Source organism: Culex quinquefasciatus, chromosome 3 (assembly GCF_015732765.1).
Source record: "Culex quinquefasciatus strain JHB chromosome 3, VPISU_Cqui_1.0_pri_paternal, whole genome shotgun sequence".
Classification (NCBI taxonomy): domain Eukaryota; kingdom Metazoa; phylum Arthropoda; class Insecta; order Diptera; family Culicidae; genus Culex; species Culex quinquefasciatus.
Window position 1 is genome coordinate 83,450,416 of NC_051863.1, and position 72,089 is coordinate 83,522,504.

Sequence of the window (72,089 nt, forward strand, 5' to 3'; positions counted from 1 at the left end):
TGTAACAATAATTTTAAAATAACTTTTTCATTTGGGTCGTAGATGGTGTCATTCATTTTTGGATGAATGACTGTTAATGATGGTTCTAGATACTGAGCCCAAAAAATAGTAAATTCTATTGAAAAATTAATCATGATATGTAAAATGCTTTTACAAACAACATGTAGAAAATCATTTTCTAATTGATGCATTCTGAATTAAGATTTTAATGATTTTTAAAAACCAACATGGCCGACCGGGAATGATACCTTTCAGAGCCTAAAAATGTTGAAAGTTTGTCTTGCAATTTCAATTCCTTAACCTGAAACGTTTCTTTTTTTTCCCCTATAATTGGCACCTATACTTAATTTCGCCAAAATATTTCAACAAAGTAGTGTCATCATTGTTTTTATTAAATTTCACAATTCCCTTGTCACCCTAAGACATCAACGATTAGGGATGACTGACCCTCATTCGATAAGATATCGTTTCATCGATCGCCGTGCTGGATTTTTCCCAAAACCGTTTCCCCAGTGAGGCGGAAAAGTTTAGGGGTTTTGAATTTTTGATAACACATTTGTATGCATCCGAGCTGGTGACACGCGTTCTTTGTGAGGGCGGTGGATAAAAAGCGGGAAAGGGGAAAAGAAACAAAATTCCTAAAAACTTTCCACCAAAAGATTGCGTAAGTGTTGGAAACAAATAAGCACCGCAGGCACGTTCCAGCAGTAATTTTCTTCATATACCGGAAATCGCTATCCAATTTGTTCGATAACGCTCTGGCTCCGGTGGTTATGAACTTGAATTGAACTGTAGTTTTGGGATGAGTGGAAAATTGTTGCATGTAGCAGAGATTAATTTATTTAAAACAAGACAAACAAGGGCCAGGAAACCAAGCAAATTTAGCTGAAACTGATTAAAAATCCTTGCCTTTTTCCTATACATTGAGGGACAAACAAACTCATCCGCCATGGAACAAAATTTCCAAAGCATACTGAACCCTCTACTGCCCAAATTTTTTTTTCGAAAATATTTATTTTTCCCGTGTTCAAAAGGTCATTTTGAGCAACTTTTGTTCTACGAAAAACATTACTTCTCTTGTTTTATGTTTTTTCTTGTTTTATTTTTAGTATTTTAATTTGCATCTATCTTGTTTAGTTTATGTTTGTTTTTGGTAGTATTTGGCCTATTCTATCACCTAATATAATTACATTTTGCCTATCTATTTTTTTCACGTTTTTACAGTCACTTTTTCGATTTTTTGTTTGTTTTTCACATTTTCTGCTATAGAATGGCACCATCATCATTTAAATTGCAAAACAATGCGTAGAGGCCTAGTCTGGGACACTACAAAAATTACTGCATACTTCTGTTTACTGAAAATATAGAAAATGTTAGTAAAAAACTCAGCCAAAGTTCACCCCTAAAAAAATGACATTTTTAAAAACATTGGCAAAGTCACATAAAACAAGATAAACTTCCAACCCATAAATTTTCTAAAATTTTAAGAGTTCTTTTTTCCAATGCTTTTAATAGATCAAAAATCGGTTCGAAAATTGATTTTTGGCGATTTTTTTATATCGAAGCCCGTCTAAAGGCGGGGTTAGGTTGTAGAGGGTTAATTTATCGAGTATACTAAACATTTCAGTGTAGATTTTTTGTTTGATTATGTATTCCTGAAATTTGCCTCACAATGAAATTATAATTTGCTCAAAGTTTATCGATACGCAAACTGTGTGTTTAAAAAATACTCACTTGATTCATGATAACTGGGTGGGTGGAAATAATAACAATTCAGCGATTTTTTTTATCTTGTTCAAAGTACACTCGAAGCTTTTACACAATCGCTATTTTTCGCTTGTTGCATTCTACGTGAAGGAGTTCGCAAACAACCTGATTTTTTCGAGTACTTTTACCGCTAGAGGACAGATTGTCGTTCTAACACAAAAGAGTAAGGAAAAAAAAGTTTTTCTCACACCGTGTCTTATCATTGCAAGCGAAGAAAAATCAGGGTTGTTAATCATTGCCAAAGAAAATGAAAAATATGCTTTTCGAGTGTGCCAAAAGTAGTGAATGTTTCGTTTCTGGACCGATTACCGAGTCTGGGAACCTTGTCGGATGTGGGCACCTCTTAACCATGAACGGCTCTGTGGTTCATACTTCATGCAAATTAAACACTTATGTTGTTGTTATCGCTCAGTGTACATAGAAGCGAATATGCTGAATGTTGAACGTTGAAAGCCACTGCAGCTGGGAGGACAGACATGTGACTGTGGTTGCGGGACAGGATCATTCCGGTCGGTTCCTATGTGACAAGACCTTGGGGCGCTCACCCACTCGAATAATATATGATATTGTCGGCTGGCGAGCATATACAGACGTGTCAGCTTATTCTTGCATTAGAACGCTGGAAATGAGTTGTGACCGCGCTCGTGGGGCATTGGTTGCGAGCAGTACACAGGCTGCAGCACATGTGGTGCGAAACTTGTGGCTTTGAGCCACAACTCCTATGACGACTATTGTGTATAGTTCGGGAAGTTCAGTGCTAGAAGGTTGGTTCTTCCACTGCAATGGTCTTCTGACAAGTGCCACTTGATGCAAGTGCACTTCTCGGAGTCTGTTTGAAACATCAGACGGTAATTCGATATAATGAGGACCTCACAGTGGCCACCAGCAATGAAATGATTATTGCGGAAGCCGAGTATGTCACACTTTAAGTGTGGGTGGAATCAAAGCTGCTTAAGTTGCCTGTTTACGGGAAAATTGGGACCATGCGTGAGATGATGACAAGATGATTGAGGACATTGTAACACAATTACTTCACACCGGTGACATTGATCCTTGACGGTTTGTCGTCATGCTCTCAAACTGCAACAATATATTACCAGCACATACAACTGTAGCGTCTTTGTCTTACAAAATAATGTAAACATTATAAATATATTGACCGGGCTATAATAAAAGACTGTTCCTTATTGAAGCGTGTACTTGGTTTTGACAGCGAATTTAAAGAGGCGCGTGTTTATGTTACGAGGGCCTCGTGGCGCGGTTGTTAGCGGCTTCGGCTGCCGATCCCTAAGTTGCTATGGGGCGCGGGTTCGATTCCCGCCTTATCTTCCTGGCCTTCTATCGGATGGGGAAGTAAAACGTCGGTCCACTTGCGTTAAAGAGATTTTGGGTGACTCACCACACATAACCTTTGGACGCCTAGAAATGAGCAGATCCTTGCAGCTGAGACCACAAAAGACCCAGGGGGTCGTTAAAGTGGACTGCTTTGCTTTGTGTTTATGTTTACGCTGTGGACAGTTGAAAGTGAACGTTCGGCGCGGAAGTATGAGTGTGATTGAATTGTGCTGGAATCGGTTGGCGGAATCTGGAATGAACAGGTATATGGTGCTGCGTCCGGAACATCGTGTCTCAAGGAGTCCCGGTTGCGACTTTACAACAACGTACATCGCAAAGGAACATCATCGTGATTGCACTATTTTGCCGCTCGCCCAAATAAATTTGTTCAGACTGCAAATTTGCATGAAGATAGCACAACCACGACGATTTTTTCTGTTCTGCTCTCTCAAAAAACTGTAACATATAAATAGTCTGTTGTGTGTAATCTTGTGACAACGACCATTTAGTACTATTCGAGAAAATCGATTTTTAAAGTTTGATGATAAATATTTTCAAAACTATGAATGATAGAGCCACACTTTTTGAAGCAATCGGTTCGTATACTATCGCTAAACAAACGCTCCAAGTTTCAACTAATTTGGTTACAACAGTTAAAGGATACAGTAAATTATTTAAACAAAAATCTGAAAAGTGTGTTTCGAAAGTAAAATTGTACTACGTGTCACAAGTGTGCACAGAACTCCCATACAAACTAAAATATGGTTAAATCAATAGTTTAACCGACTTAATCAGTATATTTTCAAAACCAAAAGATTATGTATCAACATCAATTTGTGGAAAACAAAAAAAAAAACACATTTTTCAACAACATGTATGCCGTGTCACAAGTGTGCACGATCATTTTGATGATAAAAAAGTCATAAGTGTGTATTGAGATATCCGGGAAACGGAAGTGAGCTCCCAAAAGTGGGTTAAAGCATCTTGTAGTGTTTGTTAAGTATAGCAAAACGTCATCATTAACTCATTTTCAACCAAAATGGTCTATGTCACAAGATAGCACACAGCAGACGATATATTTGTTATCTATACTTAAAAACACAAATAACATTTGTTTACTCTAGTAAACTGGATTCTGCTGGCTTAACACAGAGTGTTTTTTTTAATAATATAATCTTCTGGCATGATTCTCCTTTAAAAGGACATAAATAATGCTTATTACGGATTATGTTTATTTTTAAATTTTCGGTAGAGACTCCATTTTTCGTATCTAGAGGGTGGGCTTAAAACATTTTCCCGTTTGTTTGTTTGCACGAAGCAGTGGCTGGGTGCTGATACCCGAGGCAGGTGATTAAATTGTCAGCAAAAGAGCAAAAATTTCGAGCAAAACAATGCAATCTAATTAGTTTCGTTGCCTGGTTTTCTTTCTATACCAACCTACGTTGGCTCAGTGTTTGTCAGCAGAGACGGCTGCAACGGCTGCCACCGTATTCATTCTTCCCAGAAACGGCCTCTGGCGCAGAATTCATTTAATGCAGTTGCTGGATGCTGAAGGTGAGTGTTCTGATGAAAGGATCAAGGCAAACGGTTTTCCCGTGTATGAAAACACGTATTTTGCTAATGGGACACGTTCTGAGCGCAGCAAATGCAAAACAATTCTTCTCCTCCAGCGATAAAGATGATGATGTGATTTTGGAGCAACAGCAGCAGAATTTGTAAAGACGAGTCCGGGCAATATCCTCACGGTTGTGTTGTTTTCACGGAAATGCTTTGTTTTATTCGAAATTGAGTGACGGATTAAATCTGAGTCCGCAGGCTTGCTTTCGCATGCTAAAATTCACAAAAAAATCAAGTGAATTAAAATATTATGCAAAAAAACAGAAAATCACTCATAAAATAAGTAGATTTACCCTAGACACAGTAAACGAGTTAACAAAGGCGGCTTTAAAAAATGACTAAAAAGACTTTCGAATCATCCGATACCTTGGTTGAGTCCCAGATGGACGCAGAACGTTTGAATTTATTTGAGGCTTTTGGTGGGATTTTTTTTTGTACTTTGCATTCAGACATATTTATGATTATTAAAATTGAGAAATTAACACAAGAATATAACATAAAATCTCTAAAACTTCCTCGATGAAAGGTGGGTGCTAACTTTCTCCTGACAAAATAAACAATTCTATAAGTTTATACATGTAGCAACTCTATTTGAAAAGATCCTCAAGCCGAAAGAAGTTCTCCGAATTAGATCCGTTTTTGACAAAGAACTTTGTCCTAAGGGCTCTATTCTGGTGAGGTGTCAATCCAGAAAAACGAAAAATGTCGCGCGTTACGAAAATGTTGCATGCTTGGTACTGCGGAAGGGGTCTGCAACGAATGAAATGTGGTAACAATGGTGCAGCATTCTCGCGTGACAGTTCCAAGAAAGCAGGAGACGAGGCAAAATTTGCACCATGTTGCCACATTTCATGCTAACTATATAAGCTAACAGATAGCCTCTGAACAATTTTAGTTTTATTCGAAAATCCGTCAGAGACGGATCGACGGTGGTAATTTTATTGCTCACACACACATGCACACATTGAAAGACACAGGTTGTGCACCAACTTGGGAGGAATTCTGTTCTAACGAAGATTGTTAGATCGGTCACTCGAAAACCAGAATGATTTAAGGCAATGGGGTTGGGACCAAACTGGTAGGATATTGGCCACACCCGGAGTGGCCATGGCCCTGAGGGAAGGTTCTACCGGTGGGACATTTATCGAACCATTCGACTTGGGGCAATATGGGTATCAAAATTCATGGTTTTTGATACTGGTAGTGAAAATGGCCATTTTGACAGGATTGGCCACACTTGGAGTGGCCATGGCCTTGCGGGAAGGTTCTACCGGGGGGACATTTATCGAACCATTCGACTTGGGGCAATATGGGTATCAAAATTCATGATTTTTGATACTGGTAGTAAAAATGGCCATTTTGACAGGATTGGCCACACCCGGAGTGGCCATGGCCCTGAGGGAAGGTTCTACCGGGGGTACATTTATCGAACCATACGACTTGGGGCAATATGGATATCAAAATTCATGGTTTTTGATACTGAACCCAGAACTGGACATCGGCATTCGAGAGTATAAAGAGCACGATTCGGTAGTAAAATGTTACTGTGTGCGGACTGAGAGGATAAATCCCGAAATTACCAAGAGTACTTTACTCATGGGTTCATCTTCAAAAAAAGTTCATCCATAAAAAAACGAACCGGTACCGAGGCTCGAACCCAAGACCTTCGGCATATTGATCCGTGCCTTTGCCGTATGGGCCACCATGGTTCGGTGACTGAATGGTGGTCATTTGTCCATATAAGCCATTCAGTAGGATGAACTATTCCAATGAGCGAATGAACACGCGAGAGGACTATACTCTCGCAAAATAGCACTTTCCTCACGCTTCTTTTCGTTAGGACTATCCCCTCGTTCTTTAACTTTGGGTGTGGTAGTGAAAATTGCCATTTTGACAGGATTGGCCACACCCGGAGTGGCCAGTGCCTTGGAGAAGGTTCTATCGGGGGGACATTTATCGAACCATACGACTTGGGGCAATATGGGTATCAAAATTCATGGTTTTTGATACTGGTAACGAAAATGGCCATTTTGACAGGATTGGCCACACCCGGAGTAGCCATGGCCCTGAGGGAAGGTTCTACCGGGGGGACGTTTATCGAGCCATTCGACTTGGGGCAATATGGGCAATTTATATCCACAGAGGTGCCATTGAATGCAAATATTTAATCAGAATTAATTACTCAGGATTAAATAAATTGGCTAAGAATTAAAAAATATAAAAAAAATAGCATGATTTTTTGAGTTTTGTACAAAGTTCTTTGTCATATTGGTCATGTAGAACATAACCACCTGCACCTTTTTTTTGTTTGGCCATTAGAGTGACCTACACCGTGTTAGGATGGTCTCAAAAATGGCAAATTTCGTTGATTTTCGCAAAAAAACACATTTTTCAAAAAATCACAACTCCGTGCCATTTCAACCGATTTTAGTTGTCTGATTGTTGATTATTTGGCCTTTCAATGAAAAATAGTTTGAAGACCGAAAAGATCCAGCCTAACATTTGAAAAGGTCGAATAAAACTTTAAAATGCCGTTTTGACGGTGTCTGGACAAAAGAGCTTAAGTCTGAAAATATTTTTATCAGATTCCTTGGACAATTATACACCGAAAATTTAGTGAAAGTTTCTCATATTACTACAAGATACATTTGGGCAAAACTGTATAAATCATCACTAAAAATAACATTAAATGATCTTCACCTCCATCTTGCCTGAAAATCATATGGGAAGTGCATAAAAAAGTTAATTGATAAAAACTAGTTTTTTTTTGCAAATAACTCAAACTGTTTCGTCTTCCTCACCTCACTGAAGAATTAAATTAAATCACTCGAAACATAAACTTTTTTATTAGACCTTCTAGACCCACTTTCACGTATACATCATGTCTACTGAGCAAATAACTGCGAGTGTAGTGATATTGATCAATAAGTTGTCACTCGATTATTTTAACACTTGTAAAACTGATTTAGTCCGTTTTGGTCTCATTTGACCAGAAAATTGTTAAGTTTGGTTAAGTACACTCATCCCTCATATTCGGAACAGTTTACAGATCGGCCAATGTTCAACAAATCATAGCAAATCGATAATTGAACATAATGATTACCTTCATTTGAAAGCTATCCTTGCGATCTTTCGAAAGCTGTATCGAACAACTGCAAATTTTAACTTTTCTATCAAGTTTTTGAAGAAAAACATTGACCCATGAAAACCACAAATTCGGAACACTTTTTTCTTACGGATGTAAACAAACTTTGATTCTGTCTTGGAGTACATATTTTTTACAAAATATGAAGTTTTACAACAGTGAAGTTATCACTGAAATCAATCAAACTCAAGCTTAGTGATGTTTTATGAATGGTCTGATAACTTTTTTGTGAAAATATAAGTTTAATCCAGGTGTTCCACAATTGTGGGAGGCACAATAACATCCCGCAATTATGGAACGGGCAATTTGGAGGCAGTGTTTTGCTGCTCTGAATAAAATAGTCACGAAATGCAGTTTTTTGTCCAAAATGAACTACTTTTACTGGTGAAATAGCAAAAAAAATGTCCAAATAAAGGTCCTAAAAATAGCAGGGGCAACAGAAAAAATGCATTTGGCATGTTATTGACAAATTATTACAAAAGTGTTCCGAATTTGTGGGTGTTCCGAATATGTGGGATGACTGTACTTCAAGAGTCATGCTAAAAAACTCTATTAAAAGTTAGGAGCTCTTATGAGATTTTCATACCATTTGCTGTGGCCGGATCTCATATATTTTCATTAAAATAAATAATGTCCGGATCAATTATGTGATTTTTTTTTTTGCTATTTTGCAAGCTGAGAAAAATGCATTTGAAGTTTGTCCCATACGTGTTAAGTTTTCGCAAAAAACTGGATTTCCTCCTGATTTCTAGAACAAAGTATTGGATGTTATAGGCTCTGTGAAAGAGCACACAATTTTGAACAAAACTGCATCAATAACTCAAAATCGATGGAAATCCTTATGGCACACTTATGCGATCAGGGGTAGTAAAGTGCTTTCGTAAAATATGTTGAGGCTCAGGTATTTCGACGAAAAAGATGTAATTTGTAAATGATTACTGTGTAGAACGCATAATTAGTGGTCTGTGTGATAATGGCATGGGAAGAACTGGCCTGAAGATACCAAGACTGTTTTCCTTTTGGAATGTTGTCCTATAGCTCTACGGCCACATTTTCCGCGAAATATTTAGATTGTCACGTGCATTATCAAGATCTGGAACACGACTTCCCGCCAACCAGCCAGCCAGCAGCTGACTGCTTCAGACAAAGTTAATTCATCCAGTTGGGATGCTTCTCACGTGTTTTTTTTTCCTATCGCTTCCTTTGAAATTCCTGCGCTCAGCTTTCAATTGTACGAATTGGATTTTTCTTACTGGGCTGAAAGCATCTGCTTTGTGCGGATGTTTTGAGTTGATGTTGCTGATTACAGAATCACAATCTAATTACGTCCGAGTCGTGCTTTGTTGGTGGAAAGAATAACTCACCACGTGAATGAAAGAAGAAAAAAAAACGTTTTCCGGAGTTTTCTTCCCTATACACTGTGTCAGTGAGGTCACGAACATGATAGATTCACCGTGAATGATTTCCTTTTTCTCGTTCACCGAAATCCTATCGCTCGGTAGACTGGCCATTGTCGTTGATTGATGGCTGTTTGATTTGATTTTCGTTTCGGTGATTGTTTTTGAAGTCGTTTTTTGCGCCCTCTGGCGTGGGCTGAAGTTGTAATCGCGTGTCTTTTTTCTCGGAAGAGGATATTTATTTAGTATAATAATACATTCCGTATCCCCCATGCTGGATTGGATGAAAAGACGGATTAAGCCGGAACGTCGAGCATGAAACGAAACATTTTTCTGTTTGTTTAGCCAAACATTGGCGTTCTTCCAAATGGTTATGCAGCGTTTAGTATGTTTTTCGTTACAAAAAGTGTAAGTTTTATCGCTGTGATGAATGCCATTTCCGGAAAATCCATTAGGCAAAAGAAGAAATAAAAAAATGACAAGTGCAATGGGATTTGTTGGTTTGCTACAGCACCAACTACAAATGTCCGATTCGTTGGCCATCAGGGACATGCACAGGACTATTATTCATCATAAATATTTAATGGCTCTTTGATACAATAATGACCGGTTTATGGCCATCTTCTCGTGGAGAGCACGAAGCAGAAGAAGCGCCACGGTCGGTAGCGGTCGCGCCTTATCATGGTCATAATGTTGATAAATACTCTCCCTTTCTCCCTCTATCTCTCCAAGTCCGGCCTCAAGGAAGAAGGGGGTGGCGATATCTATCGTGTATCCCTCCATTTATTGGAAATGCGACATAAATGATGTTTGCAGATAGCGCTGATAATAATGATTTAGCTTTATTGGCAAAGCGATGAGTGGGCCTCGCCGCCGCGTGCGGAAGGGAACGTATTGGACCGGATCAGCTCAGGCTCCACAATAAGTTCCTATTTATATTGTCATCGTTGTTGCCTCACCCATCAGCGCGGGTGTTCTGCTGCGCTGGCTGGTGTCAATCTGGTGTTTTGTTGACAAATGATATTGCTCTGATCCGCCTACTTGCCGCTGCAAACGCGGAGTTGTTTTATTTATGATCTCGTTATTCAATCATTGCATTACCGATTGTTTGCTGTATTCTGTGTCATTAAATGAAGGTCATGTTTGTTTTTCTCTAATCATTAGTGTGGTTCAAAAAAGACCAATTTGTTTCATGGTTTGAAATTGATGTTCAAAACATTTTTCAAAATTTCTGTGCAGGCTCAACTCGAGGGGCAGCATGCAGTTTGGGGTCCTCAGAAACACATGCATTTTGAATTTTTCAAAAATATTTAAACAGGGCCGAATGGTTTTCCTCCAGAGTTTGTATGGAGAATTAGTGAGGTTTGCTACTCCCAAATATTGAATGTATTTTTGCTTGTAACAGCGACGAACCACCCTAATTCTCCATACAAACTTTGGAGAAAAACCATTCGGCCCTGTTTAAATATTTTTGAAAAATTCAAAATGCACGTGTATCTGTCCCCAAACTGCCATGTATAATAAATATTTATATGAATAAATACTTATTCATTTTTAGATATATCGAAAAAGGAGCTCAGATTCGTAATCAGGGACAATAATTACCCTTAGTACAGCTGCGAAATAAAATTGAAAACCGAATGGTTTATGTATTTGATTGTATTTAGTTCGATTTTGAAAACCTCCTGCCAAGGTATCCAACTACACTGCGGCTTCCACTCTACCGAATTGCTACCGGGATGGTTTGAACGGAATCAAGTGTATCAACTCCCATCGAAACCAACCCAATAATAATGCTAAAATTTTACTAACCTCAAACCAATGCTTCTCAAGGATGCATACACCCAATTCATAATGAAGCTCTTAATTGTAATGCTCAATTTAATTTTATTGAGGGTTTGAAGACCACTAAACGCGATTCACATTAACCTTATGTCTCAAAGCATCACTTAAGCGCATCGACTTTGAACAACAGGGCAACAGCCAATACTGGATCGGTATCAATGTATTCCAAAATGGGTCTTGAAGAGCTTTGAAACTGAAAAAGCCCCAATTAAAGAAATAAGAAATATGCACAATAGGAAACTCTACCCTCAGTTATAGAAAATGATTACAAACGGCAACAATGAGCTGTCTTGTTCGGTAGTTAACTTATATTGACACAGCTCAACAGTTGATACCTCTGCTCTGCTCCGAAGCCAAAACGTCTTTCGCGCCATCCAACCCAGGCCGGTCTGCCAGTCACTTCACGAGCAATCAATGTCTTTTCCCGATAATGGTTTTAGTGGTGGCTGGTGGACATCCGGACCAACGACAGAGGCGCTTCTAATCAGTGGCATTGTCTCCGGCTGTTAATTTACTCGGCTCGACACTGACGTGTCCTAGTGGAGGCAACACCACATTTGTGCTGATTGTGCCCAATGACGTTGACGGCGTCCTAATTGGAACGCATCGAAACAACCGACCAATTATCCGATCAATCAACGAATAAGCGCTTATCGAAGCAAATAACTTTTGTGGCAAACTAGGCAGTGCAGATAAACATAACTAAAATTGTTTCGCGTAAACAAGAGGTAGGTTCAACCATCCAGATTTACGTTGCCGGAAAACTGCATGGATGTCGTTCATTTTCCTAGACTAAGGATCCATAAAATGAATGAGCCACCATGCGGCTCCATTGAATATTTTTAAGTAGTGAAATGGTTCGATCGAGGCGCATGGTTGTAAACTTTTGAAAACAAATTCTAAATCATTCAAAATAGTATTAACAGCAAAACTCGTATCTGTTACTATTACCGATTTTCAGGATGAATGAGAAAACTGCATAAAAAAACCTTCTCGGTACAATGAAATTTGAGTGGCTTGTTTACACTAAACAGTTTGAGTCAAAATGTTGTTTGTTGTTGTACACCTTCCCACTCTTATTGTGTGGCAAACATGTAAAAAGAAACTTATATTGAACGAAGAAACAGAGGGATATGCTCTAAAAATTAGGGAAATAATGAAGATTTAAAGGAAATGTATATTTTTTAAAAGAAGCGAATATTTTCAAAGAAATTTTCAAGCATTTTAAACATATTTTTTATAAAAAATGCTGTAAATTTAGTTATTTTGAGCAACTCGTTAAAAACACGGCGTGTTTTCTAGAACAAACTTTTCAGGAAAAAAAAGTCATCGCTATTTTAAAATGTGTCTTATAGTAAATTTCTTGGCTTTCCAATGCTTCAAAAAGCGAAAATTTTCGTCGAGAAATTTCTGAGATATCTAACTTTTATGTTTTTTGTTTCAAACTCTTACATCACTTATTGGAAACTTTTAAATAACAGTTTAGGAAACTTGGCAAATGATGTGATTTATGTGTCATTAACTCATCAAAATGTAAAAATTAAAACAAGATTATTACAGATGGGTACTTGAACACAACAATTATGTAATAATCTATTTGTTCTTGTAAAAAATTGTGATGTTATTTCAGAATAAATCCCACATATTCAAAAACTCGGTTGAAACCTAATTTTTAACATGTTAGCGATTTGTTATTTTCTACAAAGTTGTTTCTTGTTTTATTTTGCACATTTTGATGAACATAACATGAACATAAAACACATCAAATAGATTTGTCAGAAATTTCTCGATGGAACATTTCGCTTTTTGAAGCATTGAAAGCCAAGACAATTTCTTATAAGGCACATTTGAAAGCAGCGATGACTATTTTTTCTTCTTAAGATTTCCCAGAAAACACGCCGTGAAAACATTATAATCTGAATTTGACTCAAGATTTGAGAAGTTAATGTGTTGAAATCTAACTCCGTAATGTTTTGAAATTAGTTATTTATTATTTCATGGAAAGTTTAAATCTATAGTTTCAACACTTTAAACATAAAGAATTTCGTAGACAGTAGGAAATTTTCAAATAAAACTCTACAAGTCTACAAATAGTCTATAGTACTCGTTCTTAATGTAAACGTCCACTGACGTATGCAGGACAGTATGTGTGATTACCTTCCTTTAGACATTGATTTGCTTGTTTTTGAGTTTAAGTCCAATTTTTTTTTTCGTCTTGTAAATTTTATTAAAAAACTAAAATAAACCTAATCTATTTGACATTTTGTGTGTTAACATTGATTTTGACTTGCTTCGACAAGTGTGAAAGGAGAGATTATTGTGCCAAGAAAGCATGTACGCACCGTGCAGACCAAACCGTAAGAAACTTGGGTTTTCCACAGATTTCTTCGATTTTTTCCATACAAATTTCACCTCCGAGTATCAATGGGTAAATGATGACCGATTTTGCTCATATTTAACCCAAAGTCGTAAAATAGGTCAAGAACAATATTTAGCTTGTGGAGCGAGATTTTGAAAAAAGCCTTATATTCTGGGCACCCTAAATGTACGTACATCACATAGTGCATTATTCGAGCGCTTCAATAGGGCCGGGTCCGGTGGTGTAAGTGCTAGCGTGGTAGTCTCTCACCCCAGTAAGGCCTGGGTTCAATCCCAGACGGTGGCATTTTTCGAGACGAGATTTGCCTGACCACGCCTTCTATCGGATGAGGGAGTAAAACGTCGGTCCATTTGGAGGTTCTGGGTTACTCACCACACATAACCTTCGGACGCCTATTAATGAGCAGAAACTTGCAACAGAGACCACAAAATACCCGGAGATGGATAAAGTGGATTATTTTTCTTTTTTCAATAGTATTCGCAACTATCAAAATCAACAACAACATTCAAACAACTGAGTTCAAACACACTGTTCAAATTCAAATTTGGACTAAATCGAATCTAAAAAGAAACAGAAACACTGTAATTTAGCATAATTAATTTGAGGTTTATTCAGTCAAAGATATAATTATCGGGAATGTCTAAAAGACATGTAATTCAATAAGGGCCACGTGGAGTGCTGGATTGCCGGCAATATTTTTTTTAACAAAAAAAAGCAACAAAATTATGGCAAAGTCTCGTAGCATTTTATACTCTAGACTTTGCAACAAGACAATTTCCTCAGCAATTTCTCCAGGCGCGATCTTTCGAGCATGCTTGAAAACTTGATTTAATTATGAGTTAAAATTTGTTCCACCCGCCGTAGAAACTCCGCTGATGAACGATTATGTAATTATTTTGTCCGCGTTGAATTAATCCTATCAGCTTGCACTAGGGCGGGGTCGGTACTAAAACAACCACTCCACCAACACTGTAACTCATTCAAAAGTACAACTTTTTGTGACGGATTGTAACTTTTATGTACATTGTAATCCTACACTTTTTGTCCAAAGACCCAAGACACCTAGAACGACAATATCGTGTACTTTCCATGTTTTGTCGCGGCTTGTTTTCTCCTTCCTTTTTCTCCCTCCCTTCTTCAAGCTTTCCACATTGCCCACGAAGCAGCCTCCGGAACCAGTGAGGTGGAATAAATGCTAACGTAGTCTGATTTTCCTTACCTGGTATTTTTCGCTTTTTTTTTCTTTCTCATTCCCCATCGTCGCGCTCTTTCTCTTCTCGCTGCTGACTGGTGCCCGGCAGCTGTTTTTTGGTTGGGTGCCACTCAAGTGTATTTGTGCTTATCCACCTTCCACCCACGATTCATACCCCCACTCTTAGGGTGATACTTACCCTCCTCATCCATAGTCCAAGTCGGTCGCGAAATGCTTTCTGCTCCAAACCCCCCGACATGTTTAGGGTAACATCCCCGCGGGCCCAACAATATGGTTCGCAGTCGAAGTTCGTCTAATTCAGTGGTTCCCACTTGCGCTCTGTATTCGTTCCAATCATCACTATTTAAATATTTATCTTGTTGAATTAATCATAACGGGATTATGAAATAATCAAAATTGCCAATTAAACCTTTCACCAAGGAAATGTGAGATGTGGTGAATTAACATGGAAAATATACATGAACTTGTACTAAACCCAAAGTTTAAATCCATGCAGAAAGTACTTTCGAAAAGAAACGAGAGGAAAGAACGATTTGGCGAGAGTAAAGACCTCTCGCGCTACAACAACAACAAATTATGTTCATTCGTTCGGTGGCGATTGTCCACGGTTGTTTGTATGAAAATTGTCCACGATGGGTGGTCACGTGGTTTACGAATGGTCCCGTGTAGGATGTAACAAAATGGGTCGAATTTGTGGATATTTCAAGGTATGATCCCCTAAATGTGCTGCCAGAAGAGCTTGAAGAAAAAGCTGATCTTTTCGCACTCCTCAGCAAAGTTGTTTCCTAAAACACGGACTATGAGCTCATGAGGTTTTCCCATTGAAACTTTTAAGTCAAAGCGCTAGGTCCTGTCGCAACCAATCAAGCTCAACTTTGGGTTTCGGGCTCAGTGCATCTAGGGGATCATACCTTGAGAGGCTCGGAAAATTGACCCATTTTCTTACATCGAATAGTACATATTAGATTGAAATGTCATAGAGCCATACCATTTTCACTTTCTATTCACTTAACTTAGGCGTCATCCATAAAGTATGTCACGCAAAAATCGGCAAAAATTAACCCCCCTCCCCCCTAGTCACACTTTGTCACGCATGGTTGAACCCCCTTCAATAAGTACGTCACATTTTGCCAGCCCCCTTCTTTGTTTTCGATGGGATTTTTAATAGTTTTTATTTCTTTAAATTCTCATAATTTTGGTAGTTTTGTCAATTTTAATATGAAAAAAATAATAAGTTGTCTTATTATTCATTTTTTAGAATAAACATTGCGATATAAAAAACAATTTTGTATCTTTTAAAAATTAGAAGACCTGGTTAACATTCAAGTATTAAATCTTGAGAACTGTTTTTCACAGCTTTGTATCTAATAAGTTCAACACCTACAACTAAAAGCAGTTTTCTTATGCACACCCTGCTTTCGAGCAAGAATTTGCAAAATATTGAAGTTCCAGCTGAATAAAAAAATGTGACTACATAATCAAATAAATGTGATACTTCTAAATAGTAGTAAGCAAACAATTTTAGAAAAGAGGATTTAATTTAATTGTATACATTTCGAATTAATATTATGCAATCATAAAAAAAACCTTGCGTGACGTCACAGTCACACATCTTGTCACACCTAAGGTAACCCCCGCTCCCCCCCTAAGAGCGTACGTACTTTATGGATGACGCTTTACCTGAAAAGCTTTCTCTATTTTCTTTTTTCAAATCATTGAATATTGATTACATTTAAAACTGGACAAGCATAAAAAATGGACAATTTTAGCAACATTAAAGAAACCTGGGAACCACTGAACTACTAAACGCATCCCGAATAACGCGACATCCCAGCCGTGCTCGCGAGTCTCGAGGAAGTTTGTTGGTTTTGGACCGGAACAAAAAAATATAATACGCGAATGATTAGAAAGCGAATACGAAGCGGACAAGAACAGTTGGACTCTGGCAGTTGGGCTATTAGAGGGAGCGTTTCGTCGAAAGATGGAAGGGAAAACAAATATCCATTTATTGCATTTGTTTATATACGCTGCTGGAGACGTCACAATTCTCCTTTTTTGTCGTATATTTGTTTTATTTTGTTTCGGTTCAAGTGGTACAATTTTTCATCAAGAATTATTTCTTGTTTCCATAATATACATAATACATTCATCTTAGTAGATACTGTTTTCTTTTAAAGTTTGTGTGAGTGTTGCTTTTTCTTGTGTGTTTGGGTGTTTGTGTTGTATTTCTCTATATGCATAGGGTTGGTAATTATTATTTTGAAGTATAGTTATTTCTAACACTGTTTTTGCAATTCGGTTTAAAATGTTTGTTCTGATGAAATTGATAATACTCCATTAATTCCAAAGTCCTCTAGAGTTTTTAACTAGTTTGAATTTACCAGTATTCACTCAAAACATCTTCTGACAACTTGTGCTTACGTGGGTGTATTTACATAATCCTCGATAAACGTGTAACAATTCGATAAAATTCAATCCCTAGAAAATAATTTACATTTTGATTTTTTGTGTGTCGTTTTTAGTCAGCTACATTACAGAATGCTCAACTTTCGCGCCGGAAGCCCCTCGTGGCCGTGATTCTGGGTCGAAACTCGGGGGGACTCAATTGAGTTACAATCGTGATTAAGTGGGGGGCGAGCGCTTCGTTTAGGAGCTTGACTCGGTTTGGCACGAACCGCAGCGTGCAGTGAAAAATGATACATAAATCATGACTCTTGAAAATCATTGTTTGTCCCGTCGACCGGTTCTCGTCTACTGGCGTCCGGAGGAGCTTCATTATTCTCGCAGATTTCATCTTGCACTAATCGAATGATGGCGCTCGGTGTGGAAAGAAGTTCACCCAGCCGAGACAGTCGGTCAACCAAAAGGTGTGTGCGGGATACGCCGCCTGATGCCACAGCAGTAGTCGCCCGGACCGGAATAATTAATCTTGATGGCGTGGTGGTGTGCTTCGGAATGATTGATATATTGTCGCAGTCGGGTTATGGGTGCAGCCAGCTCGCTCCGGGGACATTACGTGTAGGATATGTGCAGTTGGATCCAACAGAGGACGCAATAGAAGATAAGTGCCGAAATTGCACGTTCTTTGTCCCCCTGGTTGTGCTGAACCGCAGCCGGAGTCTCACCTGGATTTTTCAAATAAAATTTTCATTAGCATACACTACGAGTTTTTCGGTTTTGCCCCCCCCCCCTCCCTTTCGCATGCCGATGCTGGTGCTTTGGCAATGTATCGTTCTGCTGAAACTCTTTGCAAAATACCAACCCAAACTCGCATCTAAATCGGATGAATCTAATCGATCAATTTTTCATTCGAAGTAAACATTGGATTGAAGAAAAAACTAAACTAGATTCTTTCGGGACCATATGAACACAGGAAAGCTACTAGCTGGCAAGAATCGAAGCTTTGTACAATTTTCATGATTCATTTTGCAAATGGAAGGAATTGTGATAAAACAAAGCTACAACTGAGATAACCGGAAAAGTCATTTATCAACATTCAATTCAGAATCACGAATCTTTGGAAAGAAAGCTGCTAGAAGTAATTGAAAGATAACAACTACTGCAAAAACTGAATTTTAATTGCTTACAGTAGCAGGTCTTCCGAATCACATGCACTTTGGTTTCTGTAAAACCTAAAAATGTAACGTCATTACAATACATATCACCGACCAACTAAACCTCTGTACAGGCTCAATTCGATGGGTAGCATGAAGTTCAGCGATTGTTCACGCTCCATACAACAAATACCTATTTATTTGGTATGGAAATTGTCCACGATGAGGGGGTTGAGATTTCCAAAAAGTGTCCACGTGTTTTATGGATGGTCCCTAACGCTTCCCCCTCGTAAGCGGTAGATCAGGGTTCAAATCCCGGCTTGGACCAACACAACTGTTCATCTTTTCCCTTCTGGATTCGATTGCTTAGTAGATGGTAGGTAGTAGTGTGGGTACGGATTTTGAAAAGTTCTCAGATCAAGTTTGACACGTGGCGTCGCGGTGTTCATCAAGCATTCATAGCATGCTAAGGGAAATTTGATGCTTTTCTGGGGAAAACCGTTAATTCCGAAAAACCCGGATGTATTGCTGTTGAGCTCGATGGGGGTTGAACGAATCGACCTGGTCTCTTAGAGAAAATTGTTCTCCAAACGATTCCGCTCATTTCTGGCCATCCTAGAAGTTTCTACATGTTTTTTCCAGGCCTGTAGGAGCGAATGAACGAAAATTCAAAATTTCCCATAGTAAATCCCATGTAAACTTGAACTCGCTTGAGACAAGCCAGTTTTCAAGCAAATGAGCTGAAATTTGGCGTGAGAGTCCCTATGGGTATGCCCTACAAGGGTGAACCACACCAGAACTTGATCTGAGAACTTTTCAAAATCCGTACCCACCCTTGTAGGTAGTGTATCGTCACAAGCTGGACCTTATCACGACAACATAGGGAAGGCAACATATGAAATGTTAACATTAACCTGAACATGTTAACATTGAGTTAAGAATTAACCCATTCTTATGGAAAATTGCCTTGACGAAGTTTTGGTGACACTAAACGCGTTTTATCGGAATAGAGTTTATTCTTGTATGTTTGGCAGGTTAAGCACTCGCTCCTAACTCTATCCAATTTGCAGTAGTAGGGTTCGCTTCTCCTCAGTGTTGCAAATGAGTGATAAAATAAGCTATCATTTGATGTTCTCTGCACCAAAACATCAGAGACTATAGCGACCGTTACTATAGCTTGTGAGATCTCTTCATGTGTCTTGTGATTCCAGCGATGGCATTCTCTCTCTATCACTCCTCCCCTTTTCCTCGACTATGCGCTCTCATCGCTGAGTATCTCAATCTCTCCCAAAAAAAATCCAATGAAAAAGCGCGAGACGGCGATTAGGAGCCAACCACGCATGACGTCCCGTTATACTGCGCTTGAGAGATTGGTTTTGTGGCGGCTTTTGTGGTTAAACGATGTTGCGGTGGGATGATCGCGGGGGGATGGCCACCCTATTCCGACCAAAGCAAACTGACAACAGTCGACATAAGCACGGTTTGTCAAATGAGAGCCCACAACATAAGCACTAGCTGTCAAATGGTATCCCATAACAAATCATTGTTTTGGGTTTTTGATTTTCAAATTTTCCGCAATTTAAACAATAAATTCCTAAAACAACACGTGAATAGTGCTGCTGATGGCAAATTCTATCATATTGTTGTAGATTACATCTCAATATTGGCTGAAAATTCATATCGAAAAAAGTGATTTTTCTGTTCATCTTTTCTTGCTTTTTTTCATTTGGTCGAGTGGGCCTGTACACTGAGAATCGTCTTTACACATTTTCCAGTTTGCTTTTACACATTTGCATGGGGCTTTTGAGTTCAACCAGGATAACACACTTCGTGTAACCATAGTAATATGTATTATACTGATTCTCAGTGTTTGTTTTCTGAACTTCCAAGATGGCGTCTTCTTCGCTACCCCCTGGATGATCATGAAAGCGGGAATAAGAGAGAGAAGGAGAATGTCAAACGCGAGTGTGTAAACACAAAAACTTGTTAGGCTATGTTCGGCGCTGAGAATATCAGTAGGTACGGAAAGACGAGCAGTTGTATTTAAGACATGAGTATTCAGTCTTACTAATTGTAGTTGCTGAGAGCTGATAGTTTGATATTTTACAACTCTGTCTCCTGCATATTGCATGTGCACATATTGCGACGAAGTGCTCTAATGTCCCTACAAAGATTGGAGAAAATCTATTCGACCCTATCTAAATATTTTTGGAGAATTCAAAGTGCACGTGTTTCTAAGTGCTCCCTCGAGTTGAGCTTGCGCAGTCTTTTTTGTAGGTCTGTTTAATTTGTTTAAGAAAATTTAAATTCATAATCTAATACCGTGTTGATGTAGTAACTTCTTTTAAAGAAGCATTTAAAAACAAATTGACAATTTTTCCTGTTTCTTACACAAATTCAAACCAGTCTCTGCTGGCAAGTGTATCATAAAAGAAACTCAGCAATTCCAAAGTTACAAGCAATCCAAAAAGAGTTTGGTTTTTACGTTATCTGGGTTAGCTAGGGGAAATATACCCATTTTAATCACACTAAGCCATTCGACCAATTCTCATCACTTTTGCCGTTTTCCGCTATTAAATCAACATTTTCAGATATATGAACAATGAAGAGTTGCTTGCTCACTTTTATTTGAGCTATTTATTGCTTTGAAACAGTCAAAAACACTTTATTTATGCTGTAATTCATGATCAAAGTGCTGATAGGCCGACAATAGAAATAGGCTGAGAAAGGGTATAGTTCCCCTACTAGAAGAAAGTGCAACCCACAATTTGAAGGCAGCGTGCCTGATTAATACACACTCACACACTAACTATCGCATATGGCTTTTTGCTGATAAAGTAATATATGCCTGATTGTTGTTTGCCTTTCTTCTACACTATGTGTAACATTATAAGCATTTTAGATGCTCAAAATATATTTAGTATTCTTTAAACTTTTTTCTGTAATTTTCGAAACGACAACATTTTTTCATCAATTAAGCTAGGAAAACAGCTCGAAAGCAACAAATTGCAAATCGAATCACAATTTCACAGAGAGCTTTTCAGAGGGACGGGGACCGGCCAAGGCACCGAATGCATCCACCACATACATCTGCATTATGGCACTGCAGGAGGCACATCCCGAACTTTCGCACCAAAAGGACCCTCGCTGGTGTTGCCACCCCAAAAAAGGATAGCCCCATCACACACACACACACACCACACACATACGTACCATTCAGCACTTGAATTTGTGCGGAAGTCGTCTGCTTGTCGGCCACTGTGCAAGTGTACAGACCGCTGTGCGTCCGCTCGGCCTGGATAATGGACAATCGGATGCTGAGCCACTGCTTCGAGAGGCTGCAAATGATTAGAGAGAGAGAAAGAGAAAGAGAATTCATACAAGCCATGTTAGGGCTTGAACCGCACCAGTTAGGCCCCACCGCACAGGTACGGACGACGACAACGACCACGATCCACGTCACGACGAACGGAGACAAAAGGGGTTATATTGAATTATCGTAATTGTGTTTAGAATCTCTCGAGCTAATAGAAATTGTTGTCGTCGTCGTCATCGTCCCGCTGGACATGTGCAAAAAGGGTGTAAGGACCACGTGGCGCGCCGGCACAGATCAGATTGCGCGAATGTGACAATGTGCGAGGGTAATAAAATGAATGACCACATGCTGGCGGACAAATTGCGATGCTGCGGAAGTTTGTGCCAACGCAAAACGAGCACGCTCGGTATTAGTCATCCGACACGGTGCAATTTACAGTTGTCTCTCGCGATTGTACAGTTGGAACGAGCAATGCTTGCAGGTTTACAGTTGAAGCTGTATTCATTCAAACCCGAACCTGACTTATGTAACGCTCTTCAAAACAGATACTTAATTGTGGTGGTCAACACTTCACCGAACAGAACATCGCAAATAGCAATTATAAAATGAAAAGCCAATAGTTATAAATTTGCAAGAATTTTAAAATAAATTTTAATTCAGTATTGCAAACATACTCTTTAAGGGGTCACATATTGACTACACCAAATAGGGGCAAGTTTAACAAGCTAAGAAAATGTTCGTTAAAACCTATTAAAACAAAAAAAAAACTGTCGGACTTAGATAGAACAAGTTTCTAAAAAAATCCAGTTTTGCACCATACAAATTTGACTATAAAATTATTGATTTTCAGTACGTTCTAATCAACTAGTTGGGCAAGACGAACAAACCGTTTAGGTAAAAGGAGCAATAAAGAAAACAGTATGTTAATTTGCTAACAATTGAATTGTTATCACTTTTGGAAATACCGAAATTGTAAGAAAAACGTTTGTACGAGCGATTGTTCCTCTTGCCCCAAATGGTCGTCTTGTCCCCTAAATGAAATATTTTACTTTTTAGACGTTTTATGTCAAGTCTCCCCTCCCCATTCGAAATTTCCTCAAAAATCAGGGGGCAAAAAAACAATTTTACTCAAAATAAATATTACAATTGATTGTATAACCATTAACCACTCTCCCCTCAAACCATTATATGGAATTTGTACCAACCTTAGAACTAGGAAAATTTTAGCAACAACTTTCAGAATTGTCAAAACATAGTTCATGCAATATTTTGAACCAACATTCTCTCTAGGTTGATGATGATGTCTGGGATTTTATCGTGATTATTACAATCAATAAGTACTTCAAAATGACCACATCAGTGCGCAGTAGGGTGCCCACAAAAAATGACCCCCTGCTCCACTAGCGAAAGCCAGTTTTTTGGGTTATTTTAAGCATCTGTGCAAATTTTGAGTGAAATTGGTTGAGATTAACCCATTGATACCCGAGCCTAAAGTTGGTGAAAAAAATGTTTTTCATACAAAAATGACTTTTTTAAATCGCTAATACCTTTTCAGGATCGAGTTTCACAGTTTTTGTATGTTCTACAAAGTTGTAAAGCATTAAATTTTCAATAAGAATCTCACTTTCGGGAATATTTGGATGGAAGTAGCGCACCGTGCATACCAAACTGTAAGAAAATTGTGTTTTCCATACATTTTTTCGATTTTTCCCATACAAACTTCACCTTGAGTATCAATGGGTAAATGTTGACCGATTTTGCTCATATTTGACCCAGAGTCCTAAAATAGCCTAAGGAACAATATTCAGCTTGTGGAGCGAGGTTTTGAGGAAAAGTCCCATATTCTGGGCACCCTAGTGCGTAGTGGTAAATTAAATGTGCATTTCTAATTGAGTTTACTCTTATGAAACAATGATAACATCACGAGCAATTTTGGTTAAATCAACTAAATTGACAAGTTTATGGACTGTTGATTTGATTTGTGGTTGCTCAAATTAATTACATTTCTACTTAATTGGCCAAACTTCATTTCAGAGTAGATCAGAGTTGAGTTGAGACTAAACGGTACATTGAAAAAGTGATGATAATTTTGGTTCAATTTTTCAAATGAGACTTCGTATACTCGAGCTTGTAATTCAAAGTTGAGCGATAAAAGTTTAGAATTTTATCTATCCAATGAATAAAAAATCAATCAGGAAATTGGAAGTTAGTGACATAATGGAGCCCATTTTCATTTCGATGAGATGACACACATCGTTAGCATCAACAGCTGCCGAAATCACGCATAGAATCTTGAACCTGGCCGATGAAAGATATTATTAATAGCGACCCCCATCACACCTAGTGCCATACTAAATGGAACCATTAACTGTTTGCATGCAGACAGACTTACCTAGAGCTTAACTTGATATCCTTTGGCAGCACGGTGCCATCCTTTTTCCAAACGATATTTTGCGGCAACGACTGTTTGGTCTTATCTTTATTGTTATTGCTAGTTATCACTCCTTCGTTGAGCTGCTTGGAGTCGGCCGGTCGCGTCCCATCGCCGGCACCAGCGGCAGTCCCCGGGACCGGCTGCTGCTGAAAACTGTTAACGAGATGGCCCACCGTGTTTGGTCCCGGCGTTCCGGTGGGCAGTGTTGCCAGGTAGGACAGGGACACCTGGCATGATATATCGATTGTGCTACCTAATTTGTAATATCGATCGTAGAACTCGTACCCCATTTCGTCCACTATCCGGACTGCGGGTTCTGGGTTAAGAAAAGCAGAAGAAAAAAATGTAAAAAAGTCGTTTATTTTTCATATCAACTTATGGGGCTCGACCACATCTTGTCAAAACCAAGAGTTATTATTGTCATAAATACCAGAACCCAAAAGGCGTATCGTTCCACTCGATTACTTTATTTCTTCTTTGCAATAAATCTGGTGGAAAATTTGACGTACCCTTAAACGGAACCATTGTACTGCGAGTTCCCCGGGTGGGCCAAATTTCCATCCCTTTTAAAGGGCAAAACGCTAGCAATCCTTTTGCAGCCCCGTTAGTGGATGATCTCATTCACTCAAGAATTAATCCCCTTTGACTTGTTTGTTCATTTGTGTGTGTGCTCTTCTTTTGTGCTAAGCCAAAATGCGGAAAACTGGCTGGCTCGTCAAATGAATGGAACCAGATGAGCAAAACAATTTTTCACACGGGTGAGAATGAATGACAGCCGATGAAAAGTGGCGTCATCATTCATCCCCTCATCTCATCTTCATCAGCACGGAACGAGTCAACAGTGGTAGTCCGGACTCCCGGAGATCCGAAGCAAGAAGATGTTAATTGTGTGTCGTGTGTGATGAGATGTTGTACGAAGCCTTTGTTATCAGCATCGTCGGCATCAGTATCCGAAGCAAAGAACGCAAGAAGAACGAGTGAGAGAGAGAGGGCAATAAAAAAGGATACTTACCTAGAATTGTGAGATTGGTGGCGAAGACCCGGGGCGGATGTGTCGAGACCTGACACATGTACAGGCCACCGTCGTCATACTTGATTGGGTTGATATGTAGCCGCCAATTATTCGGATATTGAAATTTAACCCTTATCCTCGGATCGCCACTGTACGTGTTGTTGCCCACCGTGAGCAGCGATACCTTATCGGTCGTCCGGCGGATCCACATCACCTGTGTAATGTGAGGCGTCGAGTGATGGGCGGTACGCGGAGTTGTGGTGTCCGAAGGCAGTGAGAGAGAGAGAGGGGGAAGCAGAGATGAAAGATAAAAGGGAAAAGACAAAAGTCAGCACATCTTCCAACTGGAGCAGATCGGATATACGAAGGATAAGATTAATGTCGACATTTTGTGGCACTACTGAAAATGTGGCCCTATTGGTTTTGTCACAGCACAGTGGGAATGTTGCTTTCAAAATTTAATTTCACTGAAAGTAAATAAGCATCAAGGTATACCGTAAGTACACTGACATATAGCTATTAAAAAAAATTATTAATATGTATTTTCATATTCAAATGAAAACAAGCAAATAATGTTAGCATTATTTATATAAACTGTTCAAAATCGGCTAAAGTCATGCTGCAAACTCAGGCAGCCTGATCATGAGCCTACAGATCGTATACCAGACAACAACTTTTTACACAAATTATAAGGTCGTCCCTCAAAACTAAAGCATTTCTTTCAAACTAAAATGGCATATTTTTCTGCTATCTAGTGAGAAAAAAACCCAACTTGGCTCGATTTTTCTCACTAAGGGCCGATGTTAAAAATTTTGTAAACATGTGTTTAATATAAAAAAAAATATTGGCAGGTCTGCTATTGGCACCATGCAAGAAGGCCTCTTTCCCGACATTATTCGGGATTTATAGAAATATTTTGCCGAGGGATCTAGTGCAAATTTATTTTTGCGTTTTTAATATATCTCTTCAGAAAAGTTGCTGAAAATTGGTGGATTTATCTGAATATCCATCAAATTTCTTAACAATATGCCTCATGAGACTCTAAATTGCACATATCACTATCACGTACCAAATTTATCAGATGTCTTACTTTCTTTGAAATTACCCCACAATCAAAGCTGCAAGAACCAAGATAGACAAATTAAAAATCTTTTTTTTTTGTGCAATTTGTCATGAGAGTACAGCAGCATAATGCCCGGATGCAAATTTGTATGCAAATGTGTACAAAGAAAATATTTATATTCGGTTGTTTTGTTTCTTCAAACTATAGTTTTGGGGTAGTTACAAAGAAAGCTAGAAATATGATAAATGTGGTTTGGAAACTGTAGGTCAAATTTGTAAATCACAGTCTCTCAAGAAATATTCAAAAGCAATTTGATAGATATTAACATGAATCTATCTGTTTCAGAAACTATTCTAAAGAAATATCCTTTAAAATAAAATAAAAACCTTAATGACCAGATAAAAAAATGCATTCAACCAGTTTCTCAGCTGCATTAACATATTCATACGAAGAACGACATACTGTATGCTGTGCTGGCGGCTGTGTATCAAAATTGAAATTCAAATGTTCCCCATCCGTAAAGAGCAAAGAAGATGTGTGCATTTCAACTATATTAAAATTAAAATCAAACTACCCACCGTGCAGTGTTTCGAGGCCTTATATGCACGCATGGCATGGTACATATATGCGTCGATAGAGAGAAATAATCCGAGCCAGACAAAAAGGAAATTAGAGCATGATTGAGATACAGTGGCTTACCGTTTTATCCTTGAGCATTCCTACCCTACAGTTGAGAATGGCTTCCGTTGACAAATGGTAGCCAACCTGCAATGCTCCGGAAGTCACGTTGAGTGGCTCTTCGAAAAATGGACCCCAGTGCCGCTCGTGGTGATGCTTGGACTGATAAGGCATCGAATGTATAATCCTATGTCGAATATCAGGTAAAGTAGGTACTAGTACTGCAACAATAAATCACCGAATTAGAGAGGCCATTCAATCTTTCGCTACACACACATTAGCAATTCAAAAACGAAGAGAGGGGAGGCCCCCCCGCAATCAATCTTCTTACATGGTCGAAAAGTTGTGAATTTTATGGTATAGTTGGATTTGTATTGATCCATCGTTGGCTGCACTACCGTCACCGATGCCGATGCCGTCGGTAATGGCTCCACAGTGGCTACTGCAGCTGGTGAGGACATTTCTGTCGTAGGTGTTGACTGTTGCAGCTGTGCAGCTTCCTCGTTGTGTCGAGGTGTCATCGTGCCGCCCTGATGCTGCTGAAACTGCTGCTGCTCGACGGATGTCAACGTGTCTGTCGTTGTCACATTTAGCAATATCTTCTCCGTCGACGATGGTACCATCGTCGGCGATGACAATTTGCTATTCCCAGTGATTTGTTTAGAATATGCTACGTTCTCTGCCGTTGTTGCTGCTGCTGCTGCTGCTGATGTTGGGTGCTCGGTGAGCACGGTTTGTTCTCTCAAGTCTGCAAGCAAGTAAAGCAGAGAAACACATCATGTTCAAATGTCACGTTCCGTCCCAAAACTACAGCGCTTCTACTAAACTGGAACTGAAGAGAACGGGGAAAATGGGGTTTGCCCGTGATTGTCACCTTTAACAAACTGATTTTTCCCACTTTTGCCAAAAAAAGCTTCGCTTCGTTCGATACAGCTTGGCACGGGCCATTGTTTCTTCACAGCTGAATGCGATTTCAGTTTGAATCACATTCGAATCATCCCCGAAACGACATAAATCTCTTTTCTAGTTTCAGTCTTTCACGGTATCAAATTTGCGATGCGTGCATGTTAGAAAAAAAGTGATGGCTTAACGGGACTCATATTCAGAAATCGGATCGGAATCAAAAGCTCTTGGTATCACATAGAAAAAAAGGATTGAGTTTCAAGCATGGGATATAAATTGTGTACGTGCAGAATGTTGTGGTAGTTGATGTTCGATTCTAATCGATAACCAAGTTAATCTATTTTTCATAAACTTATCTGTCTTTCTACGCATTTAATATAGTTCGGAAACTCATAAAAAAAAAAACATCAAATGTTGAATTGTTCCACCAAGTATTTTCATTCATGGAAACATTAGTTTTACGGATTTTCGAAAAATAGTGTCTTGTTCATCCGTTGTACAGCAAGCGGACTACAAATAATAGTGAAACACTGCTAAGTGGGGCGATTCGGTACATATTGGACGAACAGGGACCTACGGGACAGTTATGTGTAGAAACACAGAAACCCGTCGAAATATTTCATTCGAGTTTTTCTCAGTTGCTCTATTTAACATGGAAAAATTATACGTAGAACGACAGTATTGAAGAAGACCCCCATTTTTTTTAATTTTATATTGTAATAGATTTTTGTATTTTTATTGATTTTTTTTAAATGTTGGCCGATTTTAGCGTGACATGCTTAATGGATGACGCCTAACTATTTGACGAAATGTGATGTTTAATTTTTTAAATGGGGTCAGTGGGGATGACATTTATTTTTGGGGTGAGATTGGATTAAAGTTTCTTTACGGATTTTTTTATTTTACAGTTTTTTCTCAATGAACCTTAAAATTATTTAAAGGGTTATATTGGAAACATCTTAAGAAAAAATTGCGGAAAAAAATCTCGTTCATAGAACAAATCTTTACATTATGGCAGCTGTCTAAAGTTTAGGTAAGTTTTTGGTCAAAAATTACCCCTCCAAAAATCAGCCTATTGATATATGTTTTGAACTTATAACGAATCAATATTTTGAGCAAATTAGAACAAATTTTAGTATTTTTTAATGAAGATCAGGTTACATCATAAGTTTCTAAGATTCTAATATTCAGTTCTTTTCACACTAAGCCTAAAATTGAGTGATTTTAGTGTGAGAACCCAAAAATTGTTAGATAGTTAAATTCATACCTAAACTCGAACACGTATACTATAGTTTTCGTTTATTTGAATTTGATATTGGTTTTGGTTCGTTGTAATAAATCGAGATTTATGTTACGACTTTAAACATCTTTCAATTACAAACAGCAGGTAGCAACGACTTATGTACCTGCAGCATGACGTTTTGCTCAAATGTTTTGGAATTTTATCGTTCCCAGCGGCATTCTGAAACGTGACCAGCCTCTGAATGTTCGCTCCATAATTGCTTTTATTTATTGCTTTACATTCGATGAACATTTTGAAAAAAAAACCAAAAGATCACTAAATCAGGTACGTACCTATCATCGTCGTAAGAAGAAAGACAATGGTCGCGAATGCGACATTGTTACACTGATGATGTGAGCAGTACGACGATGTCATCACAAAATATTTTACTTCATCTACATTTTCCGCTAGGAGACGAACTTATCACAATCACTGGTGGCACATATTTCTATATAAAAAAGTTTTCACTCCCACATCGTAACTTCTTTTATCCTTCAGCAACATCCGTTCGCCGTTCGTAAGTCGTTTTGGAGCGTCATCTTCGTCGTCGGAGATGTAGCTTCTTGGCATCTTTTGAATTCTGCTGTCATCACAGTGGCGCGCTCGTACTTTTTTCCCTTCACTTGCCTCTATTCAACTTCACTTACTGTAATTGAATTTCATATCTATACAGCTCATTTTTCTCGGTAAGCATGCATTTTCCTTCTTTTCCCGCATTTTTTTTTTCTTTTTTCCTTTGGCTTGCCGGGTGTCTTGAGTGTTATTTATTGTTCTCTATCACACTCCACTATGCATTTTTCTCCCTTCAAACTTCATTTTCCGTCTTCTTGTGCACGAATACACTTTCCGGTCGAACCGTCGTCGTCGTCGTCGTCGTTGTCGTTCTCATCGGTTCTTCACTCTAAGCTGGCAGACAGAGAAAGTTGTGATGATGTCGTGCTCGCTGCGTGATATTTCATCCATATCATTGCTGATTCCTTCGGCCAAGAAGACGACGACGAGAAAGCCCAGAAGGGAAGTGGTGTCATGATTAAATCTTAAAATGTCACATTGGATGGAACGAGAGACGACCACTGAATTTGCACCGCGTGCTTTCCATCCAACGACGGTAATCTGATTCAACAATATGACCTCGCGCGAGATGACAAGGAGAAAATAAAACCCACAACTCCCTTTCCCAGTAACGGAATCATGCCACAAACCAACGAGAGCATCGGTCATCGTCACCATCAGTTCAGTTATAAGCGGCTTACCCATCATCGACGTCCAGCTGTTCCGGAAGATTTGAATTCCGATGGGATGAGGAAAATGGAAAAAACAAAACCCATAACCAGTGACTGTTCTCGTGGTCCATCATCTGCGGTGTCGTGTGTCGAGTAAATTAAATATTTTTTCAACTGCGTCATTGCAGCGTTAAATAAATTTTGCAAAAAGACCAGATGGGATTATCCTGCCAATTGTTCGTTTGTAAGCGCCGCTTTATTCACCTCATGTATCGCTGTGTAACATTAAAAGTGAAATTCTCCTCTTTTAGGACCTTTTTTGGAGTTTTCATCTATAAAAAGAACATCGCTAAAAAATTTAAAATATGTGTTGTACTAAAAATATTTCTAATCATCCAAAAATTTGTTGGCGTATACTTGTAATATAACATTTAAAAGAACAATCAGGCATGGTAAGCAACTTTAGCATGTTATAAACTGTTAAATTCCTGCAATCTTGTAATGGTCATTTTCAATTAAGGTTTAAAAAAATCATAAAAATCAATAGATCTTATTTTTGTTGATGATTTTGTGTGTTTATTTGAGAAGCATTTTACATATCGTGATTTAGGAGGGTCGATGGCTTGAAACCCATCTGGCGAGGTAAAAGGGGTAGGTGGCGGTCGAGAGGGGAATTCAGGATTTCCATTCGAGCAGTTTTTGCTTTTTTCTATAATGTATTCCTTATGGGAGAATTCAATTCAATTTATTTTGTCAGTAAATAATCAATTTACAATTCCGTATTTCTTATAACCTAATAGAGTTTTGGAGTTCCTTTCAACTATGGTTTACACTATAATTCATTTTGATGTAATTGGATATTCTAACAATAGATTTGGCAAGAGAAGGAAAAATTAAAAAAAAAACCTTCTAGATTTGCTAAGGAAAAGGATAGAAATAGAAAAGCTTAAAACTAAATCACAGTATGTTTTGTCTATTGACGTCGAAAACTTCGCTGCACAAGGCAGCTTATCCGTTGTAGATGTACTTCATCATCAGCTCACTGAGAGCTTGGAATTGTTCTGCCTTGTTTCGACAGGCACGAAAGCGCGTGAGCATCTCTCCAGCAAGGGCGAAAAACTCAGGAAGCGTGAAGAGATCATCACCGGTAACATCAGCTTGTCCCGGGGGAGAACCGCCCCCAGAAGCGGCTACTCTAGCGTACGAACCTCCCCAACCGGGAGGGAACGCTGGGTTGGTCGATGGAGCCGCTCCGCCGCCAGCTGCTGCAGCGGTCGAGCTCGAAGTCTTCGGAGGTTGGCGGGACGCTGGCGCTTTCTTCTTCTTGTCCTGCTCCTCGATGTACTTTTTCCGCGCGGCACAGCCACGGAAATTCGCCGTGTGGTTTCCACCACAATTGGCGCACTTGACACGTGCTTTGTGCTGCTGGGCGTTTTCCCCCAGTTGGTCTTTCCGCGGAAGACTGCACCTTTCGGTGAAGTGGGTCTCACCGCACTTTACACACCGGGGTGGGAGATTGCAGTTTCTTGAGCCGTGTCCGAATTTCTGACAGCGGTGGCATTGGGCTGCGTCGGCCGGATTCTTCGTGTAGAATCGCCACGTCACAAAGAAGCCGTCCAGTGCTTTGATCCGCCGTAGGTCCTGGATTTTGACGGACCCGCGATCGAAGTACAGGAGGTACAAGGTGTACGTACCTGTCACCGTAGTCGATTTTGAGAGCACCTTTATCTCTCGAGGCTTAACCTTGACGCCCGTCAGGTGTTCTTCCAGGTCGGAGATCGGGCGGTCCGGATATCCCTGAAGGACGATCTTCACTGGGACCTTCTCTGCAGGATCAAATGTGAAGAATTTGAAGTTTCGCAACTTCAACTTCTTCACCACCAAGTCGAAATGCAGCTTTTGTGGGTAATCACTTGCACAGAAGTTTTGCTAATTTTGAGACAAATTGAGTCCCTCAAGCAACTCGTCAACATCGTCAGCCAACGTATCCAAAACAAAAATTGGAGGTGGTCGTCGTTCCTTCGGAGAGTTACCATTTTTCTGCTTTCCTTGCTTGCGCGCAAGTTCATCATCGTCATCGTCGTCGCCAGCACTGCTGCTGTCACTGTCGGTGTTGTTTTCATCTCCACTCAGCATATCAAATTCGTTGCTGGTGGGAACGTTGGAAGTGGTTGTCGTCGTAGTGCTGGTGGACTGCTGCTGCTGCTGCTGCTGGCCGGAAGTGCTTCCGGATGCCCGGGTCGATTGTCTCGTCCGTACCGGGGACTCACGTGGACGGTATGACACGTGTAAAAATGAAGGATCGGTGACGTCACCGGGCACGCTCCCGTGCGCGATGGCGGTCGATGCGGCATTGTTGTGTTTACCTTTCTGCACTCTGCCGGTAGATGAACTTCGCGGGTTTTTCGAGGCCGCACTCGAACTGCCTCGGCCACGGCTGGCCCTTGGCATGCTGGAGGAGCAAACTCGCGGGTAATCACGGTAAATTACGGCGAAAAAATCGAAAAGTCTGAAGAGCTCCGAACACTTGACTGTTGCTGGCTGGTGTTGCCAGTCCCGATGTCCTTATGGGAGAACTGTCATTTCTACCACTCGAATCGGGTGCTCCATTGACTTTGTCAAGTCCCAAACCTCCCCAAAACCCATCCCATACAATCACTCGGACGATCTGTTGGCGACTGAGTCTGAGCGTTGAAGAACACTATAATAATACACAGAGAAGAGCTTTAAATGCTGCTGGTCACATGCTCTCAGGCAAAATTCGAGCTGAAGATTGGGCTATATGATCGGTAACGATCTCTAGATGGGTGAAAAATAAATGAGGTTTCCCCACAATCTCGCTCATATCCACGTCCTCGGATCGGTCTCTCGTGCTCGTGTGGCATGGCATTGAGGGATTGGTCTGGGGAATGGAGCATTTTCATTCGAGCAGTTTTTGCTTTTTTCTACAATGTATTTCTTACTGAGCGAACTGTCAAAAACTGCTCGACTGCGGGTGCTCCATTAGAGGGGGAACTGCTCGAATAGTTCGTCAAAACTTGGGCAAAACAAGCGAAGTTACGAATAGTTATTGCGAAAATTTTATAGAATTCTCATCAACCCTTCGCGCCTGGAGCAAAATGATTTTTCAAATGTTTTTTTTTCTTATTAGGCCGTTGCAAATATATTTTAAAGTTTATGTCCTCGGCTCTGACCATTAGTTTTAAAAATATCGAGGCATTGACAATTCGCAAAAAAAAACTTTTTGTGGGACTGTACATTGGCATTTCATGAAAATTTAAAATGTTTTCAAAGGAGTTCAAACATGCTAAATATGATTATAAACGCGGGAAAATGCATTTTTACTGGTTTTTATTTGATTAAACTTTAATTTCCTAATTTTGAAGTTTTTCGAAAAATATTTTTTTGCCCCTGATTATTCAGGACAACTTTGAAAGGGGGCGACATAAACTTTGAAAAATATTTGCAATGGCCTTACTAGTAGGTATTTACTAAATTCACCCAGATGGATAAAACTTCAATGACAGAATGATGACATCCTAAATTAAGCAGTGCAGGTTGCATCACACTCAAAAGTCCCATGGTCGTCGAGATATTTACTTTAAAGTCAGAAATGATTGTTACTTACAAGTTAATCGGTTGGTAACGATAGTTGTTTAAGCGTTTTTACACTCAATCAAGGCATGCGTTGCTTCAATTTTGAAATAAGCAGCTTTTCAAAAATTACTTTTTAGTACATGTCTCGGGTGAGTTTTCAAAAGCCGTAAGAGCCACCGTGACCTCTGACACTAGTTTTCGTTTTTCTCCAAAATGAAACAAAATTTCATGTATCTTAAGTTTGGGGCACTTGAAGGACGTTTAGATGAACAATCTCAAGCATTTTTGATATTGGTTTTTCGTAAGTAGGTCGAATACCGATGCAAAAAGGACTCTGTTTACCAATGGCTCTTACGGCTTTTTGAAAACTAATCCGAGATGTTATTAAAAACATTATTACCTAAGAATTTTATATAAAACGATGAAAATTCAATAAAAATGCTTTACTATCAAGCAAAGCCAGACAGACAAATAAAAGCGAAGCCCTTTCCATCGGGCAAAAATCTATTAACAAATTGCAAGCATATCGGAATTATTCAGTGATGCGAAAGCACCTTCGTACCATTCCGAGAAGGCAATCTATTGAAAATCAATCAAGGGTGGTTGGTTGGGTCGAACCCAATGTCTAACCCGTGATTAATTATCATTAGCCATTACAATTTGGGATCACGAAAAATCCTGAAGCTAATCTCATAAGTAATTCTGTGCTTTCTAGCTATAAATTCATCTGTTTGTCAATTTCCCCAAGGAAAAATCAGAAGGTTTGAGGAGCTTGAAATGGTTCAATTAAATTGCCACCGGTTTCAAAACACAATGAAGCAGACGAGGCAAAGGATGAAGCACGCAATTAAGCACGTAAATTCCTTCGTCCCTGAACCTATAGTCACCGGTTTAAAGCCAGGATAAGGTAACTTCAAACAAATTCTTATTAGATAACCACACCGTTGGTTGGCGTCTATCCTGTACTAAGGCTTGTGATGAGCGGCAATCGGATGAGGCCAGGTCATTGCAGCATTTAATTACGAGTGGTGCTGCAGTTGTGCCGGAACAATGTGCTTCTGTCACAACAAAAGCGCAACAACTTGACTCGAAAGCACCTCTGCTGGCAGGAACACTTGTCACGAGTGCAGACCTTCGTCAAAGTTCATCACCGCGAGGCCAGGCCAAAAGCATAACGCGAATGAGAAGGGCAAAAGCTCAGGCAGAAGGCAGAACGGCACACGTGTCTACCTTTGTGAAGGGGGAGGGGGGGGGGGTCGGTTGAAAAAGCACGTGAGTGGTGCCCTTGGTCGACTGATGGCCGGATGTTGCACCACGTGGAATTATATTTGGACCGAGTGATCGGGACCATCCACGTGGTGCGCGTTCGGAACGCTCTGGCTCTGGTCATGTGGAATTTTCTAGCGAACCGTGCGTTATTCGTCACAGGGCTTTAAGAGCAGTGGTTACGAAATCACAATTGCACACACAGTAAAAAATATGAAAATTTTGAAGGTGTAATTTTCTCTTTAATGATGTAATTTTACCTTAATTTAGACTGAAAAAAACATTACCATCATCAGGGGTGACATTGGGTCTGGGGGTGAGATTGGGTCATACAAAAATGCTGAAATTTGTATGACCCAATCACACCTCCAGACCCAATGTCAGCCCTGGCGATGGTACACCATAAAAGTGGTAAAATTACACATTTTCAGAGGTAAAATTACTCATTTTTTTTACATAACAGATGTACCCCTTCCCAGATGTAATATTACCATGTTTTTTAATGTGAATATTAATATTTTTGGTGTGCTTTTGAAACAATTCCCACAATGAACAATACCTAGGTAAGACCACGATACATTTTGCCATAAATTTGGAGAATTGACATTAACATTTCTAGAGTTTTTTTATAGGTCCTATAAACATGTGATATGTGATATATGACCTTTTCAGAAAAAAACTCTGGATTTGTATGTTGATTCCTTAAGAGTGCCAAGAATTTTAAATGAACTTGACGTGTGAGGAAAGCTAACTGAATTTTCAAACCTCATTACTCTGTCCAACATAACATTTTATCGATAAGTAGAATGATGGATCTGGACAGTTTTCATCAAATTTACTGACATCCGGCTCCGACTGTGAGATTAAGTTTTAATGAAGTTACTGAATACTTAAAGTGATTCTTTGAAAGCAGCTGCTATTTACCTAGTACCGTCATCAGGGGTGACATTAGGTCTGGGGGGTGAGATTGGGTCATACAAATTTCAGCATTTTTATTGCCCAATCTCACCCCAGATTTAATGTCACTCCTGATGGTGGTATATTTTTTTGTTTTTTTAAGAATAGAATTTTATTCTGGCACCTTAGTTCTTTTAGCTTTGATGTAGGGGTTATTTTTTGTTTCATCCTATACAATCGAAAAATGAAATGTTTAAAAATACACTGTGCAGCACATTATCAAAAATCTTTATAACTTACTCTCTTCACGATGAAAATTGACTCGAGGTTAAGTTGTTGCTTCGATGGCTTTGATATTAAAATATGCCACGTTCACGTAATAACGTGCTTTCGATTAATTCAGAGCGATAAGGATCGCTTTGCGAACCCCTGGTTTGAAAAGAATGGATAGAACCCGAAAAAAACAACAGCAAAAAAAAAGAGAGACGGAGGATTCATGCTCCATCAAGTGACGGGCCAAATTCGTTACCTTGTTCCCGTGATACGACACACTGGTGGCGCTCCTGAACAACTTTCCTTTCCCGGCGGTCGCCACAAAGGGACTGCCAGCAATGTGTTGGGACCGTGGGAGGGTTCGGCACAATACAGTCAACTCGCGTTACGGGTAGTCTCTGTGCTCATTTACGTTGTTCATAAATTTTGTGCTATGATGATGAAATTCGCAGCATCGCAGAATAAAAGTCACCATCGTCGTCGTCGGCGTCATCGTCGGGGGACAGTCTACAAACACTCCACTGTGTCAGCATCAGTGGAGATGTAGCGGTAACGGCGGCGGCGCCAGAATGGGCCACGTGGCAACAATGGCCAACCGACCCTGGAATGGGAAGCGCAGGGACGTGGAAAATTAAAACTGAAAAATAATTTATATTACCCGCGTGCAGGAATGTGGCTGGCCCAAGCCCCCAAAGGCGTCACCGGTCGGGTGAGCCTGGAAAGATCATGTGGCACTTTTTGGGTCCCGGAAAGTGTGAAAACATATACAACTTTTAAACGCCCCTTTCCGCGTTGTACCAGCTCCGCGTTTCCTGCCTCCCAGAGTGAGGGCAGCAGCGACAGCAACGTAATAAACTCATTACATTAACACTCGGTTCGTCGTGCGTGGCACCGCACTACGGCCCCGGTCAGGACAATGAATGGCGGAATAAGGTGACATTGGCACTTGACAGGTCGGGGAAGCCTTTTATCGCACTTTTCATTAGTGGTTTCTCTGTAGGCTCCTGGAGTGACATCAATCATGTTTGAATTGTGTGGTATTTGTGGGTATCCTTTGGGGACATAAGCCACTTGTACTCGTCACTTCAAATTAAAAAAAACGATGCATTTGATGGCAAAAACAGACCGCAAGTTGGTTTCGTGGCAAGAAAAATAAGGAAGCCAACCATACTGCAAAGATAGAAAGATGGAAAGAGAGGGATAAATGTAGAAAATATATTAACCACAAGCACCTTAAGCATGTCAGCAATCTTTCCATAAATATTAAATTGTTAATTATTCATATCACATAATTTGGCTTAGTATTTTTTCTAGCTAAGAAAATTACAATTTTCACGGGGACTATAATTCAAAAACACTAAATTTCACGGAACGTGACAAGTATTAGAAATAATAAAAGAAAATCTTTTATAAATATATTAAAAAAAAATATCTAAAAGAAGCTGTAACTTAAAAACTAACTTAATCCACCTATGTGGTTGATGCCTTCCTCACTCTTTACCAAAATTTGTCAATTCGATGGAATTTGACAAATTTTTATCTAGTTTTTCTTAAGATCAGCAATAAAAAATACATAAATATCACTTAAGTGACCAAAACATGAGACAGGGTTGCCAGTTTCTCAATGTTTTGGACTCGTTGGAAAGGTCTTTTGATTACCTAACCAACGAAAAAAACGAAGTTGACTTTATAGCTGTCGGCCACCATTGCTAGTACCAACCACTAGTGTCTTCCTTTATCTTCAAGGACTTCGCCGCCCTGGGCTCCTAAGTGTATGAAAGTATGGCACGGAGCGACGGCGCCGAATACCCAAATTTACACAAAGAATTTTAGAGCGCCCGCCGCGGGATTCGAACCTACGACCTCTGGATTGTGAGTCCAGTGCGCGGTCCGATTGATCCACACGGGCGGGACAGGCCATGTATAACACAATGGTATTTGAGTCGATTGTCAATCACTTATCTATCATCCGGATAAATACAAAAACACATTTTTATACATATCTTTTGAACTACTTATCGAAACTTAATAAAAATCAATAGGTACGTATGGAACCTCAAACCAAATCGAATGCAACTGGTTTGACCAAAATCGGTTCAGCCAGTGGTGAGAAAACTCAGTGTGAATTTTGGACACATACACACAGACACTTGTTCAGTTTTCGTTTCTGAGTCGATAGGGTATTTTACCCTAGTAACATTTTAGGTTTTAAGTAGGCCATAAAAGCCTATTTAGGCCGTATGAGAGTTGGCAGAACTATGATAAAACCTGTAAGTTTAAAAATGTTACTAGGGTAACCATTAGGGGACCCCTAGTAGAGCCGAAGCACATTTTTCACAAATTTTCAATTTTTTAAGCACTTTTTCATAACCCTTTGTACAAAACAATGAAAACTGAAGTCTTTTGAAATTTTTTGACTATTTGTTTCATCAGTTTATTTGAGCAGAAAAATAGCCATTTGAAAAAAAAAGTTTTTTGACTGTTATTGACCACTTTTTCCTATAGTGGACCCGGGTCCATAATCCGATTGTGGAGCCGGGTCCACTATAGGCAAACTGTTATTTTTATACACAATTTAACCGATATTTGATGTTTTCATGGATGGTGTAGGTTTAATAATAGGTATAATGAATAAAAGATGTATTTTGCTCACTTTTCATCATAAACAAATATGTTTTGTTAACAAATTTGGCTTTTAACAACAAAAAAAACCTAACAGACATTTAAACACATTGATTTCCGAAAAAGATCAGAGAAAACGTTTCAAAAACCACTGTAAACATAAAAATATTTAAAAAAAGTAATTTTGATGCACATTTTTTCATATTAATTTCATAAATGGTTGACCGAAACTAAACAATTGATTTGTTTACTGCTGATAAAACCACGCATGTTTATTTAAAAATGTTTTGTTCTTGATTTATTATTATAAAATATAATTTCAAACTGCAATTATGTTGCTTCAGTTATGTTTAATTGACTATAGTTTTGATTAATAATGATTTTTTACGGCTTCAGCATGTTTGGTACGTTTAACATGAAACAGCTATATTTATACTCACAATTGAAAAAAAAATATGCGTTTATGTTGATAACATCAAGCATTTATTGTAGGTTTAAGAGAAAATTTTGCTTATATACAAAGTTTGTTTCATTTTTGAAGGTTTAATTAACAGGGGTCCACTTTTGGAAAAGTTTGGATTTTCGTTGTCTTATATTGGACCCCCCTAATTTTTGCTCGAAAATGAGCAGTTCTTCGCTTTATTTTAGTAAAGTTTCTTAAACTTACATTATTTCGACTTGTTGAAGTTAAATAATCAGTCAAAAAATGATTGGATAATTAATTCAATCATAAAATATAAAAGCAGTTTTGTTGTGAATATGCTAGTGGCCATGGATGATTTCAGATGTCGAACTCAAAACACTTATTTTGGTGAAAAGGACAATTCAATATCAGTCAACATTGATTTAAATGATGCTGAACATGCCAAATAAAAGATTTGGAGACAACAACACGCTTGAAATTGTGTTTTATTGATTTTTTCATCAAAAACCCTTCAGGGGGTCCATTATAGGATAGGGTTCCACTCATGGATAACGTACCCTAGATATACATGAAGGTGGGTCTATGAGCTGAGATAAGTAAAAATAAGAAATTCTGAGTACGCCATCAAATCGAGCGTCTAATTTTACATAAAAGTCTCTTCGACACCAAATTCCTATCTCATCACCGTTTCAGGCTACAAATTATTGAAAAACACTACACCCAAAATTCAGAATCGAGATAATCGTTCTCTCAAAATTTATTGAGGGCTCAGTGCCAAAATCGATAGAATAATGGTACCAACTCACACCATCATAACAAATGAGTTCATTCGTTAGTTGAATCAATAAATCTCCAACAAGTGTCATACATCGACTTCTGACTTCTCCTGGGTCACCAAACTGTGGTGGCCGAGGCAGCTAAGTCATTGGATTGGTTTGTCAAAGGTCTCTGGTTCGATTCCCGTTGTCGACACTTTTGGTTTTTTGTTTGACGGATGAACTTTTTTTGCAAATGAACCTCGAGAGAATAGTTCTATCGCCCATCTCGAGCTGTGTTCTCTGCGTCCGTGAATGGTACCACTATTCTCTCGACTCGAGACCATCATTCTCTCGGACTAGCGCTGCCAGTTTTGGGTGTACTTTTTCGCATGTTCAAAAATGAAAGGGTCGTACCGCCCTTCCGTCATGAGATAACAAAAACGGACCTCGGATTTGTGATCAAGGGCAAAAGTTACCCCTTAGGACAAAGTTTCACGCAAATCGGAGAGGGTCGGGGCAACTGCTGTGTGAGTTGGCGGAGAATTACCCATATGTATTCAACAAACTTTTGAACGAATCAATAACTTTCCTCACATTCTGCATTGAAGAATTTTGTCTAATTGAAAGAATTTTGTCTGGAAGATTTTTCCGAATGTTTTATCGGTACTGGGCCATTTTTTTTTCCTGGAAACAATGCATAAGAGCAATTCTCTACGAAATCGGTCTTTTTTCTTCAATTTTAAGTTTTGTATTTTTTAATCCGACTGAAACTTTTTTGGTGCCTTCGGTATGCCCAAAGAAGCCATTTTGCATCATTAGTTTGTCCATATAATTTTCCAAACAAATTTCGCAGCTGTCCATACAAAAATGATGTATGAAAATTCAAAAATCTATACATTTTAAAGGAATTTTTTGATCCTTTAGGTTTTTTTTGGTTGTAGGTATGGATACGGACTACACTGGAAAAAATTATACACGGTAAAAAAAATTTGGTGATTTTTTATTTAACTTTTTATCACTAAAATTTGATTTGCAAAAAAACACTTTTTTATATGTTTTAGAGGACATAAAATGCCAACTTTTCAGAAATTTCCAGGTTGTGCAAAAAATTATTGACCGAGTTATGAATTTTTTAATCAATACTGATTTTTTCAAAAAATAGAAATATTGGTCGCATAATTTTTTCAACTTCATTTTTCGATGTAAAATCAAATTTGCAATCAAAAAGTACTTTAGTGAAATTTTGATAAAGTGCACCGTTTTCAAGTTAAATCCATATTTAGGTGACTTTTTTGAAAATAGTCGCAGTTTTTCTTTTTTTGAATAAGTGCACATGTTTGCACACTTTTAGAAAAAATATTTTTGAAAAGCTGAAAAAATTCTCTATATTTTGCTTTTTCGGACTTTGTTGATACGACCTTTAGTTGCTGAGATATTGCAATGCAAAGGCTTAAAACAGGAAAATTGATGTTTTCTAAGTCTCACCCAAACAACCCACCATTTTTCAATTTCGATATTTCAGCAACTAATGGTCCGATTTTCAATGTTAAAATATGAAACATGTGTGAAATTTTCCGATCTTTTCAAAATTCAAAATTTTCGAATCAAGACTAACATTTTAAAAGGGCGTAATATTGAATGTTTGGACAGCTGCGAAATTTGTATGGAAAATTATATGGACAAACTAATGATGCAAAATGGCTTCTTTGGGCATACCGAAAGCACCAAAAAAGTTTCAGTCGGATTAAAAATAATAAAAAAATCGAATGACCGAAATCCTAGCCCAAGCTGTTAATTTCGACAAGATAGCACAATGACATCGAATTGGTGCCGCAGGTGTCCAAATTTCAGTTTCCAATTTTCAATGAACCATTCACTTTGAAGATTATCAACACACGTGTTCCAATCGTGCTGGGGTTTTGAAAAGTGTAGGACATTTGCAGTTACGTTTTATTTTACGACTGTTGGATATTTTTGTCTGCGGCTTTCATTCTCTTTCCTTCCCAAGGCTGGTGCTGAATCATACTAACAAGGATAACTCTCCGAGGTAAATCACGTTACGCAAGGAATTCACAAAGTTCACCCACTAGCAACACGCCCAGCTCTCGCATATCTTTGGGGCGAGCGAAAAGGTTTCAAAAATTTAAGAATACTTTTGCATTCGCTCGCTTGTTATGCTAAGCATAAAGTTGGAGCTGAATTGTTGGGTGCCTGAATGCTTGTTTTTTTTTTATTATTTGAACTGCAACTAACAGAAGAAAAAAAGCTCTCAGGTGAACAACAATACTTTTGGTGAGAAAACTTTTAGAAGAAAAAAAGAAAAGTTTGGAGAGAAATGTGAGAGAATAAAGCGAACCAAAAAGTCAGACAAAAACTGCGCACGAGAAGAATGTCTTGATTTTGGCATCCGTCCAAGAAAATTTGCTTTGATATGGCAAAAGTGTGGTAGATGTTGTGATATAAATTTACTTTATTCTGGCCATTTATCATTATTATTTACGTGTATGCATTCAAATAGCCCCAAAACCATGGGTTGTCGCGTCCCGTGACGTCCCGGTCCGGGTGTTCTATAACAGAGGAACGTCGAAGTAGGAGGTCTACAACAAACGCCATGTACAAAGCTGCGATCGTATCCCCGCGACATGATTGCAATATTTTGTATACATAGTACAAAAACAGCCAGACAGTGAAAGCTTTTCTAGGAGCACGGCCGGGCCTGAGGAATCGAAAGAAAATTTATGACAGCGAAATATTTATGGATGGTTCTGGAACAAGGACCAGCTGGAGGCGGCAAATTGTCGCTTTGAGAGAACCATTTTTTCATGGAATAAAAGATATTTTCTTTCTTCTCGTGTTGCAACCCGAGCGTACACACCCGCATTCAAAACGGTGACGTTTTGATAAATAGCTGTGGTGAAGCGTGTTTTCCTATGGTTTCATCTTCAATCAGAAAGCAGGCAATCTATTTCCGGTGAGGAATCTGCCTTTTCTCGTTAGTGTCGGAGAACAATGTCACATTTTTTTTTATTATCGCTGCGTGCACACTTCGGCGAAGGTGATGAATACAATGCGGATAACAAGGCAAGCAATAAAGAACCACAATTGAATTCCACTTAAACCACATGTCATTCATAATTGGATTCCGTTAGGTTTGACCGTAAATTAAGGTGGTTTGCAGTCTGCAGAGCTATTGCGCTGTTGGAAATATTTGATTTCATGAAAGTGGGTATTAGGGTGGGTACGTTTTTCAAAAAGTTCTCGGATCAAGTTTCAGTATGGTTCCCCTTGTAGCTTGTAGCAGCTCATTTGGTTATAAACTGGCTGCGCGCATCAGGGTTAAAGTTTACATGGGAATTACTATGGGAAATTGGAACTTTTTGTTCAAACGCTCCTACAGGTCTGGGAAAATCACGCGCCAACTTCTGGTATAGTCAGGCCTAAGGGGAATGGTCTGGAGAACACTTTTCCTGAAGAGAGCATATGGATTCGTTGTCCCTAGACCTGGCGCATCGGCAAACAATCCGATGTTTCCGGAATCAACGGTTTTGCCTAAAAAGCATCAATTTTCTTAGCATGCTATGAAAGCTTGATGAACACCGCGACGCCATATGTCAGACAGCTACCACGTGGTTGAAATATTTGCAAAAAAAAATTTGCTATGCAAAGATTCTGAATTCGACTAAATAATGTCAGGATTACTCGAAATGATCATTTTCTAGTTAAAAGAAGGTTTGCAATTGAATATTCCAGCCGTTTTTCACCCCGTGGTAGCTGCCTGACGTATGGCGTCGCGGTGTTCATCAAGCTTTCATAGCATGCTAAGAAAAATTTGATGCTTTTTCAGGGAAAACCATTGATTCCGGAGACATCGGATTGTTTGCCGATGCGCCAGGTCTAGGGACAACGAATCCATATGCTCTCTTTGGGAAAAGTGTTCTCCAGACCATTCCCCTTAGGCCTGACTATACCAGAAGTTGGCGCGTGATTTTCCCAGACCTGTAGGAGCGTTTGAACAAAAAGTTCCAATTTCCCATAGTAATTCCCATGTAAACTTTAACCCTGATGCGCGCAGCCAGTTTATAACCAAATGAGCTGATATTTGGCATGAAAGTCCCTATGGACATGCCCTACAAGAGGAACCATACTAAAACTTGATCCGAGAACTTTTGAAAACGTACCCACCCTAGTGGGTATTGTTATAATGCAATAAAGTCAATGACTAGATTATTCTATAACTTCTTGGCTCATCAGAAAGGTCAAAACAAGAGACAAAGATCTGCCTTTTTTTTTAATCCAAGATTTTCTTTACGATGTACATTCATTCAGTTAATAATATTAAGTGTCCAATCACAATCGGTGACTTTTCACCTCAATTTTAAATACTAGCAACTTTCATTTATTCATGAAATATTGTAGCTTTCGCTATTCAGTGATTTCAAATGTAGGAGATCCTACATTTATAAAGGGAAAAGCAGGGGTCGTTAAAGTGGATTTCTTTGCTTTTTTGGTTGCGACATAAGCTGGTGCTCCGGCTTTGAAATTTGGGATTCGATTCGATTATCTGACTCGGTTACCTAAGTTCAATTATCCAAAGGATTCTTAGAAACTTCGGATAATCAAATGAAGGGGTTTTTATTGTCACTTTTACTACAAATTCAGCCTGTTAACTTACTACATGCATTTTCTCAATAATTCATTGCCGTTATGTTGGTCGCCAGTCTGGACTTTAATTTTCCAAATAATATTGGGTCATATTTGAGATCAACGACCCAAAATAAGTCAGTTAAAAATGTTGTTTTTTCGTAGTGCGATAGATTCGGAACTATTTTTTTATCAAAATATCTGATATTCTGTCTAGAAAAAGTGCACACCTAAATGCTTATAACTTTTGATAGGGTTGTCAGATCTTAAATATTTTGGACTTGTTAGAAAAGTCCAGCGATGGGTCGCATGCCAGATCCGGAAATCATTTTCTAAAAAATATCTGAGATCCTGCCTCAAAAAGTGTAACAGTGCTCACAACTTTGGACCCCTTTATATAGGTCTTACAAATAACTTTCTAAAAATATAAAAAAGCATTACTTTATCCACCTTAAGGTGGTTGGTGCCTTTCTCGCATTCATAAAGTGAATACACTACACAGCTTCAAGAAAGTGTATAAATATCTCTTATTTTTTTCAAAATATCTGACATCCGGCCTCAAAAAATGTGTATTAAAAACACTAGAGTACTTATAATTATTGATAAGGTTGTCAGATCTTCAATTTTTTTGGCGCGTTGGACAGGTCTTTTGATTACCTATCTAACGGTGGGTCGCATGATAGATCCCGACAATTTTTTCATCAACATATTCGAGATCCAGCCTCAAAAAGTGTATAAATAACACTTAAGTGCTCATAACTTTTGATGGGGTTGATAGATCTTCAATCTTTTATTGCGTTGGATAGGTCTTCAAAATGCCTTTCCAAAAAAGATAGCATGACTTGCAAAAACTACCCTTTTTACAATCTTCCGAAGTTTAGCTATAATCTTTTTTTTAGCATAACGTTTGAAGTACTTTTCTAAACTTCATAATATTGACTAGGGTCTTGTGGGACCTCAAAACAGATCGAATGAGACCAAAACGGTCCAAATCAAAACATCACAGAAGTTTTCGTTTTCAATGTCTCGAAATTCATAAAAAATATCATTTAAAAAAAGATATTTTCAAGAACTACTCATGTACAGTATGTAAAAAAAGTATTTATACCCCTTGGGCACTATGCACATTTTATGATGAAACATGTAACAAATTTAAAGTTTGACAGGAACCTAGTACTACGTTTTGTTCAGAAACTCATGCCAAACATTTTGCTACAAAAAGCTCATGAAAAGATGATTTCTATAAAAGGTATATAACAAATACTATTACGAAAATAAAAAGGTGAAAAAAGTTTGTACACCTTTCGAAAAATTAACATAAATAATGTTATTTGTTGACAAATCACCATAAATCCAGTCTCCCAACTCCAAATAGGCATCTTTGACTGATTAAAAAAGTAATTTGGATTGAATATAAAGTTTACTAATTACTTAGTATAAAAGATTATATAACTCTGGAAATTCTATATAAAACTTATCTTAACTTAATTTTGCAAACTTTTAATTCAAATAAATGTCAATATATTACCATAGAATTGCTAAATAAACATTTTGGAGTGGGTATAACACCGTTTTGGGGGTAATTGTATCGATAGAATAGATTTTTCGTTGGAATTTCGTACCAACCCGGAATTACGTCGTAGGAAAATCCGCCGGCATCCGAACCGGTCCACGATTCACAAGTCAACCTATGTGGCATCGGAAAGGGCATAAAATTTCCGATCTTTTGATACCCATACATCTAGGTTTTCTTTAAAACCTACGTTTTTAAATACATAAGCAAAAACGTTGTTATGGTTTCGTTTGAGCAACCTGCCAAAATGTATGGAATTTCGTAATTTTTGTTCTCGTGGATCAAACTTACTTTTTGCCCAGGTATTTAAAAACGTAGGTTTTAAAGAAAACCTAGATGTATGGGTATCAAAAGATCGGAAATTGCACAGTGTTCGGAATGGCAAAATTAAGTGGAATAAATTGATAACTCCTTTATTTGACGTCCTAGCCAAATGGTGTCTTCGGAAGAATTGTTGTACTTGATAAGGGCTATCTTTTGAAGTTATTGACGTACAGGGTGACGACTTCGATGGTGTCAACCAAAACTAACTTTGTTGGATGACGTTGTAGGGCTTTGGTGTCTTAGGCAAAGTTGTAGAGGAGAAAATTTCATGAAAGTTTGTCCAAGGCACCAAATTTGTAGCTCTTAATCTACTCGAGATATACGCCATTTTTGCAAAAATGGTTCAAAAAAGCACTTTTTTGGTGATAACTCAAAATGTTAGCATTTAAGCGGCCTACTATGTTCTGAAGAGTTGTTTATGACATAAAATGACACATCTTTGCCCAAGACAACAAAATGTTTTGAGCCTTTATTGAAGAGTTATAACCATTTTTATGTGATTTTGAGCCTAGTTGTTGTTTTAAATGGCGCAATGGCGCACCGAACAATGCACCTGAAAGTACACTTTCAACTACATTTCCTGAAAATATCTCCGTGTCTATCCGTGTCTATTTTTAGATATCTCGATTTGAATTTGACGGTTTCAATCAATCTATTTATTAATGTTATTCGAAGTCATATTGAATATGAGTTGAAAATCGGTGAATTGAAGGGAAAATTGATCAATTTTTATGGAAAATACTTTGTCTATAAAAAAATACTACATCCTTTCTAAACTGACCAAATATAAAAGGAAATATTTAATTTTAAATCCGAACAATTATTTAAAATTTTAATTTACATTATTTTTGGGCTAAACATGTTTTTATTCATAATTTTAGAATGTGTGTCATAATTTTAATTTTTTCCATAACAATAGATCAATTTACCGATTATTACCACGTTTTCAATAAGATTCCACTTTAAAATATAAATAAATTGATTAAAAACCGTCAAATTCAAATCGAGATATCTAAAAATAGACACGGAGATATTTTCAGGGAATGTAGTTGAAAGTGTGTACTTTCAGGTGCATTGTTCGGTTTTGCGCCAAATGCGCCATTTTGAAAACATAGAAACTTGAAAATAGGCTCAAAATCACATAAAATGGTTATAACTCTTCAATAAAGGCTCATAATATTTTGCTGTCTTCGGCAAAATGTGTAATTTTATGTAATAAACAACTCTTCAGGTTTGTAGAACAAACCAAAGCTTGAAAACTTGATCATGATACCTCGCGACGCCTTAGACGCCATTTGATTTTGCTGGGGTCAATTTTTCGAAAAAATGCCTTACTTTGAAGGTCTGTACCGAGCTCCAGGGTGCTCCAAATCTCAATATTATATTATCTACACGCCAATGATGTTGAAATAAACGCTTCAGTGGCAAAATGTGACATTTTTGAAAAAAAAAACAACTTTTTTTACGGGTTAAATCCCATTTAAAATTCAAATGCAAAGCGCCAGCTCCTGTTACGTCCAATCAAGCTCACATTTTGGATTTGGGCTCAGTATGCCCACCGGAACAAACCCTTGAATGCCCGCCAAAAATTCATATTTGTTACCTATACAACTCGTTGCAAAATACGATTTTTAGTACTATTCATATTTAATAATAAATAAATGTAAGACTCGTGCTGATAAAATCATCGTTTTTCAATTGAGTTTTCATTTGGGATCCTTCCTCGATGGTCCCTTCGATAATGATAACCAGGGACTAAACTTGGTATTTCCTCTAGCTCGAGATACATAGAACGACAGTTAACCCTACCTTTCGTAAACTTGGTAAAAATATTATAATTTGATGACAGTTTTTCCTTCTATACAAAGGGTCATCTTCCAGCCTTGACGCTGCGCTGCCCAGAAAATTTTAATATAATGAGTGGCGATGTTCTGACGTCCACAACACCACCTGTTATTTTTGGCCAAATGTGTTAACTTTAAACTCATAAAAACAGGCAGATACTTTTGGTTTATACATTAGGGTGGGTGTTTTTCAAAAGTTCTCTGATCAAATTTTAGTATGGTTCCTCTTGTATAGCATGCCCATAGGGACTTTTGCTATATAGCTCATTTGGTTGCAAACTGGCTGCGCGCATTGAGGTTAAAGTTTACATGGGAATTACTATGGGCAATTGGAACTTTTGCTCAAACGCCTACAGGCCTGGGAAAATGCCAACTTCTGGTATAGTCAGGCCTGGAATGGTCGAGAACACTTTTCCCAAAGAGAGCATATGGATTCGTTGTCCCTAGACCGCGCATCGGCAAACAATCCGATGTCTCCGGAATCAATGGTTTTCCTGAAAAAGCATCAAATTTTTCTTAGCATGCTTTGAAAGCTTGATGCACACCGCGACGCCATGCGTCGGGCAGCTACCACGTGGGTGAGAAACGGCTGGAATATTCAATTGCAAACCTTCTTTTAACTAGAAAATGATCATTTCGAGTAATCCTGACATTATTTAGTCGAATTCAGAATCTTTGCATAGCAAATTTTTTTTTTTTTGCAAATATTTCAACCACGTGGTAGCTGTCTGACATATGGCGTCGCGGTGTTCATCAAGCTTAGCATGCTAAGGAAAATTTGATGCTTTTTAGGCAAAACCGTTGATTCCGGAGACATCGGATTGTTTGCCGATGCGCCAGGTCTAGGGACAACGAATCCATATGCCTCTTCAGGAAAAGTGTTCTCCAGACCATTCCCCTTAGGCCTGACTATACCAGAAGTTGGCGCATGATTTTCCCAGACCTGTAGGAGCGTTTGAACAAAAGTTCCATTTCCCATAGTAATTCCCATGTAAACTTTAACCCTGATGCGCGCAGCCAGTTTATAACCAAATGAGCTGATATTTGGCATGAAAGTCCCTATTGGCATGACCTACAAGGGGAACCATACTAAAATTTGATCAGAGAACTTTTTGAAAAACGTACCCACCCTATTATACATATTTCATTTATCCAGTTAGATTTGTTCTAAAAATGTCAATTCCGCCAAATTTATGTTTTTCTTCCCTGTTTTTGAATATAGAAAATCTATCATTGATGTAAATTGATTCCCACCCAAAACGGTTTCGTCGACGTGACGTGCACAGATTATGCTAATTGAAATTAAAACGACGAAGAAACATGCAATTTTCGTCTTTCATTTGTACGACAGTTAGATGTGACTGAAATATTTTCTGCACTGAATCAGCCACGTCCGCCAGGTGTGTCGGCAATGTTCTGTGATGTGAATGAATATACCTTTGATAACACATCTGTGCGGAAAAGGGTTCTTCGTGGGTCCTTTGGCCGCTTTTCTGCTGCACATTCTTACGTCGGTCGCACATCGAAAGACGCAAGGCAGCCACCGTCCGTCCGTCGTACGTGAGAGGGAAGCAGAATGGAAAACCACCTGAAAAATGGTCCTTTCTTGCCAACTGCTGGCGTGTGGATGTTGCTGATCTACGTGAGTTAAAAATGATACGCCATTATTTTCGCCGCACAACCTCCACTATACACAATCAAGGAGCAAATGTGAGAAAACTTGCACCAATTGGTGTAAGCAGTGACGTAAGCGCTCTCAATAAACCGATATCAAAGAAATGGTTTATGGGAGCCATTTTCTGAACTTTTTCAAATTGAACACTTTTTTCAATGCTGAGTTTGAGTTTATGCAGCAATTCCATTCTAAAAAGGGCATAAACCGAAAAAACGTTTTCCGATTGGGCTCAAAGCTTTTCTGGGGTTCCTTGGCTGATATAATTAGACCCATTTTTGTTTAGCCATTAGGGTGACCTTCACCTTGCTTGGGTGGTCCCAAACATTGTCATTTTCTTAAATTAAAATAATAACTTCGACCCGGCTGGCTTGGACACAAATTATAGGTTATTAGATAGACTTTTGCGGGAAAATAGATTTATGTCCAAAAAATCTAGTCCAACAGTTGAAAAAGTTGTATTGTAAACATTCATTTGCGCCCAAGACAGTTCAAAACGTTTATAACGGCTCTGAGTTAAAATGTGTTTTTTTTTGGGAAAACTAACGAATTTTGGACCACCTTACCGCCTAATGGCCAAGGACCCCAGATTTTTTTGGTGTGTGCTCTTTTAAAATGGAATTGCTGTATGTTAATATTTCAAATAGTGTGGAATTCAAATGCTGGATTAACAATTTGTGAAAAATAATAATAAAATTTGCATGTTTTTGATTGGATTGGAACATTGGACCATGTCCACCTGATATATTAATAATTTTAAACGTCTTTGTTCTACCTATAGGTTGATGAAAATTCAAGGTAGCTTTATCTTGATATAATCCGGAATGGACTTGAATAATCTACGATATATTAATTTAATACATTGAGAGGTTTTATAATTCAATCATGAGTTTAATAAAAACTGGTACTTGAATGCACATTTGTGTTCGGAAAGCGCTTTTTCGGTGATCAATTTAAGCATTATTTGACTTTGGTTTATTGCTGATTTTTGAAGAACACAATTTTAGAGGGTTCTGACAAAATCTCGATGTCCATTTGGTCAGATTTTTTTGAGCAAACAAAAAAACGTAAGTAAGGCTTCATCCATAAAGTACGTCACGCTAAAATCGGCCAAAATTATTATTATTATTAAAATTATTATACTTATGCTGAAACTCACTATTGAGTACCGAAACGATGTTTGCCTTTCACACCTTACTGAGGAAAGGCTATAAAATCACTTGAAAAATAAACTTAACACAAGAACGCCCAACGCATGTCCAACACGGACGCCCAAGCCTCCCAAAGTTGGAACGGCATTTCAACTGTTGGTTCTCGGACATAACTCAACCAATCGGAATGATTCTTGTTTTCAGGGATTTGTAAGAATGTCTAGATGATCCTAAAATTTAGCAGAACTTAATTTGAACAATTCAGTAATTTCTGCGACCGAGAACATCGTTCCTTATTAAAAAATAACTGCATCGTGTTTTTAAACGCGAAAAAAGTGGGAACGATGTTTTTAATCGCAAATTAAAGATTTGATCTAATTGAGTTCTGTAAAGTTCTAGGATCATCTAGACATCCTAACAAATCGCTGGGAAAAAGAATCACCTTGATTGGGTAAGTTATGCCCGAGAGCCAGCGTGTTGAAGTTACCGTTCACACTTTTTTGGAGCCTTGGGCGTTGGAATGTTAATTAGAACTCCTAACCTTCAGATATCTACTCCGGACCAAATTCTGAGCGAATGTTTGTGTGTGGTAAGATGTTGGTCGAAATAACTGCAATCGATTATCTTGACTCTGGCTGAACTGACTTTGTCCGTTTTTATCTCATCCATCAGTAGCATCTACACCGCTATTGGAAATCATTAAGTTTAGTTAATTACTTCAAAATTGTGCTAAGAAAACGATGTTGACTAAAGTCCGAAAGATTGTAAAAAGGGTGGGCTTTGTAAGAAAACCAATTAGGTTATTTATTTTTAAGAAATGAATTTGAAAGACCTTTCAAATAAGCCTAAAACATTAAAGATTTGACAACCCGTCCTTAGTTAAATAATTGAAAGACAATTCAGAGGAGTCTAAATGATCGAGTATCTGAAACCCCTTTCCAACAGCTATGAGCACTTATGTGTTATTTATACACATTTTTGCAGCTGAATCTTAGATTTTTTTTTTCTCTGTGAGGAAGGCACCAACCGCCTTATGGTGGACTCAAAGAGAAAAATATGTTTTAGCTAAATAAAACGTTCGAATGATTTACTATTATATTTTTTCCTGAATATGAAGCTTACTCATTTGAATTCAAACATAGGCATTAAATGCCTTTCTGGAATTTAGGGTTATCTTCAATTCACTGCATTTCAAAAGTAGATTCGAGCAGCAGTATTCACAGAAAAAATATGTGAATATCCACACGGAAAACATGAATCACATGTAAACTCAGTTGATGTAAACTTGAGATTCGACGTAAATGGTTGAATCACACGTAAAATCATGTTTTTACGTATAATTTGTTGCAAATTTACATGAAATTGCATTTAAATTTAAATGTTAAATGACGTGCAAAAGTGTTACAGTATGTAAAAAAGTATTTACACCCCTTGGGCACTATGTACATATTGTGATGAAACATCTAAACAATTTAATGTTGACAGAAACCAAGTACTACGTTTTGTTCAGAAACTCATGCCAGACATTTTGCTACAAAAATCTCATGAAAAGATGATTTCTATAAAAAGACAAATACTATTACGAACTAAAAAAGTAAAAAAGTTTGACCTTCGAAAAATTAACATAAATAATGCTATTTGTTGACAAATCACCATAAATCCAGTCTCCAACTTCAAATAGGCATCCTTGACTGATTAAAAATAATTTGGATTGAATATAAAGTTTACTAACTACTTAGTATAAAAGTTTATATAACTCTGGAAATTCTATATAAAACTTGTCTAAACTTAATTTTGCAAACTTTTAATTCAACTAAATGTTAATATATTACCATAGAATTGCTAAATAAACATTTTATAACACAGGGGGTATTTGTATCGATAGAATAGATTTTCGTTGGCGTACCAACCGGAATTACGTCGTCGGAAAATCCGCCGGCATCCGAACCGGTCCAAAATTCACAAGTCAACCTATGTGGCATCGGAAAGGGCATAAAATTTCCGATCTTTTGATACCCATACATCTAGGTTTTCTATAAAATCCACGTTTTAAATACCTAGGTAAAAACGTTGTTATGGTTTTGTTTGAGCAATCTGCCAAAAATGTATGGAATTTCGTAATTTTTGTTCTCGTGGATCAAACTTACTTTTTGCCCAGGTATTTAAAAACGTGGGTTTTGTAGAAAACCTAGATGTATGGGTATCAAAAAATCGGAAATTTTATGCCCTTTCCGATGCCACATAGGTTGACTTAAGAATTGTGGACCGGTTCGGATGCCGGCGGATTTTCCGACGACGTAATTACGGGTTGGTACGAAATTCCAACGAAAATCTATTCTATCGATACAAATACCCCAAAACGGTGTTATACCCACTCCAAAATGTTTATTTAGCAATTCTATGGTAATATATTGACTTTTAGTTGAATTAAAAGTTTACAAAATTAAGTTTAGATAAGTTTTATATAGAATTTCCAGAGTTATATAAACTTTTATACTAAGTAGTTAGTAAACTTTATATTCAATCCAAATTATTTTTTTAATCAGTCAAAATGCCTATTTGGAGTTGAGAGACTGGATTTATGGTGATTTGTCAACATTATTTATGATAATTTTTCGAAAGGTGTACAAACTTTTTTTGCACCTTTTTTATTTTCGTAATAGTATTTGTTATATAACTTTTTATAGAAATCATCTTTTCATGAGCTGTTTGTAGCAAAATGTATGGCATGAGTTTCTGAACAAAACGTAGTACTAGGTTCCTGTCAAACTTTAAATTTTTTACATGTTTCATCACAAAATGTGCATAGTGCTTAAGGGGTGTAAATACTTTTTTTACATACTGTACATCATAAATGATGTAACATTCGGAAATATTTGTGTGTAGTGGATCACAGGAGTTTGATTGGAGCCTACTTCATTTCTATTGCATACCACACAGCAAAAAATCCGATGGTAAAATCGCAAGCAAAAGCATACGCATCACCTTCGTCAAAAAAGACACTTAATATTATTACACGCTGCATGTACAATTTTTGTAATCACAAAAAAAGCCCGCTCGGTCGTCAGACCGATGAAAAATGGAAAGGATATACGTATATGTGAGCTTGACATTTCACAAGTAGGCTTCCCATACTGATGGGCTGCATATTTAAGGGTGTAATATTACACAAAATTTTACAAAAGAATGCAAAACATATTTTACACCCAGGCCTTTTACACGCAGATGGATTACTACTTTGTTTGCTGTGCATTTGGAACTTGTTGAAAAATAGTCTTGAAAAAATCAGATGTTCAGTGTGTTATCCACCCCTAGTGTTGGGTGAGATAACGAACATGTTTGTTCTTGTTATCGGACAGTATTATACTCGCTTATGGGAAAAGAATTTAATCAAGGAGTAACCTTTTCCGCAGGGTTTTACATTAAAGGTCGTGCATTTTGCTTGCTTGAACTCCAAACTTGATCGCCCGCGACGCTCGTGATAAATCAACGGAGCATACCAACCTCAGTTTATTATCATATTTTTATATAAATATTAGCAATCCCAAAAAAAAAAACTTGTTGAAAGTGATGAAAACAGTAGACGCAAAGACTGGAGAAGGATTCTTGTGGGATTTATGATACAACATTTAAGAAAATCCAAAATGACCTGAAGATTTTTACATTTCAGTATGATAGCATAGAATCTCCATCTTTTCGTAAGGCTGGCATTTTTTCAACACTCTCCACATAAAAAAATTAACCTTCTTAGAACCAACGATTTTGAAAGATGTCCAACAGCCCCACCAAGAGTGCATGGAATTACACAGTGATTAAAAAAAGCCGCAACCATAATAACAGCAGAAAATTAATTGAAAAAATTGTTCAAAATGAAGTTTAATTCAATTGAGTTTATTATTAGTATATTATTTCAGCTTTGTTAATGGCATCAAATTATAGCACTCTCGAAAAATGTTCATGTTGTGCCCCACCTTTAGAACCTGTTAGCTAAACTGGCATCAGCTTGTTCCGAAAATCTTTGAAATATCATGTGTGTGTGCTTGTAAGCCAGAGTGTGGAATTTTCTTCATTCCCACAGTTACCCTGCCCTCCTCGTCTCGACTCAAGGAGATATAAAGTACGATGAAATTCTTGGCAACACAGACCCCTCCAGCATAAATCACCTTCTGCTCCTCACGTGGCCCACATCAACCCCTCCCGGCAGGGTCGTACCTTCTTGGCAAAACCAGACGACAATAATACTTGGAGATGCTGCTTGGCATTACCAGATGATGAAAATCGGAGGTTGTGTTGGGTTGGGCAAACCACCTCTCAACCAAGAGTGTATGAAATAAGGTTACATTAATGTAACATACACACAATTATTGATTTATGGCACCTAGAGTGTGATAATCGTATATATTTCAAACACATAGCACATACTTGAAGAGGTGAAGAGGTTACGGAAAATTATTGGCAATATGCTGCCTACAACCCCAGCAGCAATGTTCTATCGGGAATAGCTTTCATCGTTAATGATGCCGCCGAAGGGAATCAGTTCCATTGGTTCATAGCAAAGGCAGAGGCGCTTTCTATCATGTTATGTCGTCAGTGTGGTGGGTGAAATTCATTAACGTCATTCTGGATGTTCACACGCGGCAAGCAGGTGATTTCATTTTCCTCATTAACAACGCAGCTCAGCGCACTACCCACGCCACGAAACGATCACACATGTCGGTACAAAGCCACTCTTCTCGTGGGGTTTGCTGATCCGTTGGCACACCACACACCACTTGGATATCCATGCTCACACACCCACACGAGGTGCGGGTGTGCTTGACTCCCACTCGTCGTTGCGAAACCCGACACAGCCAGGTGGGTATGTAAATCACAAGTTTGCGTTTATGACAATTAGCACTTGTACGCGAATCGCACATATAAATTCATTTCGGTATCGCTTGCCGGGTGTCCTTTTGCTCCCGGATGCCAGCCAGCAAGCACTGCAACTACAGGTACGAGCCAGGAGCAGCCTTAGCACTGGCACCAAACGAGCTAAGCATAACACAGGTCTTCACGGTTCAGCCAACACCGAGCAGGTCCTTGCGGTGTACTTTTATCTTCCATTATCCACTCGAGTCGTTCTCAGCTGAACACACTACTCCACCCAGCAGGAAGCTATGTTTTAATTCAATAATCCAATTTCGTTTCGGGTTAGTATATCCAATTGGCTCAAATGTAACGATATCAACCACGTGTTGTGTTTCGTTGAGCTCGTTCAAACAATCGCCGTCGACAGCACCACTAATCATACACCACACGAACCTACGGTACCCCGTCTGATGGCATCCGACGGACAAAACTCGTCGTCGTCTAACCCGGACCAACCCCAAAACACTCACTCACTCGCGATTTCTTATTTCCTATCCAAAACCTAGTTCTGACCGTCTGGTCGCAAGGACACATCGAGATAAACTAAACTCCACCAGCGGCGGCAACAGCATCCCCGTCGTTGCCATCTCGAGGATGCTGATCCGAAGCCCGAACTCCGGACTGAGATACTTTCGTGGAGTACGCGCAGAAGACACCGTCGTTGACTGGGTGTGTGCGTGTGTGTGCGCGCTCCCGAAGTGCAAGGTCCTTTCGCCGTATCTGTCCTGCTGTGATGGTGGGAAGCAATTCCAGCGCAAGGAGCGGATGGTTGAACTCACGACAAACGGGAGGATTTGCATCAAATCCACAAAATTTTAAAACTGTTGACAAATAAGTACAAATTGTGTTTGTGTGTGTTCACACCACATCAATGATACATTTGACGGCTATAGGTGGTACCACGCTGCTGTTGTTAGTTTAGCTGACCATGTTTCTTGTAAGTGTCAACGACGGTTGTGTGAAGTGATCAACCAAATCACTGGCTGCTTGCGAGTCGTGGAAAGTTACGATTGGTTGTACGCTGCCATGCGATGGAAGAATCATCATCAAAAGAAAATCTTTTGACGCTCGTCAGGAGAACAAAATCTAAAGGGAACTTGGCTCTCCTCTCTCGCGCACGAAATATCGATAAAAAGAAACAGAAAAGATCATCCCCGGTATTATTCGGCGGAACATCGATTTCTCTACTACTATTGCTGGTGTTATGTCAAACGTCCAAAAATGACACTGTTCGTAGATGAACAATGCATATAATGAGAATCACAAAACAATCTCCACTCTCCTTCGCGGGTGAAGAAAGTTCGCAAGCGAAAAAGATTTTTTTGCGATTATTCCATCCCTGTTTGCTGCTGCTTCATGTTGATAGGAACGGCAACAAATGAGTGATTAATGAACTTTGAACCGAAAAGCAACACCCTCGCTTATTACAAATTTGTATAATTTTAAGACTCAAATCCAACCAATTATTATCAATTACCATGGAAATGTATTCGCAATTTTACAATTTCCTCATGTCGATTCGGAAAGCTTTATTCCTAAGTTAATTTATGTTTTATTTTGGCAATTTATTTACAAAAAACTCATCTCTAACCTATTTTCGCATTGATTTCCCCGCCATTTAGTGTGGAACCGCTCAGGAATGCTCTCCCGATTTCACGTTGATGATCGAGGTCATTCCGCGTGCCAGAGAAACATTTGTTCTGGCGAGATGGTGAGAGATATAGAAAGAGAGAGAGAGCGCCCGAGTACGACCACGAAATGAGCACCACAGAGTAATAGCGTGTGACACGATGTCAGTCAGGATGTCAGTGATACATTTAGCTAACTTTCTCTTGTTTTGCCTCCTGCACATGGTGCCACTACGCTCTGTGGAAGCTTTTGAAATATGCGGGTGCAAATGGAGACGCGTTATGCGATTTCCTGCGCGCAAGAATAAAAGCTTCCTGAGGAGAGAGAAGAGGAAGACAAAGTGATAACGGAGAATCTTTGTTTTACGCCCCTCCAGCGTAAAATCACAGACAGCGCAAACACAAATTGCCTTTGAAAGGTTAATCAAATTTCGAACTTTGACGTTTGTGCGTTCGTACGTACCACTCCGGGGCCAAGTACCGGCGGAATTGTACTTTAAAAGTGGCATGTATTTTTTCTCTTACGTTTATCACGCCGGTGAGTGAACGAACGAGGGTGAAAGAGCTAATCCCCTCGCTCTATTTCCCACGCACTTTGTTCCGGCGTCAAGTAATCCAATGACACATTGTTGAAAGCACAAAGCGAAATTGGCAAATGTGGGCGGAAAATCTTGGCGGGATACTAGGATTACACCCTGTTTAAGGTGGACCTTTTTGACACATGCCCCTCACAATTTGTCTGCAAAATTGTATAACTGCTCTTAAAATATTTTGGGATTAGTTGCACAAAAAGTTTAGGCATTGCTTGGAAAATTGCTAATGGTCATTGGAAAAACTTTCAACGTAGGATTGTTCTTGGATAGTTTACCAAGATATGGTGAAATTTGGTGATAAACGAAGTTGACGTTATAGCTGTCGGCCACTATTGCTAATAGGGGAAAGTGGGGCAAGTGTAACAAGCTAAGGAAATGCTCGTTATAACCCATTAAAAAGTTAAAAAATCTTGCGGATTTTTTTATAATCTTCTTATTCTAGGTGTTGACTAAGACTTTGTTTAAACAAGTTTTTAAAAAATCCTGTTTTTTAATGTGCAAAATTGATTTTAAAATTTTTGATTTTCCGTACGTTCTACTCAACTAGTGGGGCAAGACGAGCAACCCGTTGGGGCAAGAGGAACAATGCATGAAAAAATATGGTAATTTGCTAACAATTGAACTGTTATCACTTAGATACATCAGATTAGAATGTATTTGAATGGTTTCTTCCATTTTTAGATTAAATAATAATATTTTACTAAAAATTTTATCGTTTTTACGAAAAAAAAATACTACTTCGATGATAAATAGTAAATTTTCATAATATCACTATACTTTGTATGTACATTTTTTTCAACGATTGTTTATCAGTTTTTAAGTACTTTCATGTATTTATTCCCCAATAAAATATGTTGTTGCAGCAATTCGTAATTTTTTCCATACTAAAAATCCATATGGTACACTTGCCCCACCTGAACAAGATTTTTTAAAAGCTCTCAACAAAAATAACCAAAAGTTAAATCATACTTTGTAATAGGTGCATGTCATTTGTAGGGACACTACTGATCTAGGAAAATAGCATTTTGATAAAATGAGCCTTAAAACGAACCCTAAGCCTTATTTTGTACTTTCCAAATATTATAAGAAAACAAAGGTTTCGAAAAAAACTTCATTAAATCTTATGCCCCGTGGCGTTTACGTCATTTTGGCGGTTATGTGGTAGTAGAATCAGCTAATTGCATTGCTAGCAACAGTTCCTCATACTGGAAATAATCAAAATTGTACAAATTACGGCCGTAGGAGCGATTGTTCCTCTTGCCCCATATGGTCGTCTTGCCCCACCTTCCCCTACCAACCACTTGTGTCTTCCTTTTAACAATAAGGACTTCACCGACCTGGGCTCCTATGTGTTTGAGTACGGCACGGAGCGAAGGCGCCGGATACCTATATTTACACTTAGAATTTTTAGAGCGCCGTCGAACCACCAACTTCTGAATAGTGAGTCCAGTGTGCGGTCCGATTGATTCACACGGGCGGGACAATTAGATGAACTCCGCCTTGAATGGAAAATGAAACATTGGCTCAAATGAATACAATGATAGAATCAAAACAAGTCATACAATAGTGTTTCTTGTTCGATGGAATCGTATTGACATGCTGAAAATTTTTAGTGAGGAATTTTTGGAAGCACATTCAAGAAAAACACCGTAAATAAAAAACGTTTTTTTGCCATTGTCTTATTTCTTATTTGGAGTCTTGTGCATGTGCTTTTACCATCGCTTTTTTTAACTGTGTGCATACCCAAGTAACATTTTTTCCAGGAGTTCTACAAGAGCTCTTCAAGATAGCTACAGCATAGCAGTTTGGACCGCGGTAGGATAAAATTCTCTTCAAAACTTCTTCAGGAGTTTGGAAGAGGAGTTTGAAGAGCTCTTGTAGAACTCCTGGAAAAAAATGTTACTTGGGTATATTGTTATAAAATAACAATTAAGCTATAAATCGAAAGTATCATCAATCTTTTTTTCCTCGTTAAGCTATGCTCACAACTGTCCCCACGGGAACGAATGAAACCTGAATTCGTTCGCTTGGATTATAATGCTGTCTCGTTCTTTTGAATTATAATTTTATCTATGAATATCTATTCGCCGCGGCTCAAATTTCGCAGAAAAATGATACAACTTTAGCTTGTTCCGTATTCATAGAATGGTTTAACGTTCAACATCCTCCAGGATTTTGCGGTTCACCCTTTTTTGGTGGTGTTGCTGCGGTGATAACGATAAATACGAGTAGTCGAGAGTGTTTCAGTGGCCCCACAACAAGGGGCCTAGCCCCATACCCAGCCAGCCAGCCAGCCAGCCAACGCATCGCATCGTTTTATGACAAACTCGGCCACGAAGCCACTCTTCTCGTGTACACTATCTGGACTGACTGGTCCTGTCCTCCTAGTTCATGTTTCAACCCCCGGGTGCGCCGCACCATGCCAAGCCAGGGTTCATCATAGCGGGGAACTTCCAGGCTCAACACATAAAATCCAACGCTTCTTCCCTGGGTGTGTTTTAGATCGTTCCACTGGCGCGTGAAGAGGATGTGGTTTTCGGCGTCTGTTGATAATAAATCACTCATATTTTGGTTTATTTAGTTTTTCATCCCAACCCTGTGGGCTTTCGTCGATTTATTTGATGCTTGTCCCAAAAACATTTTTCTTCCTTTTGAGATCTCAACTCACACACACACCCTTAAGAATCTGTTCAATGAAGTGATTTCTCTGCTCCCTGTCGTGTGATAAATGCTTCGCCAGAATCGTTTGTCGTTATTGGTGAAAAATATTCTTTGCTGTGCCAAATTGAGCGAAGATTTGCGACCGGATGGTTAGTCACAGGATGGAGGGCGGAGGGGAAAAAGCCCAAAATTTATAAAAAAGATAATAATCGCGGTATATGGGAGGGGGTAGGTCGAGGCGGAAAATCGGAAATAGGACCTAAAAGTGTATACAATAAAGCATTTGCTCCGAGAGTGCGAGCGACAAATCTCATCAAAAGATGGAGCAATCTTTGAAGTGCCATCGCCTCTCAATGTGGGTGACGTAAGTTGTGCTCAAGTGACAAAATGCAGGCGAATCATATTCAAAATACACGAAGTTTCTTGAGGAGACCCGGGCAGCTAGCCACAGGCATGCTTTTCATTGTGCTCTTTAGCTACCTCCATCATCATCATCATCACCATCTTCAGTAGGAATGAACGAGGAAAGTTGAACTGTGATTTAACGCACTATGCAATCTAGACATTAAAAAGGAGCACATTGAAAAGTAAAAGTAGAGGTAGTCTCTAAAAAGTTGAAATAAAGGGAAAATTATCTCAAGGATACTTTTAAGTTATAAATGATCTGTTTTGGCACTTAAGATCACTCATGTTTTATCATAAACCCCTTTAATGCAATTTCAAAGGTAGATAAAAGCTACGGTTGATGATAATTGCCACTAATAAATGTATTGTCGCTAAAAGGTCATCTACAAACCACGTGAACACTTATAAAGACGATGGAGGTTCCCGGTTGACGAAGCTCCATACCAAAAATTTATGGCCTTCAAGGTGCAAGGACAGCGAGGTGTGGAATGTGCTAACAAAATGTCCACGTGGTTTGAGGAAGGCCCTCAAACGGTATGTTATTTAACAAGGCAAAACTAATTAAATGTCAAGATATTCTTCCTGTGGCCGGTGCCTTCAGAGACGGGGTACATTTACCAATCCTCAGAAATTGGTAGAATTGGCCTCAAAATGGAAATCTTGAATAAGTTTGTAACATACTTGGACCTGAAGAAGAATTTAAATTTAAGGTGAAACGGGAGATCAATGGGAGTGCCTATGTATTTGTGCGGTTTGATTGTGTTAGTATGATGATTATCATCGATGACGTCATTTGAGTATCTGTATGAGTGTCATTGTGAAGTAGTAGTGGTGTGAACATAAACTCTTACCAAATATATTAAAATAGCGTATGTAGTTTATATGAACTCGTATTTAACAAATGAAAAGAGAGAATCTAACCAAGAGAATCTGAGAAATGTTGAGGTCGATCGACCAAAAAAGCTTGCCACTCAAATTCTTGGTTCATTTTTTTGGTACGATTGAAAACCACAATAATTTGTTGTTTTTGATTGATTACAGTTTCGTTGTTCAGTAAGCACAGGCTCAGAATAACGAATAAAGTACACCGATTCCAAAATTTTATCTTAAAAGTGCCTTCAACACGCTGGTTATGCCCGATTTGCCCCAGGTGACGGCAACTGAATCCTTTTTATTTCACCAAAGATTAGATTCAATGTTGTAACAACATACTTTTAATTTATTATGATATTTTTTGTTTTCTACGACCTCCACTTAAAATCTATGAAATAGATTCCCACTTCTAATATGTGGAAAAATCAAAGACATCATCTTATTTTCGATTAGAATCTATATGAAAAATTTAAGTTTAATTAAAAATTATTTTATTGAACATTTTTTTAATTGCTACAATCAAGGGTTCTGATTGCTCAAAATCAACCACTCCATTCGCGAGCACAAATAGCAGGCGATGCGATACTGCCCTGATGAATTCCTACTGTTTGTCACTTTGACACCATTCGCTCCCGAACACTCTCTTTTCTACTCTTCCTCTCTCTCTGATCGGCTCAGTCTCCGAACGGCTCAGGCAGGCCGAACGTCACCAATCACTCTGAACTGAAAACATTTTTTCTCTGATGCGCTGCGTTATACTCATTGATTTGGGTTGCCTAAAATCAATGTTATCAATTAAATTGTACATTTATTTTGATTTCATAACATTATAGACACCATTCAAAGAAATCCACCAAGAAAAAATCAAATTGATGGCAAACTGAGGGCGTGAAGACAAAAATACTGCCGCGCTGGCATTTTGTGAGAATGGCTCTTCGCTGAGTATGTTAGTGTGTGAGTGTCGTCGAGCGACGGAGTAGGCAAATATTTTCACAATGTATTTGTTCGCTGAGTGAACAGTTCGGGCCACTCGCTGGCTGCTTGCGAGTATCATTCGCTCATGAATGCTAGCGGGTTAGAATAGGCGGCGAATGGATAGGCGATGAGTGAGTGGTTTCTGTTCATTGAACCGAAAATCAGGACCCTTGGCTACAATGCATATTTTCTTTAAAAATAAGATTTGTCGTATATTTTAGACTAGAAAGATGTAGGTGCGTGAGACACAACCAAAATACTGGGGAACTCTACCCGGAACCAGCTTTATCATTCGCCGATGAGTACATTCCTTCATGCCGCCACTGCCTACTATTCTAACGTGATCGGTACCACTCCGGGGGCGTATTTTTTTGTGTCTAGTGTTCCAAGTTGGTTTCGTTTTCCTCGAGCCGGCAATGTGATGCACAGAAAAAAAAAATCATGGTAATATTACATCTGGGAAGGGGTACATCTTTTCTGTCAGAAAAAATGTGTAATTTTACCTCTGGAAATGTGTAATTTTAGCACTTTTCTGGTGTAATGCCACTTTTTCAGTCTAAATTGAGGTAAAATTACATCATTAAAGAAGTAATATTCAACCTGCCAAAATTAAAGCTTCCAAATTTACATTTTTTTTTCTGTGTGGCGTTCCGATGGGACGATTGGGATCGTGGACATTTTCGAACCCGTCATCACCTGTAGCAGCTTGTGTGCCAGGGCGGAAAACCTGACCATTATAACTTCCCTTACCGTGGAATCTTCTGCGACGAGGTTTGCGCAGGATGGCCCGTAAACACCGAAGGGATGCGTTCCAGAACTAGTAACCAGGCGGTTCACCAACTGAAAAAAAACACGAAAAATGCATTGTTTTTTAGTTTCTGATAGATAAACACATTTTTACAGTTTTCTTACCTTTAGAATCGATTAATATTTACAAAAACAAACTTTTTCTTTCCAATCCTGTTTGTTTTGGTTTCGTTGCGAGCAAGATGCCTTTGACGTTTTGCTTTGCTGAAATCACCAAAGGGGTGAAGAAGCCATCAAGAGCATAACCACCATCTCCTTAGTAAATTTGGGCCCACCAATGCAAAGCAAGCAAAGAAATGCCTTTATGTTGGTTACGTATTCTCAAGGAATAAATTGACAGATATGTCAGACCCTTGTGCTTGCTCGAAAAGAGTTGCCAGAGGCGTTGCAATAATAATAGATTTTTTTTTTTCTAAATTCGTGTAATTTGCTTATATCTTCAAAAATCAATAGCAAATGGTTAAAATACAATCATTACTACCTTCTTCATTTTATTTTCGATATTATAATAACTAAAAACTAACCGAGGAGTGCTCATACAAGGTAAATAAAATTAAACTACTAATTTCGATTCTGGCAACCCTACAGAAAATCAGTGGCAATGATTATCAACACCAATGCAGCTGCAAATGTATTGTGATGTGTAAATTAGAAGTACGATTAGCTCGCGGAAAATTTTCAGCTCGCGAGTTTTGACCCTAAATTTTCGCGAAAAACGCGGTTTCCTGAGATCCGGTGATAAGTGTCTGAATGTTCTGGTTGCAGCACGTGTCGTGATGTAGTTTTTATTGTGTTTCAGTGAAAAATATGACCGTTTTGGAGTGTTTTTTGTGGCACCAAAATTGTATGGGAAAAGTTGCTCGGGCAAAAAAAGGCACGAGTGCAGAAAATTAAAACGTTTTGGGTCATTTTCAGTGTTATTTGAATTTATGTGAACATTCCGGACACAGTGATCAAAAGTTTGTTGATGCTGGAGGCTTTCATTGGTGATAAAAATTGATTTTTCGGAAGCTTCATGGAATTTCGCTGCTTAAGGTATGCCGGGAGGGAGTTTTTGTATAAGGTGGAACCGGAAAAAATCCACCATGTTTGCCAGCCATTTATGATGATGGCACGTTACACCTTAAGTTTATAGATTTAATTTTTAGAGCTTTGCGCAAAGTTCTTTGCCATATTACTCATGTGTGACATAACCACTTGATTTGTCCTAACAAGGTCCCAGCACCGAAAAAGACCTAATGAAATAAGTTTATGAAAACAAAGCCTGCACCTTTTTGAATCAAATTAAATTTTTGAAGATCCTGTTTTCCGTAACATGACTAAAAATATCTTTTTGCAATTCCGACGTGAAATTACTTACTTTTCCTGTCATTCTTGAACGACGAAAATGTTTTTTGGAATCGCAAAAAATGTTTTATGAAACTTGTTGCAAAACTTGATTTTTTCAGCTCTCTTCGTACTCGTGCTGAAAAAATCCTCTTTTTGCAACTTGTTGTATAAACTACTATTAAGTCATTTTTATTTAGTTTCAGACCTCCCACTTTGATAATCTGAAGAATAATGCCTCTTAGGGTGGATTCTCATGGATTTTTCGATGACCGACATCGAAAGCGGTCAAAATTCAATGAAAAATCACTTTTTTTTTTTTGCTTACGTTAAGTGACCAAATAACTAATTAGGGCGTCTAATTTTACATAAAAGTCCCTTTGACACCAAATTTCTATCTCATCACCGTTTCAGGCTGCAAATTATTGAAAAACACCTCTTTTTTCGCATGTTCAAAAATGGAAGGGGTCGTACCGCCCCTCCGTCACGAGATATCAAAAAACGGACCTCGGATTCGTGATCAGGGACAAAAGTTACTCCTTAGGACAAAGTTTCACGCAAATCGAAGAGGGGTCGGGGCAACTGCTGTGTGAGTTGGCGGAGAATTACCCTAATAATAATATGTTATATGAGGATAATATATAATATCTGAGGATTGTTTAACTTTGCAAGTCAAACGTGGAAAATGACAATGAAAATTACTTCAGGATCTGTCTTACTTTGAGAAAATAGGAATAGACATTTCTTGAGCTGTAGATTGCCGCCAAAAAATGCGTTCAGACGTGTGTCAAGATAGCACGTTGACAATATATCATCGAATGTCAAGAATCTTTTGCATACGTATTTTTAACCAAATGGCATGGCTACGTTCAGTGTAGTAACAACGGGGTATGCTTTCAACCAGCAAACTGTATAATATGAGCTGACAGTGTATGTGACTTGTTAAGAAGGTCCCATGACTTAACGATGCAAACAGATTTACCATTAGCTTCTGCCCTGTGTGTACGAAGTACGGAAAACGTTGTGAGTTCGTGTTAAATTTGAACTGACACCTTCATTCACTTCCACGCCAAGGCGTAAATGACGAAAGAAAAATATGAAGGAAAATATGAGCTAAGCCTTCCGGTGCCACGATTTCCGGCTTCTCGCCTTGAGCAGGTATTTGCGAAGTCAGGCGCATTATGTTTCCGGGAAGTGCCCCGAATTCCTAAGCAAGGTAGCGTGCCAGGCTAGTCGTGAACTCTTTCCTATGTACTGAACCTGCTGAGAGCTGCTGATACTAACGCCGACGGTCGTCTTTCGCAGAACCCAACTACAGCCAACAGTTGTACTGTATACCTCTATATCCCGTAGCTGGCCGCGAGGTTGGCCGCTGATGTTAAGCTCTTCGTTGTTTATTTTGCACTTGCTCTTTTGACACATTTCCTGATAAATTCTGGTAAAAACCAGTTAATTTGATACACATGAATACACCTAATACTACTGTGGAAAATATCAAAATTTGATCAAAATTGCGCCCAACAATGCCAGTAATAGCAAAACTTATTTTCAACAAAATGTTGACTGCGCCAAATAAGCACGAAAGCTCGATGTGTTACTGAGCTCAGCTCGTTTCGTGGCCCGAGCATGGCGACGACAACCAACCCGTTGAAATAGATGAAAATGGCAAGAGTTGTGATGGTGGCAAGCTGTTTATTCATTTTCAGATTTCTATAAATTTTTAGCAGGAGCATGAAACCAAGCACATTCATTGCGAAAATTATTGCGAGCTGCCTGCGCGTTGAGCCGCGTGCAACTTATTCTTTTCGCGAAGCTATTCAACTAGGGTTTTATAAGCTCATACATATTCCCCAAAAAAATGGGTTCACATGTTTTGTGCTTTTATTATTTCGTAAATCTTGTTTTACTGTGTGGCTTTGGTGGGTTCTGCGCCACACATATATGAAAATTCATGTTGATTATCTCACTTGTCGTTTTATGGTTCACTGGGATTGTTAACACTTTTGGATGTACGCTAGTAATAAATATTTCAAATAAACAATAAATGAAGATCATAACTAAAAAACGGAATTACATACGATTAACAGGTCAAGCTTGAACAATAGTTTCACTTAAAAAAGCTATTTCCATTGCGTTAGCTTAAAAAGACTTGCAGCAATCTGCGGATTCGATCACGATTATACATTTGAATAATCTAACAATTTCAATTGAAAACTACTACTGAATCGAGTTCGGGTACATAGAAACGTAGAAAGTTTAAAAACGAACACCGAAACCATTTGCATATCTTTATTCCTCCTTCATAACCCTAAACATTCAACGCCAATTGTAACATTGTTAGACGGAGTACCAAGCCCGGAATAATTATATGATTGGAGAGAGGACGAATGCAAAAGTAAATCGAAGAAACTGGTGCAAATCAGAACTCGCCAGAATCAGCGTTGTTTTGCAATTCAAATTATGTTACATACAATTCAAGTTTTGAGTACTAGTTTGTTTGTTTATTCAGAAATGCAGCTAGCTAGGATTGGCGTAGGTAGCAGTTCTAGCCAAGTGAACAATAGCATCTTTGGTTGGAAAACGGCAATCAGCTTACTTGTTATTTAGCACTGTTTGTAGAATTTAATAATATGATTTGTTGTAGTACGTTGTTATTCTACTGAGGTTTTTCGACAAAAGTTACCCGTTTTGGCCTATATTAATCAGGATTGTGTTGGAGTAATAATCAGGAAAATTTAAAAAGTCAAGGTAAGCGTCGGACAATTTTGAAAACCCGACTCTAGAGCGTCCAATTTCCCGGGAAACGGGAAATTTCCAACCAATTCCCGGGAGATCCCGGGAATTCCGAGCAATTTTAAATTTATTGAAAATTGTTATGATGTTGATTTGGTCAGTATTATGCACCTAAATTGTAAAGGACAGTGACTTTAATGGCTAAAACTAGTGTCAATTAGCAGCTCGACTTAATGAAAAAAATCATACAACTTGAAGAAATTGTTTTTTATTTAATTTTATAAGCTCCAATCGTACAGTAAATCAATAAATTATCTAAGGTATTTTTTGATGAGAAAAAAAGCATTTTAGTTTTTCCTTAAAAATTTTGCTTCCCGTGTTTGTTTAACTTCAAACAACTCAATGTTTTCAAATATTGGAGCAAATTTCAAATATATGTTTACATTTTTTGAGCACCTCTCAAACAATACAAAGTACTTTTTAATGATTTTTATAGTTTTATATGCCACATAGTTTTTAGGTTTATAATAAACGATAAATTAACGTCATTCCACAATCAGTCTTACATTTCTCTAGTAACAGTTCAATAGGGCGAATCTGCGATTGTAAACAAGCAGTCTATCCCTTTTTACTTGAAGTGAACTGTCACTTGAGCAAAAGGAATAGACTGGTTGTTCACAATCGCAGATTGACGCCAAGCTAGCTGTCTGGCACTGGGAATCCTACCCGGTAGGGGATGGTTTTCGACCTGCGGCGTACTGGACATCCAATCCAGAGGTCGTAAGTTCGATCCTAGTACCGGGATGATGATGAATTTAACATATAATGTTCAATTTATTACTTAATGTTCCCATTCTATAGGTTGTCTTCCTAAGCTGTCCAGATAAGGTCAAGCTGGTGATGGTACTCTATCTTCCTTGACTAAACAATCGAATCAAGAAGGAAAATGATCACCAATTTTTGTTCTTTTGGGGGGTCTTAAACAGACTCCCAAATTTGGAACCGATTAGTTTTAAAAACATACTTAATTGCGTTTTAATTGAGAACATGCTTTGAAACTTTTCCGAAGAAAGTAGGGGAAATATAGCCTTTCTAATCAAACACCTATCTTCGTCATATGAAGATTTTGATGGTTTGGTGCCAACCAGACATGCATTGGCACGCTCTGCACTGGCACTTCAGATTAGCCCTTACCGTCAGTGGGGGTGACTATGGGTCAAAAAACGATACACCTCTCGTAATTTCTTAATAACAAAAACAATTTAAATAACATCGAAAATCTTTCAACGTAGATTTGTTCTTAGATAGTTTACTAACACTTTCCCAAAATATGGTGAATTTTGATGAACACTACCTTAAATGCCAGTAGTTTGAAAATGAAACTAAAACGATGCTCAAATACAACGATATGGTAAAAACAAGTCATCCAACAGTGTCGTATTGACATGCTACAATGTTTGAAGTGGAGATTTTTAAACATTTGGGTAGTTTTCGAGCAAGTCTAATAAAAATATTAGAAAAATGATTTTTTGAGAGGTCAATTTTTGCCACAAACGTACCCTAACTTTAGACAGCTGCCAAAATAACAGGATTTGTTCTAGGAACGAGATTTTTTCAGCGAAGTCATCTTAAGATGTCCCCTACACACCCCATTAAACAGAATTTAGTTTCATTGAGAAGAACCTGAGAAATGGTAAAATCCGTAAAAAATCACTTTGACCCAATCTCAACCCCCAGACCCAATATCACCCCCACTGACGGTACCTCAAGTTATACGCACACTGCGCATTGCACAGTGCTTGTGCTATTTTTTAGCTCTTCCATATAGCACGTTCACGAAATTTTACTAGTTTTGGTGGTTAATTTGTTACTGAAACTGGGAGACTGTTTGCGTTCTCAATGGCCACAAGTGTTGATCCATTCGTCCAAGTACTCAAAAACTGACAATTTTTCAGGTTCACCTTTTCGATGCCTCCCGAGCTACGATGCTATAGGAAGGTCTTTCTGGTTAACTCGACGATCCAAAATGTCAGCGTGTCAATCGATCAACGGTTACCCGAGCATGGGTAAATAACAAGGGAAATGCGTAATAATACCTTTCTCTGGTATCAATACCAAATTTTGGTATTCCTGGACCCTTTAAAAATTGTCTTAAGGATTATGCAAGAGCAAAATGTGGTATCATACCAATTTAAGGTATTGTTTTGATATTGCAAAATTGCAGAATTTGTCAATGATCGAACACCACATTTTGGTATTCTTTTGGTATTACGGTATTTTATCAAATTCCTCTGCAACTATGGGAAAAATTTGACCAATTTTGACAAAATAATTAATTTTGCGCTATAATGATGTCTCAAAGCGAATGCTTTCATTCAAAACCGGAAATTTCAAACTTGATTTAAACATTTTTGATATACCCCCTATAGAAATGACTTGAAATTGTGGAAAATATTCTAAGTCAGGATGGCACATTTTGGTATTATTTTGGTATTAAAGTGTTTTATCAAATTCCTCTGAAACTATGGGAAAATTTTGACCAATTTTGACAAAATAATTAATTTTGCGCTAAAATGATGTCTCAATGCGAATGCTTTCATTCAAAACCGGAAATTTCAAACTTGATTTTAAACATTTTTGATATACCCCCTATAGAAATGACTTGAAATTGTGGAAAATATTCTAAGTCAGGATGGCACATTTTGGTATTTTTTTGGTATTTAAGTGTTTTATCAAATTCCTCTGAAACTATGGGAAAATTTTGACCAATTTTGACAAAATAATTAATTTTGCGCTAAAATGATGTCTCAAAGTGAATGCTTTCATTGAAAACCGGAAATTTCAAACTTGATTTTAAACATTTTTGATATACCCCCTATAGAAATGACTTGAAATTGTGGAAAAAAATTTAAGTCAGGATGCCACATTTTGGTATTATTTGAATATTGAAAGGTTTCATCAATTTTCTCTAAAACTATGGGAAATTTGTTAAAAAAATTTTACGAGTTAATTAATTTTGCGCTAAAATGACTTGAAACCCAAAAATGTTAAATATGATTTTAAAAATTAGTGTGATATACCCACTAATATTTTTTTCAAAAACGTTGAAATATCTCTAAGTCGGGATAACCAAATACTTTGAAGAACGAGTCAATCGACAGATTAATGAATTTTGGTGAATTTCAATTCAGTTTCATTTTAATAATACTTATTTTCAATCTTGTTATTTTTCAGAAGCTTCAAGAACTTCAAGCACAGGCCATTCATCAATGACAAATGCATTCGGTGTGGTGAAGAATATCACTAATAACAACATGGAATCATCAGGTGAGTAGATTTGGCTGTTGCATATGCATAATTTCCGTTTTTTCACTAACTGAAATGCTACACTAAAAATGGTATGAAAGTACCAAATTTTGGTATTACTTGTTCAAATACCAGCGACCATAATGTGCTCTTGGTTGCCCAGTAATAGATGGTAAATAACCATGTAATCATACCAATATCATGTATGTGAAAGACCACAGAAATACCAAAATATGATTTCCAAGGGCGCGGGAATACCTAAAAATAAAACCATGGCAATACCAAGTTTTGGTATTCAAGCAATGTTCAAAAATCCAGAAGACCTCAACTTGGTATTGAAATGGTTTTATTTTGAGGTATTATTTTACCCTTGGAATAACATGGTTTGGTATTGTTGTGCCCTTACACATACAAGATTTTGGTATGATTCATTTTACCATCTATTACTGGGCAACCAAGGGCACATTTTGGTCGCTGTTATTTGCCCAAGTAATACCAAAATTTGGTATTCCCGTGTTATTTACCCCTGCTCGGGTATATAGAAATAAGTTTTTCACCGTGAAAATTAAACACATTATTCGAAATAGTTATGCACTATTTACACGTCGCCGTGCCCTCCGATCAACGATGATATAGGAAGGGCTTTTAAAATCACATAACAATTAATT

General features: G+C 38.3%; 1 protein-coding gene across 16 annotated transcripts; it reads right to left on the reverse strand.

The window, feature by feature from the left end:
• Positions 1 to 16,703: 16,703 nt before the first annotated feature.
• On the reverse strand, positions 16,704 to 56,708 carry LOC6034026. 16 transcript variants are annotated; one of them, XM_038264309.1, is made up of 8 exons: positions 56,589 to 56,708; positions 29,235 to 29,847; positions 27,088 to 27,504; positions 26,778 to 26,977; positions 25,016 to 25,229; positions 23,962 to 24,319; positions 21,467 to 21,591; positions 16,704 to 17,824 (listed from the first exon to the last, which is right to left on the reverse strand). In XM_038264309.1, the coding sequence occupies exons 2-8, from the start codon at positions 29,314 to 29,316 to the stop codon at positions 17,712 to 17,714; spliced, it is 1,509 nt and encodes a 502-aa protein (XP_038120237.1). In that variant the 5' UTR covers positions 29,317 to 29,847; positions 56,589 to 56,708; the 3' UTR covers positions 16,704 to 17,711. The 16 variants fall into 16 exon arrangements, with proteins under 16 accessions (XP_038120237.1, XP_038120242.1, XP_038120234.1 ...); XM_038264314.1 differs by having other exon boundaries at positions 29,235 to 29,587; positions 56,589 to 56,697; XM_038264306.1 differs by having other exon boundaries at positions 56,585 to 56,675.
• Between the last annotated feature and the right edge of the window lie 15,381 nt (positions 56,709 to 72,089).

Coding starts and splice junctions, on each gene's coding strand:
- LOC6034026 (XM_038264309.1), bottom strand. CDS start 29,316: ATGACATCGTCGTACTGCTCACATCATCAGTGTAACAATGTCGCATTC. Junction 26,978..27,087: donor ATTCACAACTTTTCGACCAT/GTAAGAAGATTG, acceptor TTATTGTTGCAG/TACTAGTACCTACTTTACCT. Junction 21,592..23,961: donor GATATCAAGTTAAGCTCTAG/GTAAGTCTGTCT, acceptor AATCATTTGCAG/CCTCTCGAAGCAGTGGCTCA.